Consider the following 72,089-nt stretch of genomic DNA (forward strand, 5'->3'; position numbering starts at 1 on the left):
CTGCAGGACTTAACCGAGACATCCTGAAAGCACCCTGTCCTGAAAGCACCCTGTCTTCAGTCCTCTCCTCTTCCAGGATCCTAGAACAGTGGGTTTTAATCTCAGCTGCACACATCAGTCATCTAAACTGAAACACTCAGGACACCAGCAGCTGATATCTGACATCCCAGTTACTGGGTCAGTGGGCAGTTCAGCTCTCCAGGTGACTCAGCTGAGCAGCCAATGTTATAAACTACAGGTCTTGAGCCCTTGACATTTCCCCAAACTTCTACACTCTCCTCCAGGGAATCACAAAAACAAAGTAAGATGAATGTATAGAAGAGAATAATAAATATAAAACATGGAAAAATTTTAAAAAATTATATTTATAAATATTATAGATTTATATATTTAAAATAAATAAAATTAAGCAAATAAAATAAATAAATAAAAATCATAATATTACTTTTAAACCAAATGGTAGACCACCATAACCCCTATACTGTCATCACCTCAAAGCCAGAAATTTGGTCTCAGCTCTTACTGAACACAAAGTAGATAGGGCGAAGTTTCCTATCCCATGTCTCTTCTTCAAGAGGCTCCTTCTTAGACTTAGATAACCACACAGTCTGTAGATTACCATTTTCCTTCCTTTCCGTTCTGGAAACCTACTATAATAACCAATATAAGATGCTATGTAAATAATTTACCTTTCCCCTACTGCCCCATACCCAAACCAAGCTAGCTTAGAACCATGCTGCTGAAGCAAATTCTGATATTCACAGTGTGTACTAGAGAGCAGGTATAACTCTTTAGTATATTAAAGAGCTGTGTTTTCTGAGAGTGAGACTCCTCCCAAACAGATGTGCTCCTAGGTCTCATTGAGACCCCTCCCCCCGCCCTGCCCCCAGGGATTTAGATCTTTCGGGAGACATTCCCTTGGCTGCACATGCCTTTGGTTTCATCTCTAATATCACTCTTTCCTAGGGACAGTCCTGAGACTGGGCTAAAGCTGTTCCCTCTGACATAGAGATTCCCTGCAGCGCTGTCACTCAGCAGACAGTACTAGCAGCCACAACTACAGGGTGTGATTGGTTCTCAGTGGGGAGACTAGATTCTAAGGTCTCTGCTCATCCCTCATGCCAGTTTCCTAGTCCCATATGTCATGATTGAGAAGCTAAGTGCTGTCAGGACATCCTCCCCTCAGAATGAACCAGCAGATTGATGGACCAGAACTGATGTCCTTTTCCATCTATTCCCTCCTGTCCTGCAGCTTCTGAGGAACTAGACTTCAGAAATGGACCCTGGCCCCGGTGCTGAGAAGACCCCAGTTCCTAGTGCCTGATTAAATCATGGAAAATTTTAACCCAATATACCCATGTCCTGTGAGCCTACACATAGTAAGGTGGAGATGTCTGGACCAAATGAATTGGTGAGCTTGAAAAAATAAATGTGGGGTCAGTTTTCAAAGTGAAGAAACAGTTTCTGTTAGTGAAAATGCACACAGCTAAGTCAGACAATTACTCAACATCTCATCTTCTTTTCTCTCATATTTATGCACACAGCTCGCAGAGAAGGACTGCTTCTGTTGCTTCATAAGATGTGTGAAGTTTCATAAAGTTTAAATGTATAGTCAAGATAGGCATGCCACCGCATATTTTAAATCCCAGAACTCAGAATTCAAAGTCAAGAGACTCTCTGAGACATTGAGAGCAGCCTGGTCTATATAGGGAGTTCAAGGCAACCCAGGGCTATACAGTGAGACCCTATCTTAAAAAAAGTATAATTGTTAAGTTATTAACAACTTCAGCAGATTATAAGTAACAAACACAATGGTTTATTGAAATTTAAGGATTAAAAGAAAATTCAATAAAATCAACAAGACTGATACTTTAATGGAATATTAACAAAACTCATCTTGGATCTTTCTATCCATCCTCTCAACTGATGATTTTTTTTCTATAGCATAAACAAAACCACAAACACCAACTATATCAAAGGGAAACATGATTATTTAAAGATGTATCAGACACAAAGTAGATTCCTGGTTGTGAAAATATAAAAATCATTGACTCAGCTTTAACTCAACATCAGCAATTACTACAACATCTGCTGGGGTTGTGATATGCATTCTGGAATGTTTCCACTGCTCAAAGACTTCTCACCAGTAATCTCTCATCAATGACCACTGTCCACCAAGGTAAGTGTGGACATGATAATAGCAAAAAGACATGGAGGTTACCCTGTTCTTCCTCCTCACAGTTAGCATTGGAGCCCATATATACGAACTGTTTTCCACTGAGTCCCACATGCTTTCACAGAATGTCACTAGTCACCATGCTCCTGAGTTCACGCAAGATTTGGAAATGCTAGGTGGGACAGCAGACAGATTTCCAGACCCTTTCATGGCTATAAGGCATCTCTAGGAAGACTGAAGAACAGAGCAGACATCACAATCTCAGAGCCCTGCAGTCACCAGACAGGAATCAGGAAGGAGGCAGATGAGAGGACTATGGTCATTTCTGCATTGTCTCCTTCCAGCACCTAATTCAGAGTCCAGTGGGTGAGGACAGGACACTGAGCACCAAGTCAGACTGCAGTGGAAACAGCACTGATGAACTCAGTCCTTGTCCACTATTTTCTTCCCTGATGTCTGCCTGGTCCATTCTCACCATGGCAACCTCTCCTAACATGGAACACCCATCCCTATCTTAAGATCAACCACATCATAATGCATTGTATTTCCAGAGCACTGAGAAAGCACAGCCAACTCTAATGGTGACGTTAGAGTTCCTTCTGTTTATCTATTAGGAAATTAAAACCTGCGTGTGCCAATGACTTTTCCCCTTGGGGAGGGGAGGGAAAGTGACATTTCCAATTACAACAAAAAATTTAACATGATCATCAAATACTTGTAAATTCAGGATGCCCCTCCCACCTGTGCTTACTTTTTTCTTTTTTAACTTTTCAATCCCATTTCTTTTTTATTAGCTTTAATAACCAAGGCAGCAGTCCATTTCCTATATTATTGATGATTATGTTCATCAAAGGAAACACAACACTCTAAAATGTTCATGTTTGAGAGAATGCACTGCAGTGTTTGGAGAGACTGAGGCAGTGTAAACACAAGAATTACGATGATGTTAACAGTGAGTTTGAGTACAAACAGCTGAGGGTTGCCCTTTCCACCACTGCTGGATAAACCGATACAAAAAAATAGTCCAGAGTGTTTGCACTGTCCAGTCTGGTTGTTGTCTTTCCAATCTCAGGCAGAAGCCCCTCCGAGGGCCACTGGGACTCATTCTGTAGGGTAACAACTGTCTTCAGTTATATAGACATTGTCTTCAGCTCACAGCCACACAACCACTGTGTTCTGTAAACCTCCATTCTTAGAGACACGGAATGCTACCAAGCTGCAGAGAGAGATGTTGAAGAAAGAACAACAGGTAACCTTTCAAGTCTGAGCAGAACTTTCATTTATGATGTATGCTCAGGACTCTAGGAGCCCCATTCACAAAAACTGTAACAGTAAACAATGCCACACAGGACCCTAGCAATCCACACAGGCCCCTAGCATTAAGTAGTGGAAAAGATTTTTTTTCTTGCTTTTTGTTTTTGTAATAAGCATCAGATTAACTAAGAATTTTTTAAAGTAGCTCATATTGGAGTCCTTCAATATACTAATATAATAAAACACAAAAGTGGGAAATTTAGAGACACATATCTAGGCATCAAACCAAGGTACCATATCAGGATGTTTATTTGGAACTGGGCTAGGAATTGGATGTCTTGGGTATTTACTTTGCACTGTGATAATTTAGAAAAGGTTAGGAGAACCTGTGACCTGAGTGAGATCCCTAGAGTCCTTGGAAATGCAGAAGGAAAGAGCTCCACAGTGTTGTCCTCTGACCTCCACAGGTGCCATGGAACCTACACACACACACACACACACACACACACACACACACACACACACACACACAAATCATGCACACAATAATACAAAGTTTTCTTTATTTAAAAAAGAGAGTTTTGAAACCTACATAGCATCTAAATCCTCTGACATTAAGCATGAAGTAGAAAAACATGTCAAATAACAAAGCAGTGTCTTTTCATTGCAGCTAGGTCTATGGCACAATTTCAAAGACTACTGCATGACACACATTCACAGACGTCACATGCACACAAACATCAAACACTGGACTGAAAGGAATTTGGGGAGAGCACTGCAGGTGTTCACAGCTGGCCCATCCCAGCAGCTGTGGGAGGGGCGTCACTTGCAGAGCTCATCCTGTGCCCCTGTTAGTCAGGGTAGGCACAGTGGACTGACATTTGAGCTTCTAGAACTCATGAAGGGGCAAACCAGAGACAAAAACAGAGGAACTCAGGGGTGATGTTTTGACACAGTGTTGTTTTGTCGTTTGTACACAGCGGCCATTTCTACTACTGAAATGCAGAACCAACGTGAGCATCTCCAGTCGGCCCTGTGAGGAACATGCCTGTGCTGAGAATTACACAGAACAAGAGAAATCCAGCTCCACTCTGCCTGGGACAGTCACACATGTAGGGAGACAGTGGAGGGTCAGGACACTCCTGAGTCAGTGTGATAGAACTGACAGAGAAAAGTCATGAGAGAATGCCCAGAGTGTGTCATGGAGTGGTTAGTTTGGTTTTGTGGCTTTCTTGCTTGCTTTTGATTTATTTGTTTATTTGTTCATTCGTTCGTTCATTCATTCATTCATTCATTCATTCATTCATTCATTCATTCATTCATTCATTTGGTTTTGTCAGGGTCTCACTATGTTGCACTGGCTATCCTGTAAATTCCTACATAGACCAGACATTCTTGGACTCATAGAGACTCACTTGCCTCTGTCTGCTGACCTGGAATTAATGGTGTGAGCCTCCTCACCTGGTGTTCTTTACTTAGTTTTAGACAGACTGTTGCTAGAAGTCTGGGCTGCACATTAACTTACAGTACTCCTTCCTGTCTTGGCTTACTGAGTGTGGAGATAACAGGTGTGTGCCAGCTCCCCCAACTCCCCCCCTCTTCTTTATGTGTTGTGTTTTCTCCAGTATTTTCTTTCATATTAAGTGATTAAAAAGTAACTTTTGGTACCGAAGAGATGACTCAGCAGTTAAGCATGGTCCTTTTACAAACAGGAGAATTAGAGTTCAGATGCAGGCCCCCAGGTAACAGGTAGAACATCTCCTGCATCCCTGTAACCCAGCACTGAGGAGACAGAGGCAGGAGGATCAATGGGGCTTTCTGACCTTTGCAAACAAACAATGTGAACTGCCGGTTCAAGGGAGACTCTGCCTCAAAGGACAAAGTGGGGGACAGAGAAGGACACTCCCTGTCCTCCACTGGTCTCCCTGCAGGTGTACTTGAACACATTCATGCCTATCCTCTCCGTGTCCTGTCCCTGTCCCTGCCCCACCTTTGCCTATCCCTACCCCATCTTTCTCTCTCATATATACAAATAAGAATCTTAAATTAAATTTTTGAGAAAAAAAAGATACTTTACTAACAGGAACAAGAATTATAGACTAAAATCATGCTGTGTTCTTCTAATTCTTAGGATTATTTCCATTCTATATTCAGAAAGTTAATTCAATTTATGTTTTATATATATACATACATACATACATACATATACATTACCAGTTAGATTTGTAAGCATGGGATTTGGAGGTTGAGGACAGTGTAGTGTGACCTCATATTTATGGACCTGTTTTTGATCTATAGGATGAGGCTAATAGTAGTTCCTACCTTATAGATTTATTACTGTGAATGGAAAGTGTGATGGACACTTATTAAGAACTATCCATGTCAGGCAATTCTAAGGACCTGACACTGGACAAGGCCCAGTCTATGGCTTGGCTCTTGTGCTTAAGCTATGGAGGCAGTCTGAAGGACATGGAATTAGATTGAAAGGCATGGTCCTGTGGACAGCCAATCTTTAGATAAATTAAGAAGACTAGATCGTTATAAATATGTGGCACAGGGGAAGTACAGGGGGGCTGACACTGGAGATACTAACAGAGCTCCCCAGGTATAGTAACCTGAGGAGCCTGCAAGACAGACAGGAGTGTAGGGAGTGAAGGGGGCTGGTGTACAGTGTGGAGACACTGGCCATACCACAGTTCTGTTACACTCTGGCATCCTCAGAAATGATTTTCCTCTAAAACTTCTGCTCCCTTGGGCTTCCTGGAACAGCCCACCTCCTAACCCTGTCATCCTCACCACACTTGCCTAAAAGCACCTAAAAGGATCTTTCTACTGGCTTATATGCCCCAGGAAGCAAAACTTAGAACTCAGCATCTACCTATAAGAGATGAGTACCAAGGGCCTTCTGTTCCTGTCCTACCGTAAATGCAGGAAATACGGAATGCAAAAAATATCCATGAGAAATGAGGGCAACAAGAAAGGGACTCGCTAACCTTTATATTGGGATCCAACGTACAGAATGGGGACCAAGCATTGTGGAATACACCTGTAATCCCAGAACAAAAGAGTCTGAGGCAGGAGGATTGTGAGTTCCAGGCTGGCTTAGGCTACATAGGAAGTTCCCGGCCAGTCTGGACTACTTTGTGAGCCCTGCCTCAACTCAACCAACCAATCAATAAATCTAATAGTAAAGAATGATTTAGTTACAAAAGAAAGCATAGAGATCTAGGATGTGGTGGTGCACACCTTTAATTCCAGCACTCAAGAGACAGAGGCAGGGTGATCTCTGTGACTTTGAGGCCAGTCTAGTCTGCAGATCGAGTTCTGGGACAGACAGAGCTCACAAAGAAACCCTGTCTCAAAACACTAAAAAAAAAAAAAAAAAAAAAAAAGAAAGAAAGAAAGAAAAAGAGAGAAAGAAAGAAAGAGTGAACACAGAGAGACATTCTCAAGATTGTTGCTTTAAAAAGAATCAACACAATCCACACGAGCTTACCTTAGAGACCCCGACTTCTTTTTCATAAGGATGTACCCTAAATTGGGTTGGGAAGAGTTGGGATAAATTGAAAGGAAAAGTGAACATGTGGTCAGAAACACGCATGATATTTTCTCCTAATCAAGGATATTGTTTCTGTTTTTGATTGAACCGTCCCCTGGTAACTTTGTGTAATTCCTTCCTGTACACTGCAGGGAGAATATTCTTTTCATTCATTGTCTGGGATATTTATCCACATGGCCTAATTTGATAGAAAGAGATTGGTAAATTATTGTTCACCAAGACAAACAAAGAGTCTGGATTCTTTTCTAATGGGCTGCTAGAGGACAAGACTGTAAGGGAGGAAAAACAACTTTGAAATAAGGAAGGGAACACATTTGTGGAATTTTATTCAATTTCTATGTAATTCTCCCTTTTAGACATGCTCTGATATGAAGCCCAGGCTAGCCAGAATTGTAGAATGCTGATATTATAAACACAGGACATTAGATCCACCTTAAAAAATCACTTTGAATGAACACCTTTGAAATAATTCAAGGGAAACATCTGAAATCTGATAGCCATATTCTTATTCCCCACTTTCTGTGAAACAGTCAAGAATGGGCTCATGCATGGTGTTTTGTAAAGTCCATGGCTGAAGTTCTTACACAGGGAATGGACTACACAGAGAGAAACACTGTGTACAGTTAGTTGCACAGCTCATGGAAAGGGCCATATAGGCCTGGGTGCCACCTTCACATAGTCTGTTGAGCATTAGTCAGGGGCACTCAAATAATGTCTCATTTGCCTAATCTACTAAACATGTTCCAGAACATTCAACAGCATCATCATGGGAAACAAACGAGGTCCCAAGAGTAGGAAAGAAAAGAACACAAAGGTCTTACAGTGACCTAAAAAGAAATCTCAAGTCCATCCAAAACCTCTTGTGGCATAGTATTTTTTTTTTTTTTTTTGAGACAGAGTTTCTCTGTGTAACATTCCTGGCTGTCTTGGAATTTGATTTGTATACCAGATTGGCCTTGAACTCACAGGGATCTACCTGCCTCTGTTTCCCAAGTGTTGGGATGAAAACTATGAGCCACCACTGCCCAGCATTATTTAATTTTTTTATGGAAAAGATAATGTTTCCCTTTCGATGGCAACAACTGAAAGACAAAGGACAGAGTTGGGAACAAGAGTGCAGCCAAGCACTGCAGCCTATCCCTGTAAGCCCAGCACTTGGATGTTGGAGGCAGGAGGATCTGGAGTTGAAGGTCATTCTCAGCTACCTTATAGTGTCTGTACCAGTATGGAATACATGAGATCAAATTTTACAGAGTAGGAATCTTTGGAGACATAGCAGCAATGGTTCAAGATCACTTAAAAGAGCACTCACCAGGTACCAGAAATCACCTACAGAGTTTTATGGGTCCTAACACATTCCTTGGGGAGTAGATGTTTACTATGTGTGTCTTGGATCTAGGGATATGGAAACCATGTGAACTTAAAACCCCTGTGACATGTGCACTTGCTAAAAAGACAGTCAGAGGACCCTGGTTCTCCTTCTTTGGGGACAGTTGTGAAATTACTTACTGGTGACAGCCAGGGTGCACACAAACAGCAGCAGCAGCAGCAGGACAGCCATGGAGATGCCCACAAAGAAGCCATTAGTTGTGTTCTTCTGCCACTCATGTGAGAGGATCGATTCCTAAGGAAACAATAAATAAAACAACAGTAGCAATAAATAAACAGCAGTAAACACAGGGGCAGCAAGTGAGAGGAACAGAAAACACGTGCTTGACCTTAACCTAGACTCTAGGTCCTAGAGCTTCGTCTCTCCTGCTCTGTGGCTAGTCTGGAATATGAGGAAGACACAAGGATCTGAGGAGGTATCTGGTAGTGGAACTCCAAGACAGTGTGAATTCAGCGTCTTTGATGATGTTGGAAGTGTATTCTGTGTCGCTCGAGGAGATTGCATGGATGGATAGATACATCAGTCACAATTCTAACCTCATGCTTAATGTGGGTTCATATATCATGTATGTGATTATGTTTGCTTTAATAGTCAGTAGGACATTCCCTATATGAATCATTCTATGATATTAAAAGAGAAAAAAAGAGTAACCCATCTCTAAGTTAACTTGCTCTCAGTGTGCTCAGCTCTTGGTCTGGTCTTCCATCACAGACCCTACTTGTCATGTAAATGCAACTCAAGACTCCATATCTTTATAAACATCTAATACCAAATGGTCAGTGTGGAAACATATACACACAAATAGCATACTGACTAGCCAGGTTATATTAAATTTTTAGGGATACATATATATTAAATATGAATATATATAATATATATCATACAGTTTCTAGGCATATATTAACAATTACATATTACACATTAATATATTGTACATTATATACTTATATAATATACAATATATAACATATTAAATATTATACTGTCTTTAGTAAGTGCATATAATATTTATAATACATAATATTATAAATTTTATATTAAATAATATATATTATATGAATTAACTATTAAAGGAATAGATACCATGAATTGGAAAGAAAGCAAGGAGTGAGTACATGGAAGGGTTTGAAGGGAGTTGAGAAAAAAAAAGAAACCATACAATTATATCTAATAACTTTCTAAAAAATAGTAGGAAGACTCTGCTCCTGGATGCAGCCTGATAAACACCTTGTGACCAGACAGAAATGCAGAATCTCCCCTAGTGCCCTGGTGTAGGTGACCAGGGATCAGCACATACTGGAATAAGCAGGAGACAGGCTGGGCAGCAGGTGAAGCCCCTCTAATGGCTTAGCACTCATCTACCAACCCTAAACTGAGCCCATGGGATGGGTTTTATTGCCAGGAAAGGAAGGATCAGAGACCAGATCTTTGTCCCTGTATGAGCCCCATCTCTGGAGTCACAATCCCAGCTCTTCTTCCTAGTCAGGGAGACCATGGACAAGTTAGTTAAGCTCTGTGAGCTCTGTCTCTACATCCTCAAACAACCTGTTCAGTAGGGCTCTTGGGAAAGGGATTCTCAGGTACTACCTGACAAATGGTGTGGGGATATAAAGTAATGTTTGTTGGTTTTGAGAGAGGGTCTCAATGTATCCCTAGGCTGGCCTGGCACTCACGAGGTATCCATTATGAACTACTGATCCTCCTGTCTGCACCTGCCTGAGTGCCTGGAACACAGGCACGTCCACTGTGCCCATGTGAATATTTACTTCATTTTATTTTCCTGATTATGAATGACAACAATGGCTATCCTTTTTCATTCATCTTCAAATATTTTTTCAACCTTTTCATGGATGGAGTCTTGGAAGTTGATCTACAGGTTCAAGATATAGGATGGTTTGCTAGGCATGCGGGTGTACACCTGTAATAGCAAAACTTGAGAAGTAGAGACCCAAGACCCCAGACTTAATGATCCTTCTCATTTCCATAGAGAATTCAAGGCCAGCCTGGTCTCCAGGAGCAGGAGACTAAAAACAAACTAAAAACCTAGACACAAGCACACAAATGTATCTCTATGCAATGTTCTCAATGCACCTAGAGCCAGATTGACAGCCTCAGAATCCAGATGTTGCTATTTCTTGTTTTGAATTTAATTCTGAAGTATTTCTTCTTGCTGATAAAGATGACTGCACTGCAGTTAACCGAGTTCAGGTGCAATTTCACCATGCAAGGTTGTGTTAAAAAACAGCACAAGTCTGCTCAATTAGCAATACTCTCAACACGGCATGATGGTTTCTGATACTGCACTAGGATACATAAATGTGATATGTTAATTTATTCCACTCTAGTTAGCTCATTCTTTTTTTAACTTTACTTTTAACCATAGAAATTCTCATGCTCTGTATGCTGGGTGGTGGTAGCACATGCCTTTAATCCCAGCATTTGGGAGCCAGAGGCAGGCAGATCTCTGTGAACTCAAGGCAGCCTGGGCTACAGAATGAATTCTAGGACAGGCTCCAAAGCTACATAGAGAAACCTAGTCTCTGAAAAAAACAAAGAAAAGAAAAGAAAGAAAATCTTAGGTTTACTATGGAGAAATTCTAGGGAAAAAAATCATGCAAAATTAAGAATTTCTAAGACCTTCATAGGTTAGTTATGTGGAGGTTTGTGTGAGGAAAAAAATATCAACAGTGGGCTCTACAGAGAATGGTTACTGGATAGAAAAATAACTTTAGTGGACCCTAGATAAACTTGAATTCAAACATTTTATATGTGTCAACATCTTATTTTCTTTATTTTATATATTTATTAATTAATTTTTTTATGTTTTTTTAAACAGGATCCCATTATGTAGCCTAAGTTCCCTAATGGTCTAGACTGGTCTTAAACTTCTGATATCTTGTTTTAATGTCCTGAGTCCTAAGAATAAGGAAGATACCACTATAAGTGGCCCCTTTTCCTTTCTTTTTTAATGCAAATATCTGAATTAATTTTACATTTTACAGACGGAATTTTTAAATATAATTTTTTCCCAGATGATATACAAGTTAACATAGCTAATAAATTGGTGAGGAATATACTTACAGTGTAATTATTGCATGAGTCAGGTGAGGATGTCACAGTGTTCTTCGAATCTGCTCAACATGAGGGAAAATTAATTATAATTACAAGAATTTAGATTTTATTTTCTACATCTGTAAATATTACCCACAAGGTGTCTTATACTGTGTGAGGTTTAGGATTTAATATAACAGAAGATTCACTGAACAGCAAGTTTTGAACATTTAGATATTTGAAGTACATTGGAAATGTCTATTTTACAACAAGTAATCTATAGTTTTCATTGTTTCTCTGTCTATGTATGAAACACAGAATCCTCTTTTTGCTGATATCAGACATATAAAAGATTTGTAACATCCTGACAAGGAGCCCCTTAACTGCATTATACAGATGAAGCAGCAGACATCAGATGCCTCCATATTTCTAATTTTAGCAAATGGCAGACATCTCTGCTTGCAAAGTACACATAGTGCTACAAAATGAGCGGAAATGCTACAGTTAAATGGGAGTCCCAACTACTGTTAAAACTGGCCTACCTAGCATGAATAATGTTAGATGACCCAGAACCTTCCTCATTTTCACATTACTGTGCTTTCATGTTACTCATTGTGAAAGCTTTTCCAAGGAGCCAAAGGTAATGACTAGGTTTAGGCAACATCTACAGTCTAGGCTGTTTTTTGACTTAGGCCCTTAGGAAGACCTTCCAGGAATAATCCTGTGGAACCTGGTATTTCTAGCCCCTCTCTCCCATTCCTGAATGTAAGAAATATTCCTCAGAAATCTACACCACAACATTGTCTGTAGAAGAAAATTATTCAAATATATTTGCTGTAAATTACATCTTGGAGCAGGATTCAAAACCAACAGAAGCAGGAGAGATGAAGGTATTTCTTAGCAATCTCCAGAGACCCGACTTGAGAGCCACCACATCACATGTATACTCAGGTAAAGAAACCTAAGTGCTCTGCATGGAGAAGTCCATACATGTGCCTCAGTGTGCCCTATTCCTTTCCTAAGCATCTCTCTTCCTAATGACCAGGTGATTAGGATCTGAGTTAAATATCTTCATCACTCCACCACGATGACTGTCCCTGACATTCTTTTCTTCTGAGAAGCCACACAGACTAGTTTGGCCTGAATGGAGGAGCTTATGGAGACAGGGACCAACTGAGGATGCTGTGGGGAGGCAGAATGGAGCTGTGTCTCTGTCCCTGCCACCACTGACAATGTCAGACCTGTAGTGTTGCAGAGGGTGCCTATTCTTCACCAGCTTCATCAAGATCTGGACCTTCCAAGGGGATAAGGGAGGAGACCTTGTTACCTGCAAGAGGATAGGATGTGGTTTCTGTCACCTCAGCTGTTGTCAGATGTGGATAAATCGTAGTGGGTTCTGGAATGAGAACAACGCAAGAACTGTTTCAGCTTTGGAGTTTGCCCCACCAAGGAAATAGAAACAAAACTCACTGCCACCTTCCCCAGTGCCTCCCCGGCCTCTAAGCAGGAATGGCTCCTTCCTACCCATTTCTGCCTCAGCTGTCTCCTCTGAGAAATGTATCCAAAGATGGGCACTGTCTGAGCAAGTAATCGGTGTCCTAATATTCTGGACAGCTTTATCAGGATTCAGAATTGTCTCACACTTTCCATTCTAGACTCCTGAACTCCTCTGATATTACAGTTAATATTAACACATGGAGAACAGAACACTCAGTTAAGATTCTGATTTATCAAGACAAGGGCATTTGACCTTCTAGGAAAGGGACCTAAAAGTTTCTCACTACACACTTTGCTGCAGGTCTTATTCTTTTTATTTATTTATTTATTTTGTTTGGTTGTTTGGTTGTTTTTTGTTGTTGTTTTGTTTTCTTTTTCAAGACAGGGTTTCTTTGTGTAGTTTTGCACCTTTCCTGGAACTCACTCTGTAGCCCAGGCTGGCCTCAGACTCAGAGATCTGCCTGCCTCTGCCTCCCAGAGTGCTGGAATTAAAGGCATGTGCTACTACCACACAGCTGCGCCACTACCGCACTACAGGCCTTATTCAAGCCCAAGATATCCACACTTCTTTCCATGGAGATGAGCTCACTGAAGAACATGGAATAGACAGGCCATTTTATCACTGAGTTCTTCTCAAGGTAGCAGCATCACTCTGGTGATTAATCCTGTCTCTCTCTCTGTCTCTCTGTCTCTGTCTCTGTCTCTGTCTCTCTCTCGTGGTTGGTTGATTGTTGGTTGAGTGACAGATTGAGACCAGGTCTCCTGTCCTCCACCCATTCCTGTACTAAGAGTGACTTCCTGTGTTTCCTGACTCCTCCTCCATCGCTCACCAAAGGCTTCCATATGGAGCACTCTAATGCAGCCTGTGTTTCCATTTTCTTCTGGGCTCCCTGCTTTGTTCTCACCCACAGCTCACTTCACCTGCAGAGCTGAGCACTTCCGCTCAGGGAGTCCTCTAAGTTCTTCCCCTTTTGGAACAAGGGAGGATCTTGGAGTAAGTTGGTTGTGGCCAGACTGGAATACCTAAACCTGGGCTTCTCATGGCCTACCTCACTACAACCTGATCCTTACACTTGATCAACACCCTCCTGTTCTGCACTACTGTGCTGTTTTGTCCTGACACTCAAGCATGTGAGAGGATGTCCTTCTGAACTACTGATAGGACAACCCAAATGTCAGACGGTCACAGGTTACCCAATTCAGTTCTTGGTAAAAGGCCTCATGAGATTAATTTCCTTCCCAAGTCTGGGTCACTTTCTCCTGGTCTTACAACCTCACATCCTATATTCCATGAAGAGTAGCTGGGACAACTAGGATGAGATAAGATGTAGATGTGAGGATATGTGTCCTTTGTACAGTAGCTAGAGTGTTTGCCCTCTCCCTGGACAAGACAGTCAACCCTCAACTGCAATTCTTTAGAAAACTAGCAATAGAAATATAAGATTATACTAAACACCTCCCAGGAGGTCATCTGGGCTCATGGCCCAATATTTCTCTTCAATCTCAGTTTCCCATGAAGTAAAAAACCTGTCCATGTTCTCCAAACTCAGTTCATGAGCCCATCCTCTAAAGCAGGCAGAAACTTAGTGTTGAAAAGTTCTGTCAATCCTGAGAGATCTCACAGTTCTTCAGTGTGTGCAGCTGCCTTGAAGAGAGAGTTGATCTCACAAATCCTGTGTCTAAAATCCCAGTTATAACCTAGAGCTCTCTGCACACTTGGTGTGTATCTCAGTCCTTCAAAGTCCTCCTGCTTGAAGGTACCAGAAGGCCAATGAGAGGACAGGATATAAATACCTCCCATCAGATTACTCCAACAACAACAACAATGACAGAAAGCTGTGTGGCTTCTTCTACTTGTCAGGATCCAGCCCTACCTCAAGGGATGAACACGTTTTAGGAAGCTTCGAGAACCCATTTCATAGCTATCTTTTCAATCCTAGATGTAGAAGGTTAAAACATAAAGTTGCTTCAGGATGGCAAACTTCTTGTAAGTCAAGTTACTACCCATTAATATGACTCAAAGGCATGAGCATGTTAAATCATTTCCTAAAGCCTTTGAATTTGATGAGTTTTTTCCATCCCTACAAAGCACTCATATTGCACTTTTCATGCTACATGAATAAATTGAGAGATCCTTAAAGTAAACTTTACAAGTCCTCCATTGCCTCTTTAAAATGGTGGAGTTAGGATGCCTTGCTCATGAGGATGTGGAAATACTACAAACCCTCCAAGCATCAGAATCAGAGAACCAGCTTCCAACCCAAGTTAACAGGGACAGAGTCAGAGCCACTTTCTCTCCTCATAACTTCCACCATGAGATTTCTGACTTTGTCAGTTCCTGTCACTGTAAAATAGGGACAGGTCACAGATATATAGAACACAAGTGTCTGAGAATTAAACTTGCATCTTGAAGCATGTAGCATACTGCCTGGTGCTCATGAAATGCTAACTGATAGCTTCCCTGAACTATGGACTCAGCTGGATGACCCAATTCCAGAATGGATGTAAGTGGTCAAGAGTCTCCCTATGCTGACCCTAGTTTTCAGTCAGTCCTTAGTTTTTCATCAGAAAGTCATGTCCAGCTGGACCAGATTCCTCCCATCCTCATCAGCTTTCCTAGATCGGTGATCCACCTAAGTCTGGCTACTAGTGAATCACCTGGGAGTCTGATATGGAGAGACAGGTGTCCTCCATCTTCAAGCTCTTACACAGCAGAGGGTGAATGTAACTTATGACTGGAAAATTACAGACTTTGTGAAGCTGTTGTTGGGCTCAGCTAAAACCTCTTCACCTATATTATACTTCTGGCTTGATTACTGTCTGTGTCCTACCAACTGTCATGAGAAGGTCTCTGGGTCCTGAACCACATTGGCTTGTACCTGCTGTGTGAGTCTGTGGGTGTGTTTGTGTTGGAGGAAGAGAGGTTGAGACTCGGGGTGATGTTGGTACATGGGTGAGTCTTGCTGAAATAGTCCTGGGTCTTGCTGTAGTTGTGGGTCTTGTTGTAATTGTGGGTCTTGTTGAAATAGTCCTGGGTCTTGCTGTAGTTGTGGGTCTCCGTGTAGTTGTGGGTCTTGTTGGAGGATTTGTGGGAATTTCTGCATTTAGGAATTGAAACAAAGAAGAATCAGTCAAGCAAGAATAGACAAGTGCTTCTGTTGTAGCACCTGTGAGAGGCTGTCCTGAGAGGCTCTTCTCCTGAACTTCTGTTCTTTGTCATTGACCAACTCAGACTGGGCATGGCAGTGGAGACAGCTCACCAATAGGAGGCAGCTGCACTTATCACATGGAGCTGAGCACAGAGCCCATGTTCATAAGGACACATTGTATAAATGACAGATGTCAGGTCCTCAGATCTCTAAGCATCTCTGTGACACTGAGAGGGTATGGGGGGTGCTGGAACTGCTCTCAGTGGTGACTGACTTCACCTACAGCTTCCATGCCCAGCATGGTCACTTCAGTCAGTCCTGAGGGGACACAACATACAGCCCTGAATCTTAGCATGCAGATACCACACAAACCCCAACTTAATGGGATTTGCACATTTGGGTAGACAGTGGATATTGTCTATGGTTCCTTCCAATGTAAGACAGACCAGGTGAAGACCCCTTATCCAAAAATGCTTGGTACCCAGTGTGTGATAATTTAAATCTTCCTTAAATATTTGGAATATGTATATAGATAATATCTATTGGGTAGGGCTCAAGTATAAACATGGATTGATGTAGCATTCATATAATTACTCTTTACATATGTAGCTTAAAAGGTAACTTTATACACTGTGGATAATTCTGCACATGATACTTTCATGATATTTAGTGTTCAAGGTGAATAATCCATACTCAAAAGTTTCCAGATTTTGGAGCACTGTAGACTTGGAATGTTAGGATTAGGCAGGCTCAACTTACAATTCACAAATCAACAGCATCCAAAGTGCTGCAAGGATCCAAACAGCTACTGATGGTCTCAGTGTGCAGAGTTCCTAGACAGGAGCTAAGGCAAAGTGGTGCTGGGATCAAACAGTCATCCAGGACTCATACTGTCTGTGTCAGCAGACACATGTGTTCCCTGTAAGTAATCCCCTTTGATCTTGACTGTGCTGACTACAAAATGAAACCTGGACAATGAGAATTAAATGCTTTGAAAACTCTTTATCTTTATACAATGTAGTCCCATGTGTGTTTACTGTGAATAGAAGAAAATACTGCATTGTTCCTACTATGTGCAGGGAAGTAGTGGGAGTAGAGCATCCCCTTATATTCACTACATTTATTTATCTTTTATTTGTGTGTTTGTGGAATGTCACAAATGTGGATGCCAGGGAATAACTTTTCAGAGTCTCTTCTCTCCTTCTACCATGTGGGCCCAAGAATTGAACTTAGGTCATTAAGTATAACAGTGGGTGACTTTTCCCACTGAGCCATCTCACTGGACCCCAAACCTCTTTTATGTAGAGGGTCAGATGAAAGGATTGTTGTTTCAGGGACACAAAAACAGGTGTTCAGGAGCAAGCACTCATGTCAATCAATCTGAAAGTCACTGCTGACAACGGAGCAAGGAGTGGGTGTGGCTGTGCTGCAATAGAACTATTCCCAGCAGCAGGGGTCTGTTTATAACCTGGTCTGGTTAGTTTGCTGGTCCAGTCTAACGTGTGGGCAGAGGCCTGAGCACAGTACACACCCTCCCTGGAGAGTATACATCTCTGAGGTGGAGAAAAGCAAGCATGCGATCAATCTAGTCAGAAGATCACTGTGAGAACAAACCCAGGAAAGAATCACCAGCTCGGGAGCTTTGCTTCTCTTGCTCTGGGAAATTTTTTCTCCCATGTAGATGGGAAAGTCAAAGGAGCTGATGAGGTTCCCAGGACACCTGAAGATGAAGCTGTGTGTGTTAAAACCATGAGAAGATGTAGATTTGGTTGTTAAAGGAGGAAACAGTGTTGCTGGCTCATTTATGGACACACTGAGGGTTGGACAGGGACATTGTAAACACTGACCTGTTGACGAATTTCTAAGCTTCATGAAACCTTCAATTAATCAACTGAATTGGTAACTTTATTGTGTCATGCCGTGCCTATCCCCTTCTAGTGCTGTGGTTCTAACCCCACAGTCTTAGGCAGGAATGTGTGGTAGACAAGTGCATTTCCCAAGCTACAACCACAGCCCTCACTTGGTTCTTGTGTGTTTGCAGTTCTGGGACAGAACTCAACTCTTCAGGCATGCTAGACAAATTTCTAGACATCCAATAAGGTAGTTTATTATTTTTTTTACTGATCTCTCTCTCTCTGTCTCTCTGTCTCTGTCTCTGTCTCTGTCTCTCTCTCTCTCTCTCTCTCTCTCTCTCTCTCTCTGTGTGTGTGTGTATTTGAACGTGGGTTTATTCTCATGTGAGTGGGTACCTTTGAAGGCCAGAACCATTCAACTTCAGCCAGATAAGTAATATAATTTCACACCTGTGATAACCACTTAACACCTTATGTCTCTCCCCCAATGCCATCTCTGTATATCTGTATTTGCACATTCTATGACCAGCTTCTTCTGGCTTCCCTAAGTTGCCTCTCAGGCATAGTTTTCCAAGGCAGCTCTTTGCCTGTCAGAATGGACTTTATCCTAAGGAGGTGTGGTCACACATGCCCATTATCTCAACACTGGGGAGGCTAAGGCATGAGCAAGAAGTTCCACATCAACCTGATTTACAAAGCAAGGCCTAGTGTCAATATCAATAAATCAGGCAATCAATAAACAGAGATCCAGAAAAATGGTTCAATGGGTGGAAGCCCTTGACTTTCAAACCTGGTCAACTGACTTACATTCACACAAGGGTATAACAATAGTACCAACCACACAAGTTTGTCCTCTAGCAATTCATCATGGTATGCAAACCCACCACATACCCATCATTCACACACAGCCACACAATAATAAATGCACTTTTAAAATCCAATTAAATACAAAAATAAATGAATGGATGGATGGATGAATAACAAAGTCTAGAAGCTGACAGACTACAGAACAATGTTCTTAATTTAAAAATATAGAGACAGATTATTTCTATTATATCTACTATTGATTTCTATTGTCCGTGTAGACTCTTACATAAAAAGAGATTAGGTACAGCATCAGAAGCCAGGATGTCCTCATGAGCCTATTCTTTTAGTCAATGTAAAATAAAAAAAAAATCAGCATATCTACCTCTAGGAGAATGTAAGACTTAGTGCTGGTGGTACAGTCCTTTAATCCCAGCACTCTGGAGGCCAGCCCGATCTACAGATAAGTTCCAGGACAGCCAAGGCTACACAGATAAACTCTGGAAAAAAAAACAAACAGAAAGAAAGAAAGGAAGGAACAAAAGAAAGAGAGAAAGGAAGGAAGGAAGAAAGAAAGAAAAAAGAGTCCAGATTTGGGGTTTTCACAAACTTCTTACTGTTAGAACATGGGCTTGTACCTTTAGACCAGATCCCCTAATGCCAGAGTCTGACTAGGTCAACCCCACCTCCCTGCTGCTCTCTGACACAGTTAAGAGTTGGCTGCTAAATCTCCTAACAGCAGCCCCTGATTTATGGACCTAATCAACATCTGGCTGTTCAAAACTCTCTGTCACTTATGCTATGGTAAACTAAATCACATGATAGGAAACTTCCTTCCTGAATGAAAAAAAAAAGAAACAAAAGGAAGACATGACTACTCCTACCCATGGTGGAAAAGATGATTTGTTGTAGGTATGAGGGAGAAAACAGGAAGAGGCATCCGGAAGGATCCAGAGTGAACTTGACCAGCAACCTGAACTCACCACGTGAGGAGAGGAGAAAGCAAGGAGCCAAGAGTGGGGGCCAAAGGGGCATGCACATCTAACCAAAATGACTGGGTTACATAGGCAAAAGCAGCTGGGGGAGGGGCAGCCCAGCCCAGTCCCTAAACTGGAAAATGTATGGAAGGGGTGGGTGTGCCACATGCTGGCCTTGCTGAGAGAATGGCAGCCAGTGTATGCTTTGATATGTTAACAAACACCTTAGTTAGCCTTTATCCTGAGACCTAGCACCTAACACCTCCACCACTAAAAGATGTAACAAGTCAAGACTTTCTCCTTGTTCTGGGGACCAGCCTGAGGCTGCTCAGGGGGAATGCTGATAGGATTATTCTGCAGGCTGCTCTCTGTAAACCTGCCATTCCAGTCATGGCAGCCATCTCTCTCTAGTCCTCCCTCTCTCCCTCTCACATTTCTGCTCTTAATGAAACTCCTCTCCAGGTTGTAAAGAGAAGCTCCTCCTTCCTTGAAAACCTCTTCACACCCCATCAAGGGATGAACCTCAAAGATGGTCTTGTTTCTGTCTAATGCTCTCCCTCCCAGCTGAAGGTCTGATCTCAGCCTTGGGGCCTCCTCATTCTAATAAGGCTGATTGGAGGGAATTGTGTGTCAGAGTCATTTATGGACTAGCAGCTGCTGCTCATCTGTTACTACACTGCTGAGTGACAGGGAACAGGTGTTGGAGGGAACCCTCAGAACTCTCCACCTATACACAAATACTTTAATAGCAACTTTCGGTTTCCTTCTTAGAGGAAAACAGAAAATATTAGCACACAGAGGACTAGGGTCACTTGAAGAAATAAACAAAGGAAATACAGAAAGCTTACCTGGTTTAACTTCCAAGGAATAGGTCACATAACGGAAAGATCCAGGAATCTCCACTATACAACAATATGGACCACTGTCACTCTGAAGAGCATTCTCTATTGTCAAGGACACGTTTCCTTCTGAAATATGACCCTTTAGCTGGTATCGGCTCTTCCTCTGATAGGAGACTTGATATCCATTGGTCCAGATAAGGGTTCTAGCACAATAAACAGATTTACATTCGCCAAGGCCCCAGCATGCGGTAGTGATTCCCTCATTTGTTGAGTAAGTACATGGCAGTGTCACAGGGTGACCCACCACACCTTCCACTACTGGGTAAGAACCCAGAGCACCTGTGATGGAAAAAAGAAGAGAGGGAGAAGAAATGGAGAATTAGTACCCAACATTTTCCTATAATTTTTTCTTATTTCTTTTCAGAAAAATTAAGGTAGTGGTTATTCAACTGGAATTTCATTTAGGGTATCATGAAAGTGAGGCAAGTGCTGTCCACTGAACTACAGCTCCAGTCCTTCTTTATCATTGGTGTTTTGGGAGTATGAGGAGGGGTTAGAGGGAATGACAACTTAATGTTTGCTGTTATCATTTGGTTTTCTGAGCCAGGGTCTCACTTTGTAGCCTTGGCTGGCCTGGAACTTGCTGTGTAAGCCAGGCTGACTTCAAACTCCCAGAGCTCGGGCTGCCTCTACCTCCCCAATCCTATGATTACATGTCCAGTTTTACAGCTTGAATTTGAAGACTGTAAACAGTTGTCTCTTAACATATTCTTTCTCAATTTGATCACTTAATAGACTCATTTGAGAACAAAACAATTTCTTTGTGGTATGATATTCACGCAGCTTTTCTTCTCTTTCCTCAACTTCAGTGAGTAACTTTCTTTGAAGAGAGGGTTTTTTTATACCTCATCTGGCTCAAAATCATGATCCTCCCACCTCTGACTCCTGAGTGCTGGGGTATTAAACATACTCCACTGAGACTAGCTCAAATGTTTCATTCTTTAAAATTTAAAACTTTCTCGCAGGGTTGGGGATTTAGCTCAGTGGTAGAGCGCTGGCCTAGCAAGCACAAGGCCCTGGGTTCAATCCTCAGCTCCAAAAAAAAAAAAAAAAAAATCAGAAGTGATGGGCTAGAAAGATGGCTCAGAGGTTAAGAGCACTGGCTGCTCTTCCAGAGGTCCTGAGTTCAATTCCCAGCAACCACATGGTGGCTCACAACCATCTGTAATGAGATCTGGTGCCATCTTCTGGCCTGCAGGCATACATGCAGACAGAACACTGTATACATCATAAATAAATAAATCTTTAAAAAAAAATTAAACTTTCTATATCAGAAGCTTGGCGGTGGGTAATGCTTTTAAACCCAGAACTCACTTGTAAACCCAGAACTCACTTGTAAACCCAGAACTTGGGAAGAAGAAGGAGGAAGATAAGGAATTCAGGTCAGCTTCAGCTAACTAAGGACTTGAAGGCAGGCCTAGGATTTGGAGAGCCTGTCTCAAACCAGCCCTCCTCCTCCTTCCCCACAGTGCTATGACAACAAAATCACTAACTCTTTCCACCTCTCCTAATCAAAGAGCAGAGCCAGGGCTTTGGAAAAGCATTGTTGGCTTCAAGGCAGAACCTTAGTAACTTCAAAGTCAGTCTTCAGAAAGGAGAGACTGAGGCTTATTCTGAATTTTATGATTGACTCTCAAGACACACACACAGACACACAGACACACACAGAGACACACACACAGACACACACACAGACACAGACAGACACACACACACACACTCACACACACACTCACACACACACTAAGCAGAGGTGCTTTCTTAAAAGTTGGTAACATTCCAGAACTTGAGCAAGACCTACTAACTAGTAAAGTAAGATCACATACTCAGAAAATACACAACCAATAATGTAATGATGCAATTTTAAAACTGAAATGATTAAATATAATTCTTTTGGAGACGATGGAATAACATTTCTAATACTAATAGCTTCCATTGTGGCCTTTAAAGGAACTCTGAGGGCTGAGGATACAGCTCAATAATACTGTGCTTAGCTAGCCCATGCTAGCCCCTGTGTTGGATCCCAGCACAGGAAACAAACAAACAAAAAGGCCTAGGTTGTGAGTTTGGGACATGACCTTGAAAGTGCACTCCTTGTTCTATAATGAGTGGATTTCTTACTGGGACACTCATTAGTTGATTTTGCTAAATATTTTTTGGGGGGGGTTGGTTTTGTTTTTGTTTGTTTTTTTTTTTGTTTGTTTGTTTTTTAGACAGGGTTTCTCTGTGTAGTTTTGAAGCCTGTCCTGGATCTCACTCTGTAGCCCAGGCTGGCCTCAAACTCACAGATATCTACCTGGCTCTGCCTCCCAAGTGCTGGGATTAAAGGCTTGTGCCACCCCTACCAGGCCTCTTTTAGCTCCTTTGCTCTTTGGGGGCCCACCACCCAATTCCCAAATAAATCACCAAAGTCTTATTATTACTTATGAATGCCTTAGCTTGGTTTATTTCTAGACAGCTTTCCTTAACTTAAATTTTCCTGTTTACCTTTTGCCTCTGGGCCTTTTCTTTTTCTTACTATGTATATCTTACTTTCAGTCTTACTCCATGGCTGGCTGTGTGGCTGGGTGGCTGGCCTCTAATGCCCTGCTCTCCTTGTTCTCTTGCTCCTTTCTTTTTCTCTCTTCTCCTCCTTCTATTTATTCTCTCTGCCTGCCAATCTCCCTATCCTTACTCCTGCCTTGATACTGGCTGTTCAGCTCTTTATTAGACCAATCAGATGTTTCAATAGAAGCACATCTTCACAGAGTTAAACAAATGCAACATAAGAGAACCCAACACATCTTTGTATCATTAAACAAAATTGAGCTGGGCGGTGGTGGCACACACCTTTAATCCCAGCACTCGGGAGGCAGAGCCAGGCGGATCTCTGTGAGTTTGAAGCCAGCCTGGGCTACAAAGTGAGTCCCAGGAAAGGTGCAAAGCTACACAGAGAAACCCTGTCTTGAAAAACCAAAAAGAAAAAACAAAAAAACAAATGTTCCACAGCGTAAACAAATGTAACATGTCTTAAAACAATATTCTACAACAAAATATCTTACGATCACAAATAAAATATAATTGCAATTAAGTCATAGAAATATATTTTATTTTTCACCAGTGATCTTAGCTCTCTGTGGGTAGAGGCAGAAGGATCAAAGGTTTGAGGTGATTCTCAGCTAGCTATAAAGTTGGAGGCCAGCCTGGACTAATTTAGACCCTGTCTCAAAATCAATTATATTATTCCTTCTATCTCCCCTTTCATAAAACACTTTGCATTAGAATGTTTAAGTTAAATATATGAAAATGGTTTTAAAAAGCAAAAATACACAAAGAAATGTAATGAAGGCTGACTTTGAGTAGTCATCATGTATGGAAAGCTCTGTTTGTAATTTTTTATTAACCTTTGACTATAACATGAATGTATGTGCACTCACCCTTACTTGTCCATAACTTGAATTTACATGCAATCAGATTTACTTGTCCATAGCATCCATACATGTGCTCTCACCCCATACTTGTTTATCACATTCATATATGTGTACTCACTCTTACTTGTCAATCACATGAATGCATGTGTTCTCACCTCATGACTGACATGTTCTTGGGGATCACGTTTATTTAGCCATAAGTTTTGAAATTGATACAGGTTAAGAAAGTTCTTTGGAGCTACAATTTATCCTGATTCTCTGCTCACGACATAAGCCAAAATCAAAAAGGCCCGAAGATTGTCATCTCTTCTGCCAGCTCTAGCCTCCTCAGCATTCCCCAGCTCACCTACTCACTTACCTGGGAGAAGTAGTATGAGGCCTGAAATGAAGACTTGAGGATGCATCATGGTGTTGACCTGAAGGACAACGAGAAGACACTGGTTAGCTATGGCACTCAGCACACTGTGTCGGGGCATGGCTTCACTCTGACTATGAATCACACAAGCCTCTATGCTAGAGATGTCTGTCCTCCCAAACAGCCTCTTCTTTCTCTGTCCTTCCTCACATTCAGCCAGCAATCTCACTTCTGATCATGAGACAGATAAGGCAGCAAACAGAGAAAACTAAAGGCAGAAACAAGAGTGTGTTCTCTGGTAGAACTCTAAGCAGAGACCAGCCTTCTAACGACAAGGATGCACTTGCCCCCTAGTGGACACAGAGCAGTATCTGCTCAGAGCTACAGTAGGTTAGTCCCTGAATCTCAACCAAAAAACACTAGCAAGATGGAGCGACTATAAAGCATCTCTCATACTTCCACACATAATGACTGAGACCACACCTTCCTGGGGGATGTCTAGAGATAACTAGAAAAGCACTAGGTACAGATCAAAACCTTCCATTCACAGACCCCGTCCATGCCTAGATTTCCTAGAGGTAAAATAGCACCAGTGTCTACTCAGATTTTGTAGAATCTGCTGTGAAGGAAACAATGGTCTATTTACTCAAAGGAACCGAATCCTCCCAGAATCCCTATGACTGCTACTTTTAAGCCCATTTATGAATGATGTTACCTGACTTCAGATTACAACATCTGGATTTCAATGTTTGTTTCTTAATTGTTTTTTACTCATAAAAACATGAGTAACCCTGCCTAGTACTTCATTAATTCCACTTCTAGTCAGAAGATTCCGTGAATTCCTCTCAGAGAGGAAAGTGTTCCCTGTTACCAGTCTTAGTAATGGCTTTCATGAAGCCTCCATGGCTCAGCATCTTCAGGCCTGGGCCCTGCACCATCCACAGTAACAGCCCCGTACTGAGAAGAGACCAGAAAACTAATGCTGCCACTCTAGTGAAGCAATGACTTTGATGGACATTTTGAAAACCTTACTTCTTTCTTAGAAGACAACTTCAGAACATACAAAACCAACACAAGACAGAAGTATTTTACATTTTGACACATAGTTGGTAGAACACGATACCAACCATTCTGTCTCTTTAGAGTTCTATTGAGAAAGGATCCTGTACTTGGGCATTCACTGTCTCCCACAGTTGGCTCCCTTCTTGACACAAGCTCACTGTCACCTAGCCATCTCACAGGGTGTCCTGTGGCCTACTTGCTCATAAAATGAAGGGACAGACAGTCCTAGTTAATAGCTTTCCAGGTTCCCAAAGGAAAACTTCTCAATGTGCTAGAATACAATTGAGTAATATGTGAGGTCTACCATGGAGTAAGCACCTTGCTGGTAGCTTGAAATCTTTTTCCTTTCTGTCTTTACATGCTTAAGAAGAACATACTAGAGTCCACCTGAGCCAACAAATTTTGAGCTGTAGTTCCCCGTAGAATTCACACTGTGAAGATACTGCAGGGAGACTGTGGAAGGATGGAAAGCTGTAGTTCAAGAGCCTTAAATTTTCTCTGGTCTTCTGAGTACCCATGCAACCTCTGCATCTCAGGTAATATCCTTGTGACAATCAGAAAAGCCTGTGGAAAATGTATTGTTACACTTTCATACAGCCACCTTCCACCAACCCTAAAGCTAAGAGTTTTAGAACACCTGAAATGTTTGGAAGAGATTTCTGGCCAGGCTGTTGGGACCTACATGTTTAACCCACAGCTTGCAAAGGGAGGCTGATCTCTGTGGGTTTGAGGCCAGCCTGATCTCAAATCCAGTTATGGAACAAATAGGGCTACACATCAAAAACTCTGTCTCAAAATCTTAGAAAAAGAGAGTTCTGTGTTCTGCTGTGTCCGTCCCATCTACCTGGTGGTCCCACCAGTATACTTGGGAAATGCATTGATTTATGACTTCCTTTTGTTTGGGGACTATAAAATTTCATGTAACCTCCTCCTCAGTAGAGCATGATAGTCATGATAAAGTAACCTGTCTATACATGATATACTAACCTGTGCATGATGAACTAACCATGTTCTGAGCTTTGGTCACTCCAATTTGGATCACAATAACCCCTTATTTCCTTTGGAATAAGAGCAGCATTTTTTGAATTTTTAAAAATTACATTTAAATATCCTTTACATCAGGCAGTGAATGAGCATATTATAGGACATATGTGGACAGAGGACAACTATGTGGAGGAGGTTCTCTCCTTCTTTAATGCCAGTTCTGAGGGTTGAACCCAGGATAGGTGGCAATTGCCTTTATCTACTGAGACATCTCTCAGGCTCAAGGGCCACATTTCACAGTGAAAAGCTAGGAGAACCAATGTTACGGCAGCTCACACAGAATTAAACATGCCTCTTTCAGTGGAAAGGCAACATCTTTCAATATTAGTTTTTCTGTGACCTATGACCAGGCCAAATCCCAATATAAGAAGCTTTTCTGAAAAGATTTTTATTTAAATGCAGTTTTTATTAATAAACTAAGTATGGGGAAGTATGATTCAGAACAATAGGGATGTAAAATTGCAGAACTGTGCAAGCAACTTACACGGGTATGTGAGCAACTAACAAACAAATTCACAAACAATGAGACAGATGGTAAATGTGTAATCAGACCATGTCATGTCCCTCTGACAACCCCACCTCAGCTCTCTCAAGGAGCAGGGAACCCAATTCCTTAGCCAGTGTTTTGACAAAGTCCCTGCCTAGGGCTCAGATTTGCTTTCCTGACTCTTGTCCCACAGCCATGTGGGATCTCTTTCCAATTCATCTCCTACTGTCTGTCTGGGTGGCATTCTGTCTTGGCTCTTGTTCCTTAACCCCACACACAGTTTTCATTTTTTTCTCCTTTCCTACTGATCGCTGGTTAAAAGTCTGGGACATTTCCCCTGGATCACCTGCAGTCTAAAGCAGCCATCCTGCCCGTCTCCCAGATTTCAGTTGCTCATGGCTATCACGACCTTGTGTCCTGAACATCCTTCCATGTGGCTGTGATGGCCTGGTCTCTGCATCTCTCCCCTCCTGGCCAGTGCCACCAAGTAGAAGCTTTATTGTTGTTTCTCTTTGTTTTAGCAGAGCTAACAATAATTTACTAAGGAAAAGTGAAAAGGAGCTCCCAAAAGTAGAGAAGTCCCAAATGAGGAATACTGAAATATTCTAGAAGCCCTCTCCTTTTATTTGAGACAAGGTTTCCCCGACTCCATCACTTCTCTGTCTCTCTAAGATATATGTATATATACATATATATACATATATGTATATATACATATATCATGTATATATAGTATATATAGTGTATATATATATACATACATACACTACATATACCTAGAACCTCACAAAAAGTTAAAACTCATGACAATCTTCCTGACTCATCAATAGAACCTTCTCTGATGAAGGTGTCATTTTGCCTAAGCTCTGTACAGTGTTGTAGCCTGATTTAGCACTTAAAATGTGGCTAGTACAAGTGAGTGAAAATTTTTTTAGACAGGGTCCCTTGGCTGTATGAGAACTCATTATGTAGACTAGGCTGGCCTCAAACTCACAGAGATGTTTTGCCTCTGCCTCTTCAAGTATTGAGATTAAAGCTATGTGCCATCACACTCAGGTAGACTGATTAAGGTACAGTTCTGTAATCCCAGCACTGGAGAAGCCGAGGCAGGAGGACTGGCAATTCTGAGCTAACCTGGGCTATAAAAGATGAAAAACACAAAGAAGCAAACCAAAGTAGAGGCTAAGAGCTTAAGGGAGACAGGTGAAGGGCAGAAGGTATCAGAAGTGAGAAAGGGATGAAGATGGGAGCTGAGGAGCTAAGCCAATAAAAACTACAAATCCTTAGGGGTGGATTTCCCAACACTAGTGCATTGTCTCACACAAGACTAGCTGTTGTACCTAACACTCACAGAGGACATAACCCAGTGGAATTTCTTACAATTTATTTATTACTCTTGTCATAAACTCTCCACTATTGTCCTTGAACGTGTGCAGCCATGGCACTCATGTGAAGAAGAAAACAACTATCAGAGGTGTTTCTCCCCTTCCACCATTATTAGGATTCCAGGATCAAACTCGGGTGTCTGGTTGGCCAAGCACCTTGATCCCCAAGCCTTGTCAGGATGATGGAAGTTTTCTTTGTTAACTGGAGCTTTGCAGTCTTCCTGAGTCACTACATTTTAGGGTCATCTTTGGCATCCTCTGAAGGTTACTCATCACTTGCAGGGGAATACTGTGTGATGACAGGACTCAGGTATGAGACCAGGATTCCCAGTTCCTTACTAAAGAGCTTCATTTGTGGGAATGTGGGGATAGCACACAGCCCAAACCACCCCAACTTAGCCTCTGCTGTCCTCTCTGAAACAGTCCAACTGCTTCAGTTGATGTTATTTTCACTAAAGCAAGACCCCATTGGCCCCCTGCACTACTAGGTACTCACTGAATCACTCCATTGCACCTCAACCCCGCCACTTTATCATAGGCCACTATCCATAAACAGACCCCAAAAATCCTCTCCAAATGGTCTCCTAGTGTCCCATAGCCCCCTGCTAACCTGCTTACCATATAAGTTAGGCATTTCCCTTCATTCCTACTCACATTAGAATGCTAATATTGAGACTGGAGAGATGGCTCACAGTAAAGAGAGTCTACCACTCTTGCAGACCACCTGAGTATGGTTCCCAGCACCAAATTCAGGTGGGTCACAACCACCCTTAACTCCAGTTCCAGAGGATCTGACAGTTGAGAAGTCTTCTGTATTCACATGAACATATCCATACAGGCATATGCATGTACACATAATTTAAAATAAATATGAAATCAGAAAGGTAGATAGATAAAACTATAAGATATTCATGTTTACTATAGCAAACACTACCAGAATACTAAATGTTTACTGATTTTACATTTCATAGCTACAATGAATTATATATAATTCTAGGAATTTTGTATATATTTGGGAATTAAAGACCCCTGATCGCATGACACTTGTACTTTTTGTTTGTTTGATTTGAGACAGGGTTTCTCTGTGTAGCTTTGCGCCTTTCCTGGAACTCACTTTGTAGACCAGGCTGGCCTCAAACTCACAGAGATCTACCTTGCTCTGCCTCCTGAGTGCTGGGATTAAAGGTGTGTGCCACAGGCATGAAGCTTGTATTTACCTTGAAAAGTAATATGTTAAGAAAAACATTTAAAAATGTAATTCAGCAGGTAGTTCAGAGAGGTTAAAGAGTTCACCCTAAGTCACACAGGAGGAGGGCTGCAGACAGACAGCAGTCTTAACCATCTTCCTCTTGGATGAACACGTGAACAAAGGGGAAAGACACGGACAGCAGACAGCAAGCTGCGACAGCTTTAGTGTAGGATGGAGGGGGGATGCAATTTTAACTTGGTTTGCCAGGCTACATGGACTTTCTAATGCTTTCCCAGAGAAGGTGGGATGTGAGCAAAGCTAAAGATGAGGCCAGCCAGAGAGAGTGTCACAGGAGAAGAAAGAGGGAGGGCAAAGGTCCAGATGCAGGAGAGTGCCCGTGGCAGGGGAGGGGGCAGGGAGGGACAGCAATGCACAGGATCAAGGGGCAGGCTGGGTATGGGACTCAGGAGACACTTCTTGAGGACTCTCTTTTCACAAGGACACAGTCATTGCTCTGGTTTAGGGGTGACAGGACTTGGTGCCCTCTGGGGACTGCTCTGACTGCTAGGCAAACAAACAAGGACAGACACCTTAGGATCCATGGCAGGAATTCAGTGTGGAAGAGACAACAGGAGGCAACATCATCAATGAAACCAAGACACTCATGTCTGTGTGCCCAGAAGGCAGTGCAAACTGGGCTTCCTGTAGGCTGGCAGTCTAAAGAGGATGAGATCCTCAGGCCTGAGCTGTGCATGACAGGAGGGTCTGTCAGCAGAGAAGGAGGAGATGCTCCCACCTCAGGCTTTGGAGGAGATATTCTGGGTTTCAGTCATGTTCAATGTGAAATATTTGGGACCACACAGAGGAGGAAGGTCTGGGATAAACATACACTTTGGAGTAACTGCCTTAGAAATGGCAGTTGATAGGTAGAAGCCTGAACTAGGTAGGTATACTGGGAAAAGCCTGTCCTAATGGGGAATACCTTTACTGAGGCTGTTCAGGTTTTTGTGTGTGCTGAGGCAGGGCCCAGGGAATGGCCTTCTTTCAAAGTGGCAACAGAGAAGACATGTCCACACACACAGGCAGAATCAGCTCAAGGAGCAAGAGCATAAACACAAGGAGGGCCTGAAAGTCAAGGTTAAACAATGGTAAAGGCACTGGCAATGGTCCCAAGTCAGCGCTGCAAAGGTCAGGGTATGGTTGGTCCAGAGGACCTTGCACCTGCAGTGCCGGTGACCTTCTCATGTTGGAGACATCAGTGAAAATGGATGTAAGGAAACAGAAACTAGGCAATAGCAGAAAACCCAGAACTGAGGGTCTGTGGACTGAAGCTCTCCTCTCTACACAGCAGATGTCTAAGCAGCTGGACATGAGCTCAAAATCCCTAAGACTGTGACCTTGACTGAGTACAACAGCATCCTGATAGGAGAGGGAGAGAATGCTGAAGGTCAGAGCCAAAGCTATCTCAAGGTATCTTAGATCTTTGAATAGCCATTAGCTACTAAGCTCAGCTTCTAGCAATCTAGTATTAGATAAAACTTGAAATGCAGGCTGGGTTGGCTTCAGCTGGCTCCACCCACTCTGAGGCTGGGAAGGCACTAAATGCAGCATTTTATGACCAGAAATCTCTTTGCCTTGCTGTAGCCCCACCTCATCTCTTGACCCACCAAAGTGGTTGGTTAGTTTTTGATTTAGTTATTTTTATAGCATCTTACTGTACCTTGTCTCAAGATAAAGTGGAAAATAAGTTTTAGAAACCTGATTTAGAGGTCAGTGGCAGAGAGACCCTGGTTTCCGTCTCCAGCACACAGAAAACAGTCACATCAAAGAGCCAACTATGGTGGCACATGTCTTTACTCCACAACCAGGAGGAAGAGGCTCACAGATCTCTGAGCTCCAGGCCAGCCAGATGTACATAGTGAGACCCTTTGCAACAAATAAACAAATAGATAAACCTAAGAGAGAAGGAAGCTCATATAAATTTTTCCATTGTGGAATGTCACTCATGGTGAATTGATGTCCCATAGCCATGATCATTGAAACTGGATCATAATCAACTATTTTATTGCTGTCTTAGACAAGAGTCCATATTTCTATATCGCCAGAGTTTGAAAACACACACATACCATATATACAGGGAAACACGCATGCACACACACACAACATGGGCACAGGGAAACATACATGAAGGCACACACACACACACACACACACACACACACACACACAAATACACACACGGAAAGAAACAGGTAGCAGGCAGTGATCAAAAGGTTTGGGTTTTTTTTCTTTTTCTTTGGCAGGGAGACGGGCGTGCGGTTGAGAAGGGTTTCTTTGTATAGTCCTGGCTGTCCCAGACTGTAGACCAGGCTCCCTTGAACTCAGAGATCTGTCTGCCTCTCCTTCCCTAGTGCTGAGATAAAACATGTGTGCCACCACCATCTAGTGAGTTTTGTGATTTTTGTGCAAACTCCCCAGTAGCCCAGGTTGGCCTCTAGCTCACACTGAAGCACAGTTGATTTTGATTCCCTCCTCCTCCCTCTGTCTCCCAGGGGCTGGGATTTGACAACATGCTTGAATTTGTTTGTTTTTTTTTTTTTTTTTTTGTGTGTGTGTGTGTGTGTAGCTTTGCGCCTTTCCTGGAACTCACTTTGGAGCCCAGGCTGGCCTTGAACTCACAGAGATCCGCCTACCTCTGCCTCCCGAGTGCTGGGATAAAAGGCGTGCACCAAGAGAAAAGTGTCACATGCAGAAAACTAGTGAAAGCTGAGTTGGCCTGCCGGGATTAACGGCGTGTGCCACCACCGCCCAGCCCAGGATTAGGTTTTTTTAATGATAGGATGAACAGTTTGGAAGCCGGGGAACAGTCCAGCTGGTAGACAGCTTGTCTAGGGAGCAGGAAGCCCTGAGTTTGATCTTCCTCATCAGATGAACTAGGCCTGGAGGTGTATGTCAGTAATCATAGCAGCTGGGAAAGGGAAGGCGGGAAGTTCAAGGTCTTCCTCAGCAATGCTTCAGTTCTGAAGAAAGCCTGGGTTATAAGAGCCCCTGTCTCTCCAGGTGGTGGTGGTCCACTCCTTTAATCCCAGCACTCAGGAGACAGAGGCAAGCAGATCTCTGCAATCAAGGTCAGCCTGCTCCTGGAGAGTGAGATTCAGACAGACAGCCTGAGAAGAAGCACCAGAGCCTGCATTCTGGGGAAGGAGTGCACCAGTTTTCAACATAAATGAACACCTTTTTAAAACCTTCTCAAACTTTTCTCTAAATGTCTCCCCCATTACTTACAGAACTCAGGGACTTCCCAGTCCTTGAAAGATTAAATCCAGGAGCCAAAGAGATGGCTCAGTGGTTAAGAGCACTGGCAGCTCTTCCAGAGGTCTTGGGTTCAATTCCCAGCACCCACATGGCAGCTCACAAGTGTTTGACTCCAGTCCCAGGGGACTTTACATTCTCACACAGACATAACATGCAGACAAAACACCAATCAATGCACATGAAATAAAAATAAATAGACCATTAAAAATTTAAAAAGAAAATTAATACCAAACTTGAAAAGCTGCCCAGCAACCCCCCAGTGGACACCTCTTTCCCCCTCAACACTCCAACTAAGCAAAACTTTTCTGCTTCTGGCCAGGCCAAGCTGCCAAACCCAACACAGAACCTCAACTCCAGCAGCTCTTGTGGGGCTCCCCTCTTCCACCAAACAAACTCTTTCTTCAAATATTTTTACTTTGCAAACCACAAAAATCAAGGAAGAAGACTGAAAATATATCTATGCCCTAACTTCCCCATTTCCATGTTATATATAATTACACATCACTTACAGATACAGGCCTATATATATAGGGCTTAATCTAAAAGTACCCGACTGTTTTCTACAGGTTTCTTCTTATTTCTCATGTCAACATTGCTTAAGAAAGGCTTTAATAGGGGCCTGGAGAGATGGCTCAGGTGTTAAAGCACTGGGTTCAATTTCCAGCACCCACATGGCAGCTCACAACATAGCTCCAGTTGCATGGGATATGGCACCCTCATTCATGTAGGCAAAACATCAATGCACATAAAATAAAAATAAATTATGCTTTTAAAATAGAAGGCTGTAATAACTCATCCATAAAAGTCCATTATTCCATTTAAATGAGGCTTTACTGATAGACAATTACATGTTTACACGGTTGGGCTTGCCCGGCGGACTGCTTAACTATTTCTGGTGTAGAATAGCCATCTCAGGCTCTGGCCTTACGTGGTTGCATAAAGCACGCGCGCAGCCATGTTCTACGCGCATGCATGGAGTGCCCTCAGGAGTCCCTGTACGCATGCGCGGCCCCAACCTTTAAAAAGCCTGCACCACCTTGCATGACTCTCTCAGGCTCTCAGGCTCTCTCCTCCTCCTCCTTCCCCCCCTTTCTCCCCCTTCTCTCCTCACCCACGTGTGTGTTTCACCCAGGCCTGTCACCTCTATCCACTTTAATAAAACTCTTCCGTGGTCTTGTTGTGTTCGGGACGTGTTTCTAGCGCCAAATAACTAACATTTACCTTTTTTTTGTTGTTTTGTTTTGTTTTGTTTTTTTGAGACAGGTTTTCTCTGTGTAGTTTTGTACCTTTCCTGGAACTCACTTTGTAGGCCAAGCTGGCCTCAAACTCACAGAGATTGCCTGCCTTGGCCTCCCGAGTGCTGGGATTAAAAGCGTGCACCACCACCACGTGGCTGAGGCTTTACCTTCCAATAATCCAAAGAACTTCCTTGGATGCTGAGCTTCCCTATTGTCTAGAGACATTGCCCCCCCATTGTCCTAATGTCCCACATACAACCCCACATTACCCCATATGTACTTACATTTGATACAGAAACTCCAAGGAGCACTGTCCTGATTGCTTCTCTCCAGCAAGAATCTGCGGAAGACTCTGCTTACCAGTTAGCTAGCAGAGCTCCAGCTTCTTCTAACCCTCTGATGCTGATAGAATTCCAGAGCTGCCAATGGATAAAGACAAGTCTCTCCTGTAATTCCAACCTTATCTCCTGGTTACACTTTCAAGTATTTTGTTTGAAAACTAAGTCTCCCTGGTTCTACAATCTTCTGCAAGATAGTATCTATTCACTGACTTAAAGACTCTTAAGAAAACACTTTAAAACAACAACAACAACAAAACATTTAAGCCGGGTGGTGGTGGCACTCGCCTTTAAACCCAGCACTCAGAAGGCAGAGGCAGGCGGATCTCTGTGAGTTCCAGGCCAGCCTGGTTTATATAGGGAGTCTCTTTTTCCAAAACAAAGAAGCAAGCACAAACAGCAAGAATGAAATTTCTGACTATCTCTACAGCTTCAGCAAAGGCCTTCACTGGAGTTCAGATTCCAGGCTAGAGACCATGCTGACTTTCAGATGGTTCCTGCATTAAGGATTTGAAATACCTGGACAAAATCTGCAGATGAAGGACACTGAAAGGCAGAAAGAATAGAGTATAGATAGAGCCCAGTAAGGGTCCTGGTGCAGAGGCAGAAGGGAAAGCTGACTAATTATGCCCACTGGTCTGCCATTCAACTAAACCATCCTGATAAACGTTTATTTGCAGCCCATGGTAATAGTGCAACAGTTTAAGCAAATGAAGCTAGAGTCTCTGCTTGCAGAAATGTAGGAGAGGATGCCAGCTTCCAAAACTGAGCTTCTCCATGCCCTGATGCCCCTTTCTAGTGTACTAAGTGGCCTATGCAGGCTTTCAGAGTTGGGTAGTTGTGCAATACAATTTTGTGGGGTGTTCACTAGACAACATTGCTAAGACATGGTCTTAAGCAGATAGAAAGTCTTTATTAGCTGGTCTGTGACTACACAGGGTACTCGGGATCCCAGGGCAGCACAGAGCCCTTTTCAGGATGTTTTGAAGCACAAAACCATGCTCTGCTGTCAGAGCCAGTAATGAGTCAACTAGGGTAGCTGAAAAGGGCATGAGGCTGAGAAAGTTACAAGGTGAAGAATAGATGGAGCCGGGCGGTGGTGGCACACACCTTTAATCCCAGCACTCGGGAGGCAGAGGCTGGTGGATCTCTGTGAGTTCAAAGCCAGCAAGCATAGTCTATATACAGAGATCCAAGACAGGCACCAAAACTACACAGAGAAACCCTGTCTCAAACCCCCCCCCCAAAAAAAAATAGATGGAGACAGAAAATTGTTATGCCCAGATCACCAGCACCCTCAAAAGATCACCACAGAGACCAAATCCCATATGCAAAAGCAAAGAACCTTTTTTTTTTTTTTCAAACTCAGAGTTTGGACTCTGTCTGTTGGATACAGTGGTATGAGCAGAAAGCTCTGACTAAGCCCAGGTAGAGTAGCATTTTTACTATAGCAGAGGTTGGGGTTAGGTGATTTCTAGGACTCAGGCCCCTGATTGGCTGACCTTTGTCTAGGGTTATCTGTAAGAGGAAAATAGGTGTGTGTTAGGCTGAGGGACATCTGAGGATCTTATTTAGTGGTTGGAATGTATGGGATGTCAGCTACATCCCCTTAGATGCTGGACCGTCCCTGGGTGGTATTAGCTTACGTCTTTTCCTGGATCCAGGTGTTGCCTGCCAGTAAACCGTCACAGAAGCTGTGCCTGGGCCCCTAAGCCTGTCATGGTAGTTAGTCTGGGAGCAATCCACAGGTTCTCATCTTCTGTGGAAACAAAAACAGAACCTCTTTTCCAGAACAATGTATACTTAGAGATAAACTTTGAAGTCAAAATACCTTTAAAATATGTATATATTGGTTTAACTCAGCAACCTTTATAATCCAATGTATTCTGCAGTTAAAAATCCCAAAGCCAATATAATCCATACTCTGTGATTTCCACTTTAAATGGCTTATTTTTATTTTACATTCATTGTCTCTTTAAAGATTTTATATTTTAAAATTACCTATTTTTTTTATATAACTATCTATCTTCTCTTCCAAGCCTATATACATTTTTACACATAATGTAAACCATGAAGAGCTTTATTCCATATGAACCTGTCTTATTGTGAAACTATAATCCTACTCTGACTAAGAGAGATTTTAAGCTGTTAAGCTGTGTGGTGACTTTAACTGTTGACTTTGCATCCCTCAGCTTCCCAACATGGCAGAGATACATTTACAGCCAAATCTAGGAAGCAGTGGGTTTATCCCTCCATGCAGCAGTGTGTACACCAGAAACCTTTTTCTCTGGTACTAGCTAAAGTTAATTCCACCATGCAGTGTGCTACAAAGCTTGGAGACACCTCTGTGTATGGAGGCGGGAATCTGCCAGTGTAGCTCAAGATTGGCTAGAACAGTAGGAAGAGCATGAGACTCTTAAACCCAGGGTCATCGGTTCGTGCCCCACATTGGGTCCCAAAGGTAGTTCAGGGTTTTCTGCAGTCCTGAGTTCCTTCAGTCCTGTGGCACTTATAAAATAATCATTCAGAAGCATAATATTATTTACAAACTGTATGGCCTATGGCAGGCCTCTTGCTAGCTAGCTCTTACATCTTTAATTAACCCATTTCTATTACTCTATGTTTTGCCATGTGTTTACCAGTCTGCTGGCATGTTCCTCTTTGGGCAGCAGGCTGGCTTCCACCCAGACTCTGCCTTTCTCTTTCCTGTCTCCCTCCTTGGATTTCCCACCTGCCTCTACTCTGCCTTTCCATAGGCCAAAGCAGTTTAATTATTAACCAGTGGGAACACAGACATTCACAGTGTATATAGAAAGACATCCCCCAGCCCCATACTGTTACCACCACATAGCAGGAAGTTTGGTCTCAGCTCCTACTGAACACAAAGTAGATAGGGCCAAGTTTCCTATCCCATATCTCTTCTTAATGCTCCTTGTCAGGCTCAGATGACCACACAGCTGTATATGTAATTCTAAACGGTCTTATTAAATAAGAAACACAGAGCCAAATGCAGAGTTAAAAGCCCAGAGATGAGAGAGCAGTAGCCAAGAGCTAAGACCACCTTCTTACCACTCGCTGCCGTCCTTCCCCAGAGAAAGAGACCTTTTTCCTGTTTATCTGTATTTTTCTTGACTTTCTGTTCTGCCTTTCTCATTGGCTCCAAACTCAACCACATGACTTTCTCATCACTTCCTGTCTATACAGACCTCGAAGTCTCTATGGTTGGTACTTTAAAGGTGTGTGTCTCCATGCTGGCTGTGTCCTTGAACACACAGACTCCGCTTGCCAAGTGATCGGATTAAGGGCGTGTGCTACCACTGCCAGACTGCTGCTTAATGGCTATGACCTCCGATCCCCAGGCAACTTTATTTATTAACATACAAATAAAATCACATTTCAGCACAAATAAAATATCACCATGCACAGCCTGTAGATTATCCTTTCCATTTCCTTCCTTTTTGAAAACCTTTCTCTTTCCTGTCTCCTTCCTTGGATTTCCCACCTGCCTATTATATTCTCCAATATAAGATTCTATTGAAAGACCCCCTCCAGTAGCTTGACTGCTGTAACGCCATTTTGCAAGGCTTAAACATAAAGAACAGGATATCTGCAGTTCAGGGGAAGAAGGCCAAACAGGAGTTCATAACTATAGTCGGCCACCCGGCCTTGGAAGAGAAACCATTGAGTCAAAACAGGATATCTATGATGGGCCACCTGGCCCTGGGGAATAGACAGTTGGGCTAGAAAAACACCACTGTGCCCTAGACAAGGCCAAGTCAGCCGCACACATCCAAATTCCGAGAATTAAGCATATGTCCCCAAGTTCACCCTAGTCTTATTTGAATCAACCAATGGGAACCCTGTAACTATGCTTCTTGCTTCTGTAACTGTGCTTCTGCCCCTGGGATCCTATAAAAAAAGTCCCCCTTCCCCTAGGAAGGCACGCAAGTCCTCCGAGAGACTTGTTGCCCCAGGTACCTGTGTATTCAAATAAACCCTCTTGCTGTTTGCATCTGATGGATGGTTTCGGTGTGTTCCTTGGGTTCGGGGTCTCTCCTGAGGGAAGATCCCCCCCCGGGAATCTTTCATATGGAGGTCCCACCGAGATTGAGACCCCTCCCCTGGGACCACCGACCCACCGTCAGGAGGTAAGCCGGACAGCCTTGGTATATGTCATCCCTGTCCTGTCTGAGTGTTGTCTGTCTGTCATCCCTGTCCTGTCTGAGTGTTGTCTGTCTGTCATCCCTGTCCTGTCTGAGTGTTGTCTGTCTGTCTGCGTGCATCTGGTAATTTTTGCTTTCGGTTTGGAGCCGAAGCCGCGCAGCACGTGTCAGTCTTACTTTTGTTTGTCTGTTGTTCCTTGTTTAACCGTTCTCCTCCTAGAAGCAGCCATGGGACAGACTGTCACCACCCCCTTGAGCCTCACGCTTGACCACTGGTCAGACATGAAAAGAGGAGAGGAGAAAGCCTAGGAGAGTGCGGCCCGGCGGCCGAGGGAGAAAGGAGGGGGCGCCCGCCTGGGAGCAGGCTCGCGGGGACTCAGCGAAAGTGCGTTCCGTCCCGAGAGGCGACAATTCAGGGCGTCCCAACCGGCCAGCAAGAAGGATGATGGCGGTGGGGCGCAGGCCAGCCCGGCCGCGGGCACTGTGAGCCCGAGTGCAAGCGCCCGGCATGCAGCTGCGGTCCCCGGCCCCGGCCCCGCTCCGTCCCCGCTGCGCGCCCCCGCCAAAAGGCGCGCACCATGCCGCAGGTGCCCGCGACCCTGCTCGGGCTCTGAGCACTTGTGCCGCACCTCGCAGAGAGGAGCGGCCGCCGCTGGAGCGCCAGCGCCCCCCCTCCGGTCCCCCCCTTGCCGCCCCCGGCCCGGCCCCGCCGCAAGCCACCAGCCCGTCACCGCCGCCGCTGCCACTGAGGGAATGCAAGCCGGGCCAGCGCGCGCGGGAGGCAGCGGACACGGCGGCGGCACCGCGGCTCAGAAGCGCTCCACCCCGGCCCTGGCCCCGGCCCCGGCTCCCCTCCCTACCCGCCTCCACCGCCCTCAGCCCGCGCTCACAGATGCCACAGCGCCCCCCCCCCCCCCCCCGCGGCGACACCAGAGGGACCGGCGGCCCCCGAACATCCTACAGAGACAGCGGGAGGAGGAGACTCCGGCTCCCTCCCCAATTGCCGGTTGCCTACGAGGAAAGCGCGATGAACCAGCCAAAGTATCCAGCCCCCCCCCCCCCAGGGCCCCAATCACCAGCTTCACTGTGGTGGTCTTGCTCAGGGGTCTCGTGACATGGCCACAATATTTGGGGGCTCGTCCTGGATTCCCTGCAACCTCCAGACCCCAATCCGAGGGGTTCCTAACCAGCTGGAACACTGGCTGCAAAGGACACACTCTACGCTTACCGCTCCCCCTCTCTTCCTTCCTAAGCCAAGTTCTTCACTGTGAGCCAGCAGCTACCCTTGTTAACTTTCTCTGCCCTGATATGCTTGAAAAGAAAGAAATGTTGAATTACCAGTCCAAGATACATTATGCTTTTGTTTCCACAGGAAAAAGAAAAATTTACATGGGTTTTGGTCATTTGAGTTCAATGGGTTACAAATACTTGCCATTATTTAAGAGAATTGGTTACAAATTATTGTTGGTTAAGATAAGGAGAAAAAAACTGTATCAAATTCCAAGTAGAGGAGGATGTAATGCTTTTACTTTTGGTTTGAGGAAACAGTTTATTTGATGGCCTAAGCATGTCATGAGGGTTTGAGTATATGATATTTTGGGTCTGAGGAAGTAGTTTGAGGTATAATGGAACTTTAAGTTATGAGGTTTGAATATAAATAGAGTTTATATGGGGTCTAAGATGTAAAGGTTTTAGATATGAGAATATAAAAGGAATATTTTGAAAAGAAGGAGAGTTTATGAAATGTAAGTTACTGGAACATGTAAAAGCAAGTTATGAAGATCTGAGGATGAAAAGGCTTAAATGATGATAAAAAAAATGACTTGAGATATATAAAAAAATGTTGCTTCTATGCAGATCATACTGGAGTAGTCAGGGATAACATGGCTAAATTGAGAGAAAGATTAAAACAGAGACAACAACTATTCGAGTCTCAACAGATTGGTACAATTCGTCAAGGATAGGGTTTCTGTTGTCCAGGCTTTGGTCCTAACCCAGCAATATCAGAGGCTCAGACAGTCAGAGATGGAGCTGACCCCTTATTCTCCATCCTAAAATGGAAGATTCCATTAGGCTCCTGAGAAAATGGGGGAATGAAAGACCCCCTCCAGTAGCTTGACTGCTGTAATGCCATTTTGCAAGGCTTAAACATAAAGAACAGGATATCTGCAGTTCAGGGGAAGAAGGCCAAACAGGAGTTCATAACTATAGTCGGCCACCCGGCCTTGGGAGAGAAACCATTGAGTCAAAACAGGATATCTATGATGGGCCACCTGGCCTTGGGGAATAGACAGTTGGGCTAGAAAAACACCACTGTGCCCTAGACAAGGCCAAGTCAGCCGCACACATCCAAATTCCGAGAATTAAGCATATGTCCCCAAGTTCACCCTAGTCTTATTTGAATCAACCAATGGGAACCCTGTAACTATGCTTCTTGCTTCTGTAACTGTGCTTCTGCCCCTGGGATCCTATAAAAAAGTCCCCCTTCCCCTAGGAAGGCACGCAAGTCCTCCGAGAGACTTGTTGCCCCAGGTACCTGTGTATTCAAATAAACCCTCTTGCTGTTTGCATCTGATGGATGGTTTCGGTGTGTTCCTTGGGTTCGGGGTCTCTCCTGAGGGAAGATCCCCCCTGGGAATCTTTCACTATGTCAACAACAACCTTCCTCTTCCCTACTGCCCCATACCCAAAACAAGCTAGCTTCCCTAGAACCATGCTACTGAAGCAAATTCTGTCATTCAAACACAGTGTGTACTAGGCAGCAGGTATAAATCTTTAACATATTATAGTGCTGGGTTTTCTGTGAGTGGGACTCCTCCCAAACAGATGTGCTCAAAGGTCCCTTGTCATCTAGCCCCGTGAGACTCTCTGGCCACCTCTCCAGTCATACTCCTTTCCACCTTCCTCCATCCCTTGATGGCAGACAGACAGAATCTTTAGTCCTTGGGACCATCTGAGACTGGGCTAAAGCTGTTCCCTCTGACATAGAGATTCCCTGCAGCGCTGTCACTCAGCAGACAGTACTAGCAGCCACAACTACAGGGTGTGATTGGTTCTCAGTGGGGAGACTAGATTCTAAGGTTTCTTCATCCCTCATGCAAGTTTCCTAGTCCCAAATGTCATGATTGCGAAGCTAAGTGCTGTCAGAACATCATCTTCTCAGAATGAATCAGTAGATTGATGGACCAGAACTGATGTCTTTTTCCATCTATTCCCTCCTGTCCTGCGGCTTCTCAGGAGCTAGACTTCAGAAATGGACCCTATGGAAATCACAACATGTCCAAAGGATTGGGCTTTCCCGGCGGACCACCTAGTTATTTCCAGTTCAAAATAGCCATTTCCAGGTCAAAACATCTGGCGTGGCTAGGACTCTGTGGGTTTACATGGTTGCGTAAAGCGCGTGGCCATGTAATCTACGTGCATGAGTGGAGTAGCCACATGCGGTCCTGTACCCATGCACGGCTCACTCTTTAAAAAGCTGGCGCCATTTTGCACAGGTCTCTCTCCTCTCTTCTCTCTCTCCTCTCCTCTTTTCTCTCTTCTCTTCTCTTCTCTTCTCTCTTCTCTCCTCTCCTCCCTCCTCTCCTCCTGTTCTCTCCTCTCCTCACTCACGTGTGTGCTTCACACAGGCCTGTCACCTCTATCCCCTATCCTCTATTAATAAACAACTCTTCTGTGGATTTGTCATGTTCGGGATGTGTTCCTCGCAGATAAGAGCGCCTAAATAACTAAATAACTAACACCCTAGCCCCAACCCTGGGAAGGGCATTTGGCACCTGCTTAAATTGTGGTAAATATTAATCAAATTTCTGATGACCTATGAGTGTGCACATGGTAAGGTGGAGATGTCTGGCCAAAATGACCTAGTGAACTTGAAAAAAAAATGGCAAGGCAGTTTTGGAAGTGAAGAAACAACAGTTTTTATTAGTGAAAGTGCACACAGCTAAGTCAGACAATTACTCAACATCTCATTTTCTTTTCTCTCATATTTATGCACACAGCTCTCAGAGAAGGACTAGTTCTATTGCTTCATAAGATGTGCGAAGTTTCACAAAGTTCAAATGTTTGTCCAGAATGGCATGAAGGAGCCACACACTTTTCATCCCAGGTCTTTGGGATGCAGAGGCACAAGATCTTTGTGAGATTGAGGCCAGCCTCGGGTACGTAGATACAGAGTTCCAGCCAAGCTGGGGCTACACTGTGAGACACTATTCTAAAAATTAAAAAATAAAAAAAGTATAATTGTTAAGTATTGTAATGAGCTAGTCCACAGCAGATTATGGGTAACAGAATCAATATTATCTTCAAAGTTCAAGATTAAAAGAAAATTCAAGCCAGGTGGTGGTGGTGCACGCCTTTAATCCCAGCACTTGGGAGCCAGAGGTAGGTGGATCTCTGTGAGTTCAAGGCCAGCCTGGGATAATAGAGTGAGTTCCAGGAAAGGCACAAAGCTTCACAGAGAAACCCCGTCTCAAAAAACCAAAAAAAAAAAAAAAGGAAATTCAATAATAAAATCAACAAGACTGATTTCTCTGTGGGAATATCAACAAAATTCATGTTGGATCTTTCTATCGGTCCTCTCAACTGGTAATATTTTTCTATTGCATAACAAAAATACAAACACAAGCTATATCAAAGGGAAACACGATTATTTTAAAGACATATCAGACAGCATGCAAAATACGTTTGTGGGTATAATATGAAAATCACTGACTCAGCTCTAACTGGACATCAGCTATTACTATAACATCTGCTAGGGTTGGCACATGCATTCTGGAATGTTTCCACTGCTCAAAGACTTCTCACCGGTCACCTCTCATTGCAATGACCACTGTCCACCGAGGTAAGTGTGGACATAACAGCAAACAGACATGGAGGTTACCCTGTTGTTACTACTGACTAGTACTGGAGCCCATGTTAATGACCTGTTTTCCACTGAGTCCCACATGCTTTCACAGAATGTCACTAGTCACCATGTTCTTGAGTTCAAGCAAGATTTGGAAATGGTAAGTGGGACAGCGAGACAGATCTGCAGACCCCTTCATGTCTGTCAGGCATCTCTAGGAAGACTGAAGAACAGAGCAGACATCACAATCTCAGAGCTCTTGCAGCCACCAGACAGGAATCAGGAAGGAGGCAGGAGAGTGCAGGGGTGGATGGCCCCATCTAGTGGCCTCATCTCTCTAGAACCCAGCCTGATCTTGACAAATCTTTCTAGAAAAGCTACAAATCCAGGCTATAATTGCAAAAGACCTGATGTGATGTGTAGTTGCCTCAAATTTAAGAAAAAAAAAAAAAGAAATTAAGAAAAAAAACTGCCTCAAAAAAAAGAAAAAAAAAAAAGAAAAGAGAGAGAAGAAAGAGTAAAGAAGAAAAAAGAGTAAATCACTGTAGTTTAAACACAATTATTTTAAGGCAGACAAGAGAAGCTCCATTTGGCAAACGCAGAATGCAATTTCTTACCATCTGTCCTCCCCCAAAAAAACCCCAATCAGAAACATATTCATTTCTTAGAACTCTGTGGAACAGCAGTGGACTGTGGACTGAGACCCAGCATCCTGCTCTCCTATGGGCTGAGTGTCTCTAACTGGTGTTGGGGATTACTCACTCTGATATAGAAATTAGTACCCTCTTGAAAATCTGCTCTTCTCAACAGACTGGGAACCATTATACCAACATACCAACACAACAGCCTTTGTTAACTCTAGCAAAACCAAATATTTCCTTGATTGTGACAAACTGATCCACTATAAAAATTGTGTTTATGAAATAAATTTAAACCTGAAGAGAACTATAAATTTATAGAAATTTAGAACTCTCAATGAAACCAGTGGTAGTCCCAAACACTGGAAGCCCTGGAACAGGACTTCCCTCAGGCAGAGAGCCTGGGTCCTGCTCCCCTCTTTCCCCTTCATTTCTGCATTGTCTCCTTCCAGCACCTAATTCAGAGTCCAGTGGGTGAGGACAGGACACTGAGCACCAAGTCAGACTGCAGTGGAAACAGCACTGATGAACTCAGTCCTTGTCCACTATTTTCTTCCCTGATGTCTTCCTGGTCCATTCTCACCATGGCAACCTCTCCTGACATGGAACACCCATCCCTATCCTAAGATCAACCACATCATAATGCATCGTATTTCCAGAGCTGTGAGAAAGCATAGCCAATTCTAATGGTGACGTTAGAGTTCCTTCTGTTTATCTATCAGGAAATTAAAATCTGAGTGTGCCCATGACTTTACCCCTTGGGGGGGGAGGGGAAGTGACATTTCCAATTACAATATGATAGATAAAACATGATCATGAAATGCTTCTAAATTCAGGATGTCATCCACCTGTGCTCACTTTAAAAAAAAAATCTTTTCAATCCCATTCCTTTCTTAATAGTTTTAATAATCAAAGCAGGAGTCTATTTCCTTTATTACAGATGCTGTGTTGACTAGAGGAACAACAAAATACTAAAAAGTTCATGTTTCAGAGAACACACTGCAGTGATTGGAGAGACTGAGGCATTGTGAACATAAGAATTAAGATGATGTTAACAGGGAGTTTGAGTACAAACAGCTGAGGGTCACCCTCTCCACCACTGCTGGATGAACTGACACAGAAAATAGTCCTGGAGCTGTAAAGGGTGTTTTCACTGTCCAATCCGGTTGTTGTCTTTCCAATCTCAGGAAGAAGGCCAGTAAAGGGCCCCTGGGACTCATTCAGTAGGTTAAGGGACTGTCTTCAATTATGTAGACACTATCTTCAGCTCTGGACCACACATGGGCTGTGTTTTGCAAAGCTCCATTCTAAGAGAAACCAAGTGCTACTGCTGCAGAGAGAGAGAGAGAGACAGACAGAGAGAGAGAGAGAGAGAGAGAGAGAGAGATGTTGAAGAAAGAACAAGAGGAGGTCACCTTTCAGGTCTGAGCAGAACTTACATTTATGATGTATGCTCAGGACTCCAGGAGCCCCATTCACAAAAAGTATAACAGTGAACAGTGCCACATAGGCCCCTCCTATGAAGTCATAGAAAAGTTTAATAGGCATCAGAATAATAAAAATTCTTTTTTTTTTTTAAAAAAAAAGAAGCAGCTCAGCGGGGCGGTGGTGGCACACACCTTTAGTCCCAGCACTCGGGAGGCAGAGGCAAGCGGAATTCTGAGTTCGAGGCCAGCCTGGCCTACCAAGCGAGTTCCAGGAAAGGCGCAAAGCTACACAGAGAAACCCTGTCTTGATATCTTTTTTTTTTTTTTTTTTTAATGTGGAGCTGAGGATCGAACCCAGGGCCTTGTGCTTGTTAGGCAAGCGCTCTACCACTAAGCTAAATCCCCAACCCTAGAGAAACCCTGTCTTGAAAACAACAACAACAAAAATACTAATAAAAACAAAACACAAATTGGGAGACCTACAGAGACAGATATCTAGGCATCATACCAAGGTACCATATCAGGATGTACATTTTGGAAATGGGCTAGGAAATGAACATCTTGTGTATTTACTTTGCACTGTGATACTTTAGAAAGGGTTAGGAGAGCCTGCAACCTGAGTGAGATCCCTGGAGCCCTTGAAAAGGCAGGAAGAAAGAGCCAGCTCCACAGTGTTGTCCTCTGACATCCACAGATGCAGTGGAACCTGCACACACACACACACACACACACACACACACACACACACACACACACACACATCATGCACACAATAATACAAAGTTTTCTTTAGTGAAAGAGAAAGGGTCTTGAAACCTGTGTAGCATCTAAATTCTAACATTAAACATGGAGTAGAAAAATATTTGAACAACAAAGCAGTGTGTTTTCCCTAGAGCTGGTGGTCTGTGGCACAATTTCAAAGACTACATGTATGACACACATTCACAAGCACAGAAAAGTCAGACACTGAACTGAAAAGAATTTGGGGAGAGCACTGCAGATGTTGCAGCTGGCCCAACCCAAAAGCTGTGGGAGGGGCGTCACTTGCAGAGCACATCCTGTGCCACTGTTAATCAGGGTAGGCACAGTGGACTGACATTTGAGCTTCTAGAATTCATGGAGAGACAAGCCAGAGAAGAAAATAGGAATTGAGCGGTGATGTTATGAACAGTGTTGTTTTGTCATTTGTACAGAGTGGCCATTTCTACTACTAATATTAACTTTACCTGTAGGCAATTTCAATGAAGTATGAACAACATGGGCTCACTCAAAAGCATGAGCATGTTAAATCATTTCCTAAAGCCTTTGAATTTGATGGGTGTTGTTTTTTTCATTCCTATAAAGGATGTACATTGTACTTTTCATGCTACATGAATAAATTGAGAGATCCTTAAAGTAAACTTTATAAGGAATCCACTGCCTCTTTAAAAGGGTGGTGCTTGGATGCCTTTCCAGTGAGGTTGTGGAAACAGTACAAACCCTCCCACCATCCATGCACATGGCCGAGGCCTGATCCTGGAATCAGAGAACCAGCTTCGAAGCCAAGTGAACAGGGACAAAGTCTGAGCCAATTTCTCTCCTCATAACTTCCACCATGAGATTTCTGACTCTGCCAGTTCTTGTCACTACATAATATGGACAGGTTACAGTTAATATAGGACATAATTGTCTGAGAATTAAACTCTGTTTCATAAAACATAGCATGCTGCCTGGTGCTCATGAAATGCTAAATGATAGCCACCCTGAACTATGGTCTCAGCTGGATGGCCCAATTTCAGGATGGATGTAAGTGGTCAAGAGTCTCCCTATCCTGACCCTAGTTTTCAGTCAGTCCTTAATTTTTCAGCAGATAGTCATGTCTAACTGGACCAGATTCCCACCATCCTCATGAGGTATCCTAGATCAAAGATCCACCTAAGCCTGGCTAGTAGTGAATCCTTGGGGAGTCGGATATAGAGAGATGGATGTCCTCCATGTTCAAGCTCTTGCACAGCAGAGGGTGAATGTAACTTATGAATGGGAAATTACAGACTTTGTGAAGCTGTTGTTGGGCTCAGCTAAGAACTCTTCACCTATATTATACATCTGAGTTGACTCAGTGTCTATGTCCTACCGACTCTCATGAGAAGGACTCTGGGTCCTGAACCACATTAGGTTGTACCTGGTGTGTGAGTCTGTGTTTGTGCTGGTGTTGGATGAGAAGAGGTTGAGACTTGGGGTGATGTGGGTACATGTGTGGGTCTTGTTGAAATAGTTATGTGTCTTGATGTAGTTGTGGATCTTCCTGTAGTTGTGGGTCTTCCTGTAGTTGTGGGTCTTCCTGTAGTTGTGGGTTTTCCTGTATTTGTGGGTCTTCCTGCAGTTGTGAGTCTTGCTGAAGGACTTGTCAAAAGTTCTGGATTTGAAAATCAAAATAAACAAGGATCAGTCAAGCAAGAATAGGCAGGTGCTTCTGTTGTAGCACCCATGACAGGCTGTCCCCAGAGAGGCTCCTCTCCTGAACCTTTGTTCTTTGTCATTGACCAACTAGGACTGGGCAGGACCAATAGGAGGCAGCTGCACTTACCACATGGAGTTGAGCACAGAGCCCATGTTCCTAAAGACAAACTGTACAAATGACAGGTGTCAGGTCCTCAGAAGTCTAAGCATAGCTGTGAGACTGTGAGGTTATGAGGGCCTGATACTGCTCTCAGAGGTGACTGACTTCACCCACATTTCCAGGCCCAGCATGTTCATTTCAGTCAGTCCCCAGAGGACACAACATACAGCCCTGCATCTTAGCATGCAGATCCCACACAAACCCCAACTAAATGAAATTTGCACAATTGGGTAGAGAGTGGATATTGTCTATGGTTCCTTCCAATGTAAGACAGACCAGGTGAATACCCCTTATCCAAAAATGCTTGGCTTAGTTTGACAATTTAAATCTTGCATAAGTATTTGGAATATTTGCACATAGATAATATCTTATGTGTAGGGCTCAAGTATAAACATGGATTGATGTGGCATTCATATAATTGCACTTTACACATGTAGCTTAAAAGGTAACTTTATACACTGTGGACAATTCTGCACATGATACTTTCATGATGTTGAATTTTCAAGGGCAATTTTCAAGTCTATGCTCAAAAGGTTCCAGATTTTGGAGCACTGTAGACTTGGAATGTTAGGATTAGGCAGGTTCAACCTACAATTCACAAGTCAACAGCATCCAAAGTGCTGCAAGGATCCAAACAGCTACTGATGGTCTCAGTGTGCAGAGTTCCTAGACAGGAGCTAAGGCAAAGTGGTGCTGGGATCAAACAGTCATCCAGGACTCATACTGTCTGTGTCAGCAGACACATGTGTTCCCTGTAAGTAATCTCCTTTGATCTTGACTGTTCTAACTACAAAATAAAACCTCAGCAATGAGGAATGATACCTTGAAAACTCTTCTTTTCCTTGAATACAATGTAGTCTCTTAATATAGTGTGTGTTTACCTTGAAATAAAGAACAAACTGTAGTGTTGCTACTATGTGTGGGGTAGTAGTGGGAGTATAGCATCCATCTTAAATTCAATACAATTATTTATTTATGTATTTATTTATGTATTTATTTATTTATTTATTTATTTATTTATTTATTTGTGTGTTTGTGGAAAGTCACAATTGCGGATGCCAGGCAATAACTTTTCAGAGTCTCTTCAGTTGATGGGCATCTAGGTTGTTTCCAGATTCTTTCTATTATGAATACTGCTGCTATGAACATAGTTCTAGCCACTTAAAAAAAAAAGATTTATTTATTTCTTATGTATACATCATGTATGACTGAAGACCAGAAGAGGGCACCAGATCTCATTACACATGGTTGTGAGCCAACTGGTGGTTGCTGGGAATTGAACTCAGGACCTCAGGAAGAAGAGTCAGTGCACTTAACCTCTGAGCCATCTCTCTGGCCTCCTATTTTTTTTTTCTTTTCTTTTTTTTTTAGTTTCCTGAGAACGGGATTCTCTGTAACTTTGGAGCCTATCCTGGACTAGCTCTGTAGACCAGGCTGGCCTCGAACTCACAGAGATCCACCTGCCTCTGCCTCCTGAGTGCTGGGATTACAGGCATGTGCCACCATTGCCCGGTCCTCAATTGTATTTTTAAATCTGCATTTATTATTGTGTGGCAGTGTGTGAATGATGTGCATGTGGTGGGATTGCATAACATGATGAATTTGCCAGTGGGAAAACTCCTGGGCTTGGTAATCTCTTTATGATTTTATGTGAGTTCTAGGGATGTAAGTCAACTGACCAGGTTTGCATGTCAAGGGCCTCTATCCATTGAATCATTTTTCTGGATCTCTGTTTATTGATTGAATGACTTACTGATTTTGGTACTGGGCCTTGCTTTGTAAATCAGGCTGACCTGGAACTTCTTGCTCACACCTTAGCCTCCCCAGTGTTGGTATTATAGAAATGTGCCACCATCTTTTGTTAGGGTGAAGTCCATTCTGTAGGGCAAGGAGCCGCATTTCAAAACTATGGCTGGGAGGCAACTCAAGGAAGCCTGAAGGAGCTAGTCATGGAATATGAAAGAACGATGATAGAGACAGCTTTGGGGAAGAGACATAAGGTTCCTAGTGCCTATCACAGGTGTGAAATTATGTTACTAACTTGGCTGAAGTTGAATGATTCTGACATCCAGTAATTGCCCAGTAATTGAGTAAAACCAAAACTTATTATAAGCCACAGTCATCCTAGGGTCTCCACTGCTATGTTGCCTCCCTGGTTCTGTGGGTTGCAGTCTGATTGTTCTTTGCTTTATATCTAGTATCCACTATGAGTTAGTGTAAGGATTATGTCCTTAATTATGTCACCAGCCTGCAACAGCATCTTAGGGACTACAGTGACTAAGGGTGACTTTGTAAGGACTGACCTGCTGACAAATCTCTAAGCTCCATAAAACATTTATTAATGAACTTAAATTAGTAATGTTATGCTGTAATGACATGCTTATCCCACTTCTGGGTGCTGGGACTCTAACCAAGAATTTTAGGTGGGAAACTTCAGTTTCCTTCTTAGAGGAAAACAGAAAATATTAGCCCACAGAGGACTAGGGTCTCTTGAAGAAATAAACAAAGGAAATACAGAAAGCTTACCTGGTTTAACTTTCAAGGAATAGGTCACAAATTGGAAAGATCCAGGGATTGCCACTATACAACAATATGGACCACCGTCACTCTGAAGAGCATTCTCTATTGTCAAGGACACGTTTCCTTCTGAAATATGACCCTTGAGCTGGTATCGGCTGTTCCTCTGATAGGACACATGGTAGCCATTGGTCCAGATAAGCGTTCTTGCACAATAAAAAAGCTTACATTCACCAAGGCCCCAGCATGCGGTAGTGATTCCCTCATTTGTTGAGTAAGTACATGGCAGTGTCACAGGGTGACCCACCACACCTTCCACTACTGGGTAAGAACTCAGAGCACCTGTGATGGAAAAAAGAAGAGAGGGAGAAGAAATGGGGAATTAGTAACCAACATTTTCCTAAAATTTTGTTCTTATTTCTTTTCAGAAAAATTAAGGTAGTGGGTATTCAACTGGAATTTAATTTAGGGTATTATGAAAGTGAGGCAAGTGCTGTCCACTGAACTATAGCCCTAGTATGAGGGCCTAGACTTGACTTTACAGGCTGTACCTTAGGGAAAGGGCCACCATCTCAGACCGCCTGATGTACTCAGTTCCATGAAGGACCTCAGGAATGTGGCTCTGAAGATATATAGATAATCCTGCTGAGTAGTCCAGAGAATCCTGTTCAGTGGGTTGGGGTTCCCTGCCAAAAGTCTAACCCAGTGGTTTCAAAAGTGGTTTCATTCCCAAAGACTTGACCAATAGTTTCAAAAATTCAGCTTGGACCATATCTCTTCTACCTAATCCCAAGTTGCCAATTCCTGGCTTGTGGTTTTTCCCTATAAACACTCTTTACACTTGTGTTGTGGCCACTGCCACATTTTCTTCCATCTGCTGTGTGGTGGCCCAGGTTGAACCTGAATAAAAGGATCCTTATGTGCTTGCTTGGAAAACCGGCTCCTTGGTGTTCTCTGGGGGGTTTGAGAATCAGGTACAACAGTAGCCTTCTTTATCATATCATTGGTGTTTTTGTGTGAGTTTGTGTGTGTGTGTACTTTGCATGTGCGTGTGTTGTTGGGGGGTTAGAGGGAATGACAACTTAATGTTTGTTGTTATCATTTGGTTTTCTAAGCCAGGATCTCACTTTGCAGCCTTGGCTGGCCTAGAACTTGCAGCATAAATCAGACTTCAGACTCCCAGCGCTTGGCTGCCTCTACCTCTCTAATCCCATGATTAAATGTCCAGTTTTACAGTCTGAATTTGAAGACTGTAAACAGTTTCCTCTCAGCATATTCTTCCTTAGTGTGATTACTTAATGGGTATATTTGTGTCTGAACAAAACAGCTTGTCTGTTGTATGATATTCACAAGACTTTTCTTCTCTTTTCCTTTTTTTTTAGCTGAGGATTGAACCCAGGGCATTGTGCTTGCTAGGCAAGTGCTCTACCACTGAGCTAAATCCCCAACCCGACTTTTCTTCTCTTTCATCTTCTTCAGAGAGTGACTTTCTTTGGAGACAGGGACTTTTTATACCTTGTCTGTCTCAAAGTCAAGATCTCCCACCTGTGATTACAGCGTGCTGGGATAGCAGGCAGGAGCCACTGAGACCAGATCAAATGTTTCTTTTTTTTTTAATTAAAAAATATTTTTAAGGAATTTATTATCTTTATTTTTTATGTGCATTGGTCTATGCATGTATGTCTGTGTTTGGGTGTCAGAATTTAGAGTTACAGACAGTTGTTATCTGCCATGTGAGTCCAGGGAGTTGAACCCAAGTCCTCTGGGAGAGCAATTGGTACTCTTAACCACTGAGCCATTACTCCAGCTCCTAATTCAAAACTTTTATTTCAAAATCCAGGCCATGAGTAATGCTTCTAAACCCAGTACTCACTTGCATACCCAGAACTCACTTGTAAACCTAGAACTCACTAGTATACTAGTGAACTTGGGAGGTAGAGGGAAGAAAATGAGGAATTCGAGGCCATTTTCACCTAACTAGTAAGTTAAAGGCAGTCCTTGGATTTGTAGACCCTGTCTCAAACCAGCCCTCCTCCTCCTCCCCCACAGTGCTATGACAACAAAATCACTAACTCTTCCCACCTTTCCTAATCAAAGAGCAGAGCCAGGGCTTTGGAAAAGCATTGTTAACCTCAAGGCAGAATCTTAGTAACTTGAAAGTCAGTCTTCAGAAAGGAGAGACTGAGGCTTATTCTGAATTTTATTATTGACCCTTAAAATACACAGACACTTACATGTACTAGATATACACACATACACATAGACGCACACACACACACACACACACACACACACACACACACACACACACACACACACACACACACAAACACATAAGCTAAGCAGAGGTCCCTTTTTAAAAGTTGGTGACATTCCAGAACTTGACTAAGACCTACTAACTAGCAAAGTAAGATCTCATAAAAAACACACAACTGGGCTGGAGAGATGGCTCACAGGATAAGAGCACTGACTGCTCTTCCAGAGCTCCTGAGCTCAATTCCCAGCAACCACATGGTAGCTCACAACCATCTGTAATGAGATCTGGTGCCCTCCTCTGGTCTCCAGTCATACATGCTGTATACATAATTAATAAAAAAAAAATAATGAATATATAAAAAAGGGGGGGTTGTTTGTTTTGCTTTGCTTTGCTTTTCTTATTCTTACAGGATCTCCTGTATACTAGGCTGGCCTCAAACTCACTAATTGACAATGACCTTGACCTTCTGATCTATGTACACCTCCTGAGTGCTTGGATTTCCAATGTGTCCAATGTGCCCATATGAACATTTACATCATAACATTTTCCTAATTATGAATGGCAGCGATGCTTATACTTTCTCATTCATCTTCACAAATTTTCTTCAACCAGGAAACTGAGTCTAGGAATTTGATCTTCTGGTTCAAGATGTATGCTACTATTAATAGGCATGGGTGTGCACACCTGAATCCCAGGAGCTGAGACTTGGAAGCAGGAGGGTCAGGAAAAACAGAACCTTCCAGGCTACATAGCAGTATCAAAGCCAGCCTGAGCTCCATGGGATTCTGTCTCAGACAAATAAACAAACAAACACCCTGAAAAGAAACCTGTGTGCTGAGATAGCTTGACCTCTTAAGAGTCCAGATTCTGCTATGACTTATTATGACTTTAACTCCATTATTCCTCCTTGCTGCTAAGCATGACTGTTACTCAGGTAACCGAGGGCAAGAACAACCTGGATATGCAGAACCAGAAGTCTGCTCCCTTAGCAACATGTACTTAATAGTTTCTGTTATTTAACTAGTAAATAGAGATTCTTTCCATATCTGCCAGTACACTGGACGCTAGTGTCAATTAGATCATTACATTTTTAGTGTCGATCTGGGCATGTGACACAGGCCTATAACCCCAGTACTCAGTAGGCTGAGACAGGAAGTTTGTGAGTTTGAGGCCCTCCTGAGGTATGAAATAAGGTGATGTCTCAAAGGAGGGGGCAGTTATGGTGGGATTCACTCCTTTTATTTCAGTTCCTGAAAGACAGAGGCAGGAGGGTCAGGAGTTCAGGGTCATCCTCAGCTATGCAGTAAGTTCAAGATCAGCTGGACTACATGAGACTCTGTCTCAAAAGTCAAACAAAAGAAACTTACCTTTTAGCCTTCATGTGTTATGCTTTCACTGTCAAGAGGTATGAAAGCACTAATTAGGCCATTTGGCCCTATATAGATCTCCACCTTGTCTTGAGGGTTTTAATGATGCTGGGTGGTTTTGGGCAGTTCAAACCCAGGACCTTGCACATGCCAACAAGGGCTCTGCTGCTTCCAACAGCCAAATAATCCTCACAACCCCCCATCTGGCTTTTCTCTTACCTCAACCACCATTTCTGCTTCAGTGCTTACACATACTAAAACAAACATTGCTTCATCCTGGACCAAAAGAGAAAAATCCTACTGATGATTTCCCTCTGCTATTTGTAAAGAAAGATCTCTGGCAAGAAACCTGGAAGCAGAGGGCCTTAGATTTTTCTCAAGAAAGTCTAGAAAAAAATCGTGCAAAATTGAGAATGTCTAAACCCTTAATACCTTGTGTGGAGGTTTGTGTGTGGGAAAAATAATCACCAGTGGGCTCTCTAGAGAATGGTCAGTGGGCAGAAAAACAATATTAGGAGATTATAAATATACATCTTGAATTCAAACATCCTTTGTAAGTGTCCAACTCTTCATTTCTTTATTTTTATATATTTTATTAAATTATTTATATACAGTTTTGAGACAAGGTCTCACTATGTAACCCAAGTGGCCTAATGGTCCAGGCTAGCATCAAAATTCTGATATTTGTTTTAATTTCCTGAGTCCTAAGAATAACGAAGATACCATTATAAGTGACTTCTTTTCCTGTTTTCTTCTCCTCCTTCTCCTCCTCCTCCTCCTCGTCCTCCTCCTCCTTCTGTGTATTTATTCTCCCTGTATGTCTGCCTGTCTGCCAGAAGAGGCCCCAAATCTCATAATGGATGACCCCGAGACACTATGTGGGTGCTGGGTATTTAACTTAGGACATCTGGAAGAGCAAGCCAGCGCTCTTAAGCATTGAGCCATCTCTCTAGCCTCCTTTTTTCTTTTTTTAATGCAAATATCTGGGAACTAATTTTACAGACAAAAATCTTTAAATACAAATTGTTTCCCAGAAGATAAACAAGTTAACAGGCTAACAAATTGGAGAGGAATATACTTACAGTGTAATTATTCTAAAGTCCTTTGAGGATGTCAAAGTGTTCTTCCAATCTGCTCAACAAGAGAGTTAATATCCAATATGGCAGGAGACACACTGGACAGCATGTTTTGAACATCATATATTTGAAGTACATTTGAAATGTCTATTTTATAACAAGGGGTCTATTGTTTTCATTGTTTCTCTGTGTCTATGAAACACAGAATCCTATATCAGACATATATAAGGTTTGTAACATCCTGACAAGAAGCCCTTCACTGCATTTTACAGATGAAGCAGCAGACATCATATGCCCCGTATTTCTAATTTTGTCAAATGACAGACATCTCATCACACAGTGTCACACAGATTGGGAACACTACAGGTCTATGGGAGTCCCAACTACTGCTAAAACTGGCCTGCCCAGCAGAATAAGATTGGATGACTCACAGCCCTTCTCATTTTCACATACCTGTGCTTACATGTTACTCAGTGTGAGAGCCCTTCCAAGGAACCAAAGGCAATGACTAGGTTTAGGCAACATCTACAGTCTAAGCTCTGTTGTTTGACTTAGACCCTTAGTAAGACCTTCCAGGAATAATCCCGTGGAACCTGGTATTTCTAACCCCTCTCTCCCATTCCTGAACGTAAGAAATATCCCTCAGAAATCTACATCTTAACTATGTCTGTAGAAGAAAATTATTCAAATATATTTGCTGTAAATTACATCTTGGAGCAGGATTCAAAACCAACAGAAGCAGGAGAGATGAAGTATTTCTTAGCAATCTCCAGAGACCTGACTTGAGATCCACCACATCACATGTATACTCAGGTTAAGAAACCTAAGTGCTCTTCATGGAGAAGACCATAGTGTGCCTCAGTGTGCCCCATTCCTTCCCTAAGCATCTCTCTTTGTAATGACCAGGTGCTTAGGATCTGAGTTAAATATCTTCAAGACTCCATCACGTTGACTGTCCCTGACATTCTTTTCTTCTGAGAAGACATACAGCCTAGCTTAGCCTGAATGGAAGAGCTTATGGGGGCAGGGACCAACTGAGGATGCTGTGGGGAGGCAGAATGGAGCTGTGTCTCTGTCCCTGCCACCACTGACAATGTCAGACCTGTAGTGTTGCAGAGGGTGCCTATTCCTCACCAGCTTCATCAAGATCTGGACCTTCCAAGGGGATAAGGGAGGAGACCTTGTTACCTGCAAGAGGATAGGATGTGGTTTCTGTCACCTCAGCTGTTGTCAGATGTGGATAAATCGTAGTGGGTTCTGGAATGAGAACAACGCAAGAACTGTTTCAGCTTTGGAGTTTGCCCACCAAGGAAATAGAAACAAAACTCACTGCCACCTTCCCCAGTGCCTCCCCGGCCTCTAAGCAGGAATGGCTCCTTCCTACCCATTTCTGCCTCAGCTGTCTCCTCTGAGAAATGTATCCAAAGATGGGCACTGTCTGAGTAAGTGATCTGTGTCCTAACATTCTGGACAGCTTTATCAGGATTCAGAATTGTCTCATACTTTCCATTCTAGACTCCTGAACTCCTCTGACACATATAGTCAATATCAACACATGGAGGATCGAACACTCAGTTAAGATCACAATTTATCAAGACAAGGGTCATTTTACCTTTCGGGAGAGGGACCTGGAAGTTTCTCTCTAACCCCCTAACTGCAGACCTAATTCAACCCCAGATTATTCACACTTCTTTCCATGGAGATGAGCTCTCTGAACAACATGGAAAAGATGGATCATTTCATCACTGAGTTCTTCTCAGGGTAGCAGCATCACACTTGTGATGAATCCTACTCTGCAGCCTGCTTTGTGCTATGGAATCCTTCTCTCTCTCCTCTTTGTCTCTGTCTCTGTCTTAAATTTACTTATTTATTGGGTGGCAATTGGTTGAATGACTGATTGAGACAAGGTCTCCTGTCCTCCACCCATTCCTGTACTAAGAGTGACTTCCTGTGTTTTCTGACTCATCTTCATCCTCTAAATGCTTCCCTTTTCAGAACAAGGGAGGATCTTGGAGTAAGTTGGTTGTGGCCAGACAGGAATACCTAAACCTGGGCTTCTCATGACCTGTCAGAGTCTTTCTGGATCCCCTACCTCACTACAACCTGATCCTTACACTTGATCAGCACCCTCCTGTTCTGTACTACTGTGCTGTTTTGTCCTGACACTCAAACATGTGAGAGGATGTGACTGTCCTTCTGAACTAATGATAGGACAACACAAATGTCAGACGGTCACAGGTTGCCCAATTCAGTTCTTGGTAAAAGGCATCATGAGCTTAAATTCCTTCCCTAGCCTGGGTCACTTTTTCCTTGTTCTTATAACCTCACATCCTTTATTCCATGAATAGTATCTGGGACAAGTGAGATGAGCACCGAGGTGGATGTGAGGATGTGTGTTCTTTCTGCAGTAGCCAGGGTGTTTGCCCTCTCCCTACAGGACAGTCAACCCTCAACTACAATTCTTTAGGAAATCAACAATAAAAATATAAGATTATACTAAACAACCACCCAGAGGTGATATGGACTCATGTACCAATACTTCTTCTAAATCTCAGTTTTCCATGAAGTCAAAAACCTGTCCATGCTCTCCAAACTCAGTTCATGTGCCCGTTCTCTTAAGCAGGCAGAACCTGAGTATTGTAAAGCTCTGTCATCCAGAGAGATCTCACAGTTCTTCAGTGTGTGCAGCTGCCTGGAACAGAGGGTTGTTCTCACAAATCCTGTGCTCTAAAATCCCAGTTATAAGCTAGAGCTCTCTGCACACTTGGTGTATATCTCAGTCCTTCAGAGTCCTCCTGCTTGAAAGTACCCGAAGGCCAATGAGAGGACAGGGAAATAAATACTCCCATCAGATTACTGACACAACAAAAAGGCTATGTGGCTTCTTCTCTTGTCAGAATCCAGCCCTCACTAAGGGATTGGACAGATTTTAGGAAGCTTTGGGAACCCTCTCACAGCTAGCTTTTCACTCCTAGATGTAGACTATTAGAACCTAAACTTGCCTCGAATAAGGCAAACTTCTCCCTATCTGTACATCAAGTTACTACCCACTAATGTAAACTTTACCTGTAGGCAATTTCAATGAAGTATGAACAACATGGCCTCACTCAAAAGCATGAGCATGTTAAATCATTTCCTGAAGCCTTCGAATTCAATGGGTATTGTTTTTTTCATTCCTATAAAGGACTTACATTACACTGTTCATGCTACATGAATAAATTGAGAGATCCTTAAAGTAAACTTTATAAGGAATCCACTGCCTCTTTAAAAGGGTGGTGCTTGGATGCCTTTCCAGTGAGGATGTGGAAACAGTACAAACCCTCCCACCATCCATGCCCATCCTGGAATCAGAGAACCAGCTTCGAAGCCAAGTGAACAGGGACAGAGTCTGAGCCAATTTCTCTCCTCATAACTTCCACCATGAGATTTCTGACTCTGCCAGTTCTTGTCACTACATAATTTGGACAGGTCACAGTTAATATAGGACATAATTGTCTGAGAATTAAACTCTGTTTCATAAAACATAGCATGCTGCCTGGTGCTCATGAAATGCTAAATGATATCTTCTCTGAGCTATGGCCTCAGCTGGATGGTCCAATTTCAGGATGGATGTAAGTGGTCAAGAGTCTCCCAATCCTGACCCTAGTTTTCAGTCAGTCCTTAATTTTTCATCAGATAGTCATGTCTAACTGGACCAGATTCCCACCATCCTCATGAGCTATCCTAGATCAATGATCCACCTAAGCCTGGCTAGTAGTGAATCCTTGGGGAGTCTGATATAGAGAGATAGATGTCCTCCATGTTCAAGCTCTTGCACAGCAGAGGGTGAATGTAACTTATGAATGGGAATCAGACTTTGTGAAGCTGTTGTTGGGCTCTTCACCTATATTATACATCTGAGTTGACTCAGTGTCTATGTCCTACCGACTCTCATGAGAAGGACTCTAGGTCCTGAACCACATTGGGTTGTACCTGGTGTGTGAGTCTGTATTTGTGCTGGTGTTGGATGAGAAGAGGATGAGACTTGGGGTGATGTGGATACATGTGTGGGTATTGTTGAAATAGTCGTGGGTCTTGCTGTAGTTGTGGGTTTTCCTGTAGTTGTGGGTCTTTCTGTAGTTGTGGATCTTTCTGAAGTCGTGGGTCTTGCTGTAGTTGTGGGTATTCCTGTACTTGTTTGTGTTCCTGTAGTTGTGGGTCTTCCTGTAGTTGTGTGTCTTCCTGTAGTTGTGGGTCTTTCTGCAGTTGTGGGTCTTGCTGAAGGACTTGTCGAAATTTCTGGATTTGAAAATCAAAATAAACAAGGATCAGTCAAGCAAGAATAGGCAAGTGCTTCTGTTGTAGCACCCATGACAGGCTGTCCCCAGAGAGGCTCCTCCTGAACTTTTGTTCTTTGTCATTGACCAACTAGGACTGGGCAGGACCAATAGGAGGCAGCTGCACTTACCACATGGAGTTGAGCACAGAGGCCATGTTCCTAAGGACACACTGTACTAATGACAGGTGTCAGGTCCTCAGATGTCTAAGCATAGCTGTGAGACTGTGAGGTTTTGAGGGGCTGACACTGCTCTCAGTGGTGACTGACTTCACCCACATTTCCAGGCCCATGATGTTCATTTCAGTCAGTCCAAAGAGGACAAAACATACAGCCTTGCATCTTAGTATGCAGATCCCACACAAGCCCCAACTAAACGGGATTTGCACAATTGGGTAGAGAGTGGATATTGTCTATGGTTCCTTCCAATGTAAGACAGACCAGGTGAATACCCCTTATCCAAAAATGCTTGTGATAGTTTGAGAATTTAAATCTTGCATAAGTATTTGGAATATTTGCATACAGATAATATCTTATGTGTAGGGCTCAAGTATAAACATGGATTGATGTGGCATTCATATAATTACACTTTACATATGTAGCTTAAAAGGTAACTTTATACACTGTGGATCATTCTGCACATGATACTTTCATGATGTTGAATTTTCAAGGGCAATTATCAAGTCTGTGCTCAAAAGGTTCCAGATTTTGGAGCACTGTAGACTTGGAATGTTAGGATTAGGCAGGTTCAACCTAGAATTCACAAGTCAACAGCATCCAAAGTGCTGCAAGGATCCAAACAGCTACTGATGGTCTCAGTGTGCAGAGTTCCTAGACAGGAGCTAAGGCAAAGTGGTGCTGGGATCAAACAGTCATCCAGGACTCATACTGTCTGTGTCAGCAGACACATGTGTTCCCTGTAAGTAATCTCCTTTGATCTTGACTGTGCTGACTACAAAATGAAACCTCAGCAATGAGGAATGATACCTTGAAAACTCTTCTTTACCTTGAATACAATGTAGTTCCTTAGTATAGTGTGTGTTCATCTTGAAATAAAGACAAACTTGTAGTGTTGCTACTGTGTGTGGGGAAGTAGTGTGAGTATAGCATCCCCCTTAAATTCAGTACAATTATTTATTTATTTATTTGTTTGTTTGTTTGTTTGTTTGTTTATTTGTGTGTTTGTGGGATGTCAAATATGGATGCTACAAGATAACTTTTCAGAGTCTCTTCTCTCCTCCCACCACGTGGGCCCAAGAATTGAACTCAGGTCATTAAGTATAACAGTGGGTAACTTTTCCCACTGAGCCTTCTCACTGGACCTCAAACCTCTTTATGTAGAGGGTCAGATGAAAGGATTTTTGTTTCAGGGACATTAAAAACAGGTGTCCAGGAGCAAGCACTCATGTCAATCAATCTGAAAGTCACTGCTGACAACGGAGCAAGGAGTGGGTGTGGCTGTGCTGCAATAGAACTATTCCCAGCAGCAGGGGTCTGTTTATAACCTGGTCTGGTTAGTTTGCTGGTCCAGTCTAATGTGTGGGCAGAGGCCTGAGCACAGTACACACCCTCCCTGGAGAGTATAAATCTCTGAGGTGGAGAAAAACAATCTAATCGGAAGATCACTGTGAGAACAAACCCCAGGAAAGAATCACCAACTCGGGAGCTTTGCTTCTCTTGCCCTGGGCCATTTTTTTTCTCCCAGGAAAATGGGAAAATCCTAAGGAGCTGATGAGGATCCCAGCACACCTGATGAGGAAGCTGTGTGTGTTAAAACCATGAGAAGATGTAGATTTGGTTGTTAAAGTAGGTAACAGTTGCTGGCTCACTTAGGGACTACATTGACTAAGGGTGACTTTGTAAGGACTGACCTGCTGACAAATCTCTAAGCTCCATAAAACCTTCAATTAATGAACTTAAATTAGTAATGTTATGCTGTAATGACATGCTTATCCCACTTCTGGGTGCTGGGACTCTAACTAAGAGTTTTAGGTGGGAATGTGTCTGGACAACTGCCTTCCCAAGCTATAACCACAGGCCTTACTAGGTTATTGTGTTTGCAGTTCTGGGACATAACCCAAGGTTTCAGGCATGCTAGACTATAGTGGGCAGCCATTCCAGCCTTGGCCTGGAGGTTCCAACCCCCATTGAGGCTTCCTTAATGGTTACATATACAAGGCAGGGCTGAGAGAGGATGCTGAGGACCCAGGATCAAGAGGAGAGGCTTTGCTGGGCAGTGGTGGCACACGCCTTTAATCCCAGTGCTTGGGAGGCAGAGCCAGGTGGATCTCTGTGAGTTTGAGGCCAGCCTGGGCTACCAAGTGAGTTCCAGTAAAGGCACAAAGCTACACAGAGAAACCCTGTCTCGAAAAACCAAAAGAGAAAGAGAGAGAGAGAGAGAGAGAGAGAGAGAGAGAGAGAGAGGAGAGGTTTGGCTTTTCTTGGTTCCAGGACCCTGGATGCTGGAGGTAGACCAAGCAGACTTCTCCAAGAACACAGCCGGACTGTGCCATACCTTTCCCAGACCTTACAACCTATCCCTTCATTTGTAAGTTACCCCACAAAATAAACCTCCCTTTTAACTACGTGGAGTGGCCATAATAATTTTACCAATACCTGGCGCTCAAGTGGGGCAAATTCCAAAGTCTTGGGCGGCTCCTACCCTCAGCCTCCTCCCCGGCTGGTGGGTACCTAAACCCGCCTGCAAAGTTCCATTTAACCAGGGAACACCTACGTGGTTCCATTCCCAAAAAAGGGAGCAGCTAGTCGGGTCTCAGTTCCCTAGCTTAGCCCCCAGACCAGCGAAAACCGCTGTGAGTGAGGCCTTCGCACTCCCCCCTGAGTGCCGGCTCCCCGCCATCTTGGCTCCTGCCTTCAGCTGCTGCCAGCCAAGGTTGCCAGCAGGCCTTGCTTTGGAGCTATACCAACGCCTCCTGCTGGCTGAAAAGTGCTACTGCACCACCCAAAACCACAGAAAGGTAAGCTTAGTTCAAGTAAAAGTACTTGATAATTTTACACCTTAAAACTGACTAACAAATTTTGAGTAATTCTTGTAATATGGCTGACAACATTACATCACAAGAATTTAAAAACCTTTGTGCCTGTATGATGAATGACATTTTCCTGGAAATATACGACCTCCCTAAGCTATATCTGGCCTGTACCATTTTGGCATTCATTGTAATAATTCACACAGTGTTCAAACTCTGGTTAAATAATAAGAACAAAGATGAGTCATTATTGGGACTGATATAGGCTTTAAAAGATACCAATGAAGGTTTACAGAAAAATATTCTCTCTCTGGAATCTGCTAACCAGGATTTACGGGCTTTAAAAGATAGCAATGAAGGCTTACCGAAAAAGATGCTTTCTCTGGAATCTGCTGACCAGGACTTACATAAAAATATTCTCTCTCTGGAATCTGCTAACCAGAATTTACAAAACAGGCTTGTACCCAAAATTGATTTCACTGATAATAAATATGAATATTTAATGGATAGAACACTAACTCTCCAGAGTGAAGTTGTAGCTACTCAGACATTATATAAGTAAGAAAAATTATCATTAATTGATAAGATAAAGTCTATGGAATCATGTGTTTCAGAAGAACATAAAAACTTCCATGATTCCATGAAAAATCTGGAATCCCTTACAAGAGAGGAGGTTTACTCCCTGGAACAGACCCTAGGTGCTTGTTTACAAGCCCTGGAGGAAACTCTCAATAAACATGACAAGGGACCTAATAAGCAGAAGGGCAAGACCATACAGGTTGTAACATCTCCAAATGGCTTCCATACAATGGCTTATCCTGTTATCATCCATGAGAAGCCAGCAGATGACACACACCCCAAGCCATATATGACACATACATTACAACCAATTTCAACAAGGGATTTTAAAAATATAAAGGAAGCAGTAGTTACATATGGGATACACTCCACATATGTAAAACGGATGTTAAATTCGTGGTCTAGCTCATATAGAATCATTTCAGATGACTGGCATCAGTCAATTTCTAGAATATAGCCAGCAGTTACAGTGGAAAAGCTGGTTGAGAGAAGAGGCAAGAAATTTAGAACAACAAGGTAAACTCAGAGGTTTTGTGATCTCCCAAGATCAAATACTTGGTGAAGGATGTTTCCCTGACAGGAATGTACAAACCACTTATGATGTGTATACAATATCCCTATGCCGTACAGCGGCTCTAAATGCTTGGGAAAAAATTTCAGAACCTGGAAAAGCAACTGAGGTATACACAAAGATATTTCAGGGACCACACAAACCCTTCACTGATTTTTTTTTACAAAGGCTGAACACAGCTATAACAAAAGCTGTGTCAAATAAAGAATTAAGAAAAGTATTAACTGAGTCCTTGGCATTCGACAATGCTAATGTAGAATGCAATACACCATTAAAGATCAGATCAGTTCCTTTGGAATAATGGATTCAGTATACTAATGGTGTTGAATCTCTTAACTACAGACATGAGGCTTGGATAGGAGAGACAGATCCCAGAGGTGAAAGAAGGCCCTGTGGTACCAAATGTTTTAAATATGGTATACCAGGTCATATAAGTAAAAACTATACATGGTATAATCCTAGAAGTAATACTCCTTCTAGGAGTAGCCTAAACAGGAGACCCCAACGACCTCCTGGATTATGTAGAAGTTGTGGCAAAGGCCGACATTGGACCAATGAGTGCAGATAAAAGATAGATATATGAGGCAACCCTTTACTGGAGGGAAACGCTTCAAATATGGTAAGAACATTCCCAGCCACTGTGGAAGAAATTCCTCTCCAGGACAACTGAATAAACCAATGCCTAATGTAAAAACCGATACTGCAATGGATGATAAAACAGCTATGATAGATGAATCACAGTTTACAAAGAACACAATAAAACAAATATTTTCGCAGACTTCCATAAATGAACAAAGACCAAAGTTTAGAATTCGAATTAATGGCTTGGTTCTGGAGGGCCTGGTAGGCACAGGTGCAGATGTGACTATAATTACACCAAAATCATGGCATCCGAATTGGCCTCTTCAAGAGGTAGATGTCCAACTTTTAGGAATTGGCACCCTATCTCAGATAAAGCAGAGTTAGAGATGGGTTGAATGCATAAGGCCAGAAGGACAGAGAGGAAGGCTGAAGCCATATGTAGCAAATGTAGCAGTAAATCTTTGGGGCTGAGATCTGTTACAACAGTGGAATACCCAGATTAAAATTCCTACACTCTCAGAAAAGGAATACAGGCCAATGCATGTTGCTAGGAATATCATAACATGCTATAAAAAAACAGTCACTAACCATTCAGGCTGTACACAAACAGAGCACAACTGCTGTTGAACTCTCAGAAGTACCAACTGCCTTACCTTTAAAATGGCTAACTAATAAACCTGTCTGGGTTGGACAGTGGCCTTTGACAAAAGAGAAGCTACAAGCTTTAGAACCAGCTACAGCTGGTTCAAGAGCAGTTAAATGCTCAACACATTGAAGAATCAACACATTGGAATTCTCCTGTATTTGTTATTAAAAAAAAGTCTGGTAATTGGAGAATGCTGACAGATCTGAGAGCTATTAATAAAGTAATTCAGCCAATGGGCTCCCTACAGACTGGGATGCCCTTGTCCTCTCTGCTACCCAAAGAATGGCCTATAATAGTTATTGACTTAAAAGACTGTTTCTTTACCATACTTTTACAAGAAAATGATAAAGAAGAATTTGCCTTCACAGTTCCTAATTATTACAATTCAGGAAATATCAATGGAAGGTCCTCCCACAGGGAATGTTAAACAACCCTACCTTATGCCAATACTTTGTGCAAAAGCCATTGGAGATAATTTGTATAAAGTTTCCACAATCCATAATGTATCACTATATGGATGATATCCTATTAGCTGATCCAAAGTTAGACACATTAGAAAGCATGTTTGAAGAAGTAAAAAAAGTTTTGCCTCACTGGGGACTGCAAATTGCTCCTGAAAAAATACAAAGAGGAGATTCTATTAATTACTTAGGATATAAGATAGAGTTACAAAAAATTAGACCCCAAAAGGTACAACTGAGGAGAGATCGATTAAAGACTCTTAATAATTTTCAAAAGTTGTTAGGAAGCATTTCCAACTTATTGGGTATCATGGGAATACCCAAAGATGGGCTACAAAATTTGGCTAATACTCTAGAAGGGGACAAAGAATTAAATAGTCCAAGAGAATTATCAGCCGAAGCTGAGAAGGAAATGGCTCTAGTAGAAAAGACAATTCGAGAAGCACACGTGGATCATGTGGATCCAGAACTCAACTGCATTCTTGTCATATTCTCCTCCAGACATTCCCCCACAGGTATTTTGATGCAGAGGGAAGATATTATATTGGAATGGATATTCCTACCACATAAACCAAATAAGAAATTAAAGACTTATATAGAAAAGATCTCTGATTTGATTCAAAAACATAAATTAAGACTTCTCCAGTTGACAGGAATGGACCCAGCAGAAATTGTAGTACCTTTAACTAATGAGGAAATTTCATCACTATGGAAAGATAATGAATACTGGCAGAGAGCCTGCAGTAACTTTTTGGGCGAGATTAACAACCATTATCCCAAAAGCAAGAGAATAGAATTCATAAAGATGACTGAATGGGTCCTTCCTCATATTGTATGACAAAAGCCAATTTCTGGAGTCCTCACATTCTATATTGATGCAAATAAATCAGGGAAAGCAGCATACAAATCAGGAGACTTAAGTCAAGTGGTACAAAATCCGAACAGCTCTGTACAAAAAGCAGAATTGTATGCCATTCTTATGGTACTGATGGACTTCACAGAACCCTTCAATATAGTCACTGACTCTCAATATGCAGAGAGAGTTGTTTTACATATTGAAACTGCTGAATTTATTCCTGATAATACAGAATTAACTTCATTATTCATACATATTAGAAAAAGGGAACATCCTATATATATATATAACACATATCAGATCCCATAGAGGTCTGCCAGTACCTCTAGCACGAGGTAATGATGAGATTGATCAGTTACTAATAGGTAATGTGCTAGAAGCCTCAGAATTTCATAAGAAACACCATGTAAATAGCAAAGGTTTGAAGAAGGATTTCTCCATTACTTGGCAACAAGCTAAGGATATTGTGAAAAAATGTCCTACTTGTTCCTTCTATAACCAAACTCCACTACCTGCAGGGAGCAATCCAAAAGGTATACAAAGAAATGAAATTTGGCAGATGGATGTGTTTCATTTTGCAGAATTTGGAAGATTAAATTATCTGCACCATACTCTTGACACCTATTCAGGATTTCAGTGGGCAACTCCTATGAGTTCTGGAAAGGCTGATTCTGTGATTACACACCTATTAGAAGTTATGGCCATCATGGGAATACCTGTACAAATTAAGACAGACAATGCCCCAGCATATGTCTCCAATAAAATGAGACAGTTCTTTGCTTATTACAATATAAAGCATGTTACAGGTACACCACACAATCCCACAGACCAAGCAGTCATAGAAAGATCTAATTGAACTTTAAAGGATATGCTAAATAAAGAGCAACAAGTAACAATGACTTCTAGAAATAGATTGCATAGTGCTTTATTAACCTTGAATTTTCTCAATGCTGATGAGAAAGGATCAACAGCTGCGGAGAGACATTGGACGACAGACAAAACTCCTGAGCTAAACCAACCGGTTTATTTCAAAGATGTGTTGACCTCAGAATGGAAACCTGGATATGTCCTATGTTGGGGAAGGGGTTTTGCTTTTGTTTCTGCAGGAGAAGAAAAGCTATGGATACCAACAAAATTAATAAAAATTCGATTTGAACAGGAGAAACCCCTTGATGAGGAGCAGTAAAAGATCATCCACAAATGTGACATCTCTTCAAGTTGTAAGAAAAATTTAACAATCAAAGGTTGGGGTAGGGTTCTGTTTTTGTCTTTCCAGGATAATGGAAATACCCATCTTCCAGAAATCACAAGGCCTTGGATATCTGGATGTTTACAGCAGAAAGAAAGAAACTATTGGTACCAATCTACACAGGGTAAAATATCACTGTCTAACATCTATATCTCTATCAATCTAGAATAGTTGTGGTTCCAATTCAATGATAAACCAAGCTGGCTTTGGAGTTGGAATTGGCTCACTCCTTCTCTAAACCCAAGCATATTGATAAAAGAAAAGGTTGAGAGATTCTTCAGTCCCATATCAGAAGAGCCCTCTGATGTGAGACAGAAGGAAACCAATTATAAGGGACTGTTGTCTTCAAGATTCTAATTCTCTCCATGCTTACTCTTGATTTCTCGGAATCCTTTCTTACATGTCATGTCATCTTTAAATCCAAACCTTCCATTCTGATAAAAAATAAGTTTTTCCAAAAGCAATCTCTGAAGTCTCCAGAAGGAAGATGGGGCCCCAACAACAACAACTCTACCCAATCCAGGATGATGCCATGGTAATCATCATCATACTACACTTTTTGCCAAAATTTCAGACAATCTTACCCGTTACTCTGAGACTTGCTGCAGAATCTACAGTTAGTCTAACTGAGATTTAACTATCTGAGCTTTCTCATAATACCCAACAGAGATACCATTGCCCCCTAAACAGTAGGAAGCAATTCTAAGAAAACAACGCCCCTTCTCCCTAAGGTTTCATATTTCTCAGGGTTATGGATGATGGTTCTAGGGTTGGGAGTGGAAGAAACTGTTAACCTCAGTACTCTCCTCAAGGAAAGAAAATATGTCTCAAAAAGGGGGGGGGGAGAAGAAATGGAATGGATAGGTATAAGGTATTATGGTATACTATCATATACATTAGTAAACAAATTTAGTAAAATAACAGCCTTAGATAATTTACACTGTAATTTGCACTGTTATGAATTCTTATATGTTGATACAAATATAAACTTTTTATATTCCTATTTAAGATAATTTGTATATTGATATAAATACAGAACTATGTTTGTTATAATGTACACATGTTTTTACTCTTATTTGAAATATTTGTATACTGATACAAATGTAAATTTATATCTGTCATACTGTATGTATGTTCTACTTCTTTTTAAGATATTCTGTATACTGATATATATTTAGGATTACTATCATATTACATACTGCACTATACATTCCTACCTCTGTTAAAGATATTTTGTGTATTGTCACAATTTTAAAGTCATTGTCCTTTTACTGTACATTTGCTTACAGACTGTTTGCCTTGTTTACATGAAGCCTTAGTCATCAGGTTGTTTAGGTAGATAAGACTTATAGATTTATTGACACCTATGCTTGTCATCTCTATAATTATGTTAGTTAGGTTATCCAGATTTATAAATACATAGGTCAGATGGACAGGTAATCTTCAAACACTTCATGGACCTAGAAAATATGGCATTTAAATAAATTAGAATTCTGTTGACGTGAGACACAATTGCTCCTGGCAGCACCAATTTGATCCCAAGAGAATGTTGAGCTTCTAAGACATTTCCATTTGGAAGTTTGGCACAAAATGGCCTACTGGGCAAAGAACTGCCCTTGCCTCAACTGCTGACAGTACAAATGCTATCTTTTCTGGACAAGTGGGACACAAGGAAAGCGACCACTCTACTTTGCCAAGAGAGTGTAAGATGGTCTTTCAGAATCCCTGCTTCAGAAAATGGTCTATCAGATACTCTAGGCCTGTAGCCAATTTGAATGCACCAGCGATTCTGAGAAACATTAGGTGACTGTCCAGGCTGCCAGCTGTCTCTGTCTACTCTTGCAAGACTCCCAAAAGTTGCTTGTGTCCTTCTCCCATTTCTCAGGTATTATTCTATTCCTTCTCAGGTCTTTGATGAGGTTGAAGATTAGCAGTTATAGTTACAACTTTATATCTATATCTATACCTATATCTATCTATCTATCTATCTATCTATCTATCTATCTATCTATAGATAGATATAGGTATATATATATATATGTATATCTTAAATAAAATATATTAAGTATTAGACTCAGGTTCTTTAGGATAGGACACCTTTTGGAATGATCTTTGTAACATGCCATCTACCCATGCTCTATACTTCCCTGGATTTTAGTATGTGTTTTTTGCTTGGTATTGTTTGCATTGATTGTAATTCCAAGTTATCTAGGCCATTATCCCTCATTACTTCTGGATAATATTTGATAACCATTTCTTTGTATATAGTCTTGTATTAGGTTAGAACCTTCTTATTTAGACAAAAGGGGGAGATATAGTGGATAGCCATTCCAGCCTTGGCCTGGAAGTTCCAACCCCTACTGAGGCTTTGGTAATGGTCACGCCTACAAGGCAGGGCTGAAAGAGGATGCTGAAGACCCAGCATCAAGAGGAGAGGCTTCTCTTGGTTCCAGGACCCTGGACGCTGGAGGCAGACCAAGCAGAGTTCTCCAGAGAACACAGCCGGACTGCGCCATACCTTTGCCAGACCCTGCCACCTACCCCTTCATTTGTAAGTTACCCCACAAAATAAACCTCACTTTTAACTACGTGAAGTAGCCTTAATAATTTCACCAATACTAGACAAATTTCTACACATCCCCAAGGCAGTTTACTCTTTTGTAGGGATCTCCTCTCTCTCTCTCTCTCTCTCTCTCTCTCTCTCTCTCTCTCTCTCTCTCTCTCTCCCCTCCCCTCCCCTTCCTCTGTGTGTGTGTCTGTGTGTATGGGGGTTTATTCTCACATGAGTGGGCACCCTTGGATGTCAGAATCATTCAACTTCAGCCAAGTTAGTAACGTAATTTCACACCTGTGATAGGCACTGGGAACCTTATGTCTCTTCCCCAAAGCTGTCGCCATTAATCATTCTTTCATACTCTATGACTAGCTTCTTCAGGCTTCCTTGAGTTGCCTCCCAGCCATAGTTTTGAAAGGCGGCTCCTTGCCCCATCTGAATGGACTTCACCCTAACAAGAGATGGTGGCACATTTCTATAATACCAACACTGGGGAGGCTAAGGTGTGAGTAAGAAGTTCCAGGTCAGCCTGATTTACAAAGCAAGGCCCAGTACCAAAATCAATAAGTCATTCAATCAATTAACAGAGATCCAGAAAAATGATTCAATGGGTAGAGGCCCTTGACTTGCAAACCTGGTCAGTTGACTTACATCCCTAAAAATCACATAAAATCATAAAGAGATTACCAAGCCCCAGAGTTTTCCCACTGGCAAATTCATCATGTTATGCGATCCCACCATATGCAAATCATTCACACACTGCCACACAATAATAAATGCAGTTTTAAAAATCCAACTGAGGGCCAGACAGTGGTGGGACATGCCTGTAATCCCATTACTCATGAGGTAGAGGCAGGTGGATCTCTGTGAGTTCGAGGCCAGCCTGGTGTATAGAGCTAGTCCAGGATAAGCTTCAAAGCTACAGAGAAACCCTGTCTCAAAAAACCAAAAAAAAAAAAAAAAAATTAGGACGCCAGAGAGATGGCTCAGAGGTTAAGTGCACTGACTCTTCTTCCTGAAGTCCTGAGTTCGATTCCCAGCAACCACCAGTTGGCTCACAACCATGTGTAATGAGATCTGGTGCCCTCTTCTGGTCTGTAGTCATACATGATGTATACATAATAAATAAATAAATCTTTTTTTTTTTTTTAAAGTGGCTGGAACTATGTTCATAGCAGCACTATTCATAATAGCCAGAACCTGGAAACAACCTAGATGCCCATCAACTGAAGAATGGATTTTAAAAAGTGTGATACATACACATAATGGAGTACTACTCAGCCGAGAAAAACAATGACTTCATGAAATTTGCAGGCAAATGAATGGAACTAGAAAATATCATCCTGGGTGAAGTAACCCAAACCCAGAAGGACAAATATTGTATGTACTCACTCATAGGTGGAATGTAGATATAAAGCAAAGAACAATCAGACTGTAACCCACAGAAGCAGGGAGGCTATATAGCAGGGGGGACCCTATTATGACTGTGGCTTATAACAAGTTTTGGTTTTACTCAATTACTGGGCAAGCCTCAATCAAACATTTCACTATCAGGATAAGAATTTATACTGTATCAAGCTGATAATAGAAAAATAAATGAATTAATTTTTTAAAAAAGTGGCTGGAGAGATGGCTCAGAGATTAACACTGACTGTTCCTCCAGAGGTCCTGAGTTCAATTCCCAGTACCCATATGGTAGCTCACAACTCTGTGTAATGAGATCTGGCTCTGTCTTCTGGCCTGCAGGGATACAAGCAAACAGAACACTATATACATAATAAATCAATAAATCTTTAAAAAGAGAGAGAGAGAGAGAGTACTTTTTTAAAAAAAAATCCAATTAAACACAAAAATAAATGAATGGATGGATGTATAACAAAATCTAGAAGCTGAAAGACTACAGAATGTTCTTAACTAAAAAATATAGAGACAGATTGTTTCTAGTATATCTATTATTTGAT

At 42.4% G+C, this 72,089-nt stretch overlaps 3 protein-coding genes and 1 long non-coding RNA gene across 4 annotated transcripts in view; all 4 read right to left on the reverse strand.

Annotated features, from left to right (window-relative positions):
• Nucleotides 1–1,854: 1,854 nt before the first annotated feature.
• LOC118590125 lies at nucleotides 1,855–6,963 on the reverse strand. The gene is made up of 2 exons (XR_004945711.1): nucleotides 6,927–6,963; nucleotides 1,855–3,392 (listed from the first exon to the last, which is right to left on the reverse strand). It is a non-coding gene; the product is annotated as an uncharacterized LOC118590125 (long non-coding RNA).
• Nucleotides 6,964–8,033: 1,070 nt separating this feature from the next.
• On the reverse strand, nucleotides 8,034–37,554 carry LOC118588635 (T-cell immunoglobulin and mucin domain-containing protein 2-like). The gene is made up of 9 exons (XM_036195206.1): nucleotides 37,505–37,554; nucleotides 34,382–34,516; nucleotides 24,381–24,438; nucleotides 20,559–20,891; nucleotides 15,807–16,025; nucleotides 12,758–12,826; nucleotides 11,461–11,510; nucleotides 8,499–8,613; nucleotides 8,034–8,071 (listed from the first exon to the last, which is right to left on the reverse strand). The coding sequence occupies exons 3-9, from the start codon at nucleotides 24,427–24,429 to the stop codon at nucleotides 8,034–8,036; spliced, it is 873 nt and encodes a 290-aa protein (XP_036051099.1). The 5' UTR covers nucleotides 24,430–24,438; nucleotides 34,382–34,516; nucleotides 37,505–37,554.
• Nucleotides 37,555–47,030: 9,476 nt separating this feature from the next.
• Nucleotides 47,031–51,397, reverse strand: LOC118588636 (T-cell immunoglobulin and mucin domain-containing protein 2-like). The gene is made up of 5 exons (XM_036195208.1): nucleotides 51,328–51,397; nucleotides 50,635–50,967; nucleotides 49,902–49,910; nucleotides 47,671–47,847; nucleotides 47,031–47,134 (listed from the first exon to the last, which is right to left on the reverse strand). Exons 1-5 carry the CDS (start codon nucleotides 51,395–51,397, stop codon nucleotides 47,031–47,033), a joined length of 693 nt encoding a protein of 230 aa, XP_036051101.1.
• A 5,051-nt stretch (nucleotides 51,398–56,448) lies between these two features.
• The window catches only part of LOC118588637 (T-cell immunoglobulin and mucin domain-containing protein 2-like), a 21,746-nt gene continuing 6,105 nt past the window's right edge, over nucleotides 56,449–72,089 (reverse strand). The window contains exons 3-4 of the mRNA XM_036195209.1: nucleotides 59,298–59,438; nucleotides 56,449–56,582 (exon numbers count right to left, since the gene is read on the reverse strand). Of these exons, the coding sequence (XP_036051102.1) occupies nucleotides 56,449–56,582; nucleotides 59,298–59,438 (275 nt within the window). The remainder of the gene's footprint in view (nucleotides 56,583–59,297; nucleotides 59,439–72,089) is intronic.

Source organism: Onychomys torridus, chromosome 8 (assembly GCF_903995425.1).
Source record: "Onychomys torridus chromosome 8, mOncTor1.1, whole genome shotgun sequence".
Lineage (NCBI taxonomy): Eukaryota > Metazoa > Chordata > Mammalia > Rodentia > Cricetidae > Onychomys > Onychomys torridus.

Bases quoted from the DNA above. Each gene is read 5' to 3' on its own strand.
- LOC118588635 (XM_036195206.1), bottom strand. From the start codon at position 24,429: ATGATGCATCCTCAAGTCTTCATTTCAGGCCTCATACTACTTCTCCCA. The intron at 20,892-24,380 runs GTAAGTGAGTAG...TTTCCATCACAG, and splicing joins CCTCATACTACTTCTCCCAG to GTGCTCTGGGTTCTTACCCA. The intron at 16,026-20,558 runs GTAAGCTTTCTG...TCCTAAATGCAG, and splicing joins TTCCTTGGAAGTTAAACCAG to AAATTCCCACAAATCCTCCA.
- LOC118588636 (XM_036195208.1), bottom strand. From the start codon at position 51,397: ATGGTCCAAGCTGAATTTTTGAAACTATTGGTCAAGTCTTTGGGAATG. The intron at 50,968-51,327 runs GTTAGACTTTTG...TTTCCATCACAG, and splicing joins ACCACTTTTGAAACCACTGG to GTGCTCTGAGTTCTTACCCA. The intron at 47,135-47,670 runs GTACAACCTAAT...CATATTATGTAG, and splicing joins AACACAGACTCACACACCAG to TGACAAGAACTGGCAGAGTC.